Raw genomic sequence first — 72089 nt, 5'->3', positions numbered from 1 at the left:
TAGTTCTTGTAATTTAGTTCGATTAACACAAAAAATTCTCTTACAGTTATATATCTAGGGATATTTAATATGCAGCATGTAAGTGTATCATAAGTATGATTTAAGAGTTGAACACATTGTTCCAGGCTAATTGGAATTCCAGAAATACCGAGTGTCTTAATAGATTTTAGATGTTTGCAATTTTCAATTATTGTATCTATTTTAACATCACAAAACGATATGTACAGTTGAACAAGTTTCGAACATTTTAAAACATGAAAATCTGAATTGTGTAAATTAGGTGTTTCAGACAGATCCAAAAATTCAAGATTAGGCAGATATTTAAAGAAAGAAGTTGTTGATAAAACGGATCCTGAAAGGTTTAACCACGTTAGCTCTGCGGATTGACAAAGTCCTTTGGTAAAATAATAATCTACGTCGGCCAATTCACATAAGTATTTAGCCCGGCCACAATCAAAAATTTTGAATTTATAAGCTTTAGAAAAAATATATTCTAAATCCTCTTCTAAGAGTTCAAGTGTAAAGTCAAATATAAATTCTTGCCAAAGAATTGAAGTTGTCGAAATTATATGATTAAACCTTCTGCAAACTCTGTTTACAACTACAATTACTTCAGGAAGTCTTAAATATGAAAATATGTGTATTAGGGGCAAGTCCGGGAGATTTTCTAGTTGATTCAATCTGAAAATTGAAAGAAAACCTACTATTAAACATCTATTTTTCTGATATAGAGTATAACATGTATTGTAAAAGTCAATATCTGGTTAGAGCTATATTGTTCTATATCCAAAAAGATTTTGCCTTGTAGTTATAGTCATCCAATTAATATAATGCTTTAAAAATAAATTTTATTTACTAGCTTATAGTGGTTTTTGAAGTTATAAAATCATCAAACATACTTTACATCCATTGAAATTTAGCCAAAATCTTTTTAAAATCACACCATGTGGAATTTTGTCAAGGCAAGGAAAAGAGAGAGAACTGTTAGTTGATTTGACGTCACGTGATAAGAATGGTACTTACTTATTGGTTTTTGGACATAGAACACTATGGAAATAAGTTTAATACCAATAATGGATATAAACCATACTAATATAGCCTGTATTTCTGTATGAACAGCCTTACACATAATTACAATATTATCAGCAGGAGATAGAACTTTCCAAGCTCATTTCAACGGTACCAATAAGTGGAGATAGAACATTATAGATCTGAGGTGACGATTTGTGATTATGTGTTCAGTGTGAAATTTTTGTAACCCATTAAAGCTGTGCTGAAACATAAAAACCTGTACACTATATTAATACTCCCCTGCTGAAAAACATCGAGAAACAAAGTCTTACACATGGTTGGTATGAAATCCAATAAAACCTCCAAACTCTGTGGTGGTAAACTCAGATAACCTTCCGGAAACATGGCTCTCATAATCTCTGCTCTCCTCAAAACATAAGCTGTTTGAGGTTGTTGTGCCATCTGCAATCTTGATGCCATGGCGGTTGTGCTTTTGTCCTTGAAGACCTCCTCGGACCATCTGTGTTACAGTATCAGAAGCTGTAGTTGGTTCCAGTTGGTGCTTCACTACAGGACTTCTCTTTTCTTAGGATACTACTGTCACAGGATCCTGGACTCTTGAGAAAACGGAAGTGATTCAAACAGTTTGATGATGCAATTTTATATGTATTCGCTGTCTGTCAAACTCCTGTTTCAATCGAAAATTTCAATCCTTTTAATGTTAATGTTTTTCTCTAAAAATCCTTTAATATATTTGAATTGAATAGGTCTTGTTACAAAGAGCATAAAAACAACCCTGGGTACAGCCTCTAAACCAATTTTTTGAATATTTTGCAATATGTCATTTCTGGTAATGCAAAAATATTCACTTTGAAATCTATCACGAGTTTACATATACGATTAGACAAAAATGCTTTCTATTTTCTATTTTTTAACTTATATAATCATAACGAAAACAAGACATGACAGATCGATGACGATTTGCAAAAAACAATTAAAAAGTTTTTGTTCTCCTTATCACTTTATCATGGTTCAACACATCACACTTTCATTGGACAGGTTACTGTTGACAAGGGCCCTAGACCTCGAAAGGAACATAGATATTGTTACAATCGTTCGAGATGCCAATTCACAGTGAATTCTGAAAAAAAAACTTGCATCAATCTATCAACTTGCTCAGGATAACACGGGTTGTTTCCAATATTGTCCCAATAGGTTAGTCCTTGGTGTTGGTGTTATCTGGTGGGGGTCAAGGCAAATCAATGACCACACAGTTGGTGACGTTTCAAAACTTTATTAGAACAAAACTACAACAGAGGTTTGGGGTTTGAACTAACTTTCAAACTGGCAAATAATAAGGTGAAATACCTTAGTAAACCTTTAAAATACAGAACTGATTTAAGTAATCCTCACACAAACAACACAATCCATGAAATATGAATATCATTAACACTGAAAATACAAATTTCCCGCCAAAACCTGATACAGGGGAGAACTGAAACAGTCCTTTCTACATGAAACCTAAAGGCCCAATGACAAAAAGATAGAATGTTCAGAGTGATGAGATCACATTGGTGAGTTGAACAGAAGCTCATCAATGGATAAAGTATAGAGAAGATAGAACAGGGTGAACAGATTTGAGTTGATATATATTATATATTTGTGACTATGTGTTCAGTATGTAATTTTTGTAAACCATTAAAGCTGTGCTGAAACATAAAAACCTGTACACTAAATTACATTAGATACAACACTTATTATTTTCCTATCAATACTGTGGATCAGGTCTACTCATCATGGTGGCCACACATGAAGTGACGCCACAACATATTACAGTCCCACACGTCAAGCATGCACGTACAGGCTACTAAATATTCATGACATACTTAATATTCATGACACTTAATATTCATGGAATTACATCACATACTCATAACACTTGGTCTAATAACTTTAATTTGATTCTGTGACCTCACTTGATCCCAAGTTGCTACCCTGGATTCACTTTGTTGTTCTATTATTCCTTTGTATATTTTAGGAGTAATGAATGGCGATTATTCTTCTAGTTTCGCTCAAAGTGTGCTGGACTTTGACAATTACACGGTAACTGGAACAAATGACAGTATCATATCTTCAAGAGTTAATTACGTATTTGATCTACATGGCCCATCAATGACTATTGATACAGCTTGTTCTTCATCTCTGATAGCCATACATACTGCCCACCAAGCCATTTTATCGGGTAAGATGATACCTTTAATAGAATAATCCTGAAATGAAAAGGTTTTTTTTAGCCACCCGGTATATATTGTTCAACATCTCATACAATTTTTTTTATTGTAAAACACAACTCAGGTTGGTTGGTAATCTCTCTGTATATTATATTAGTTACCTTCCTTAAACACTTTGCAAAGTGTATTTTCGTCCCATGTTCCGCTTGTCCATATGACTATTGAAGATAAATTCTTTCAACTCCGACATATATCCTTTTTGAACAAAAACAACAACATTAAACACTACAGTTTAAAAAGTTAAGCTTCAACAAAAAGGAGACTTTTCTTATTCTGGATTCACGACAGTATGCAATCCCCATATGTTAATTGGCAAGTCTTATTTAATTATTCTACTATATTGCTATTTTTGATTACCTACAATGGACAGGTGTTGTTTTTTCGTGTCAGGTGAATGTGAAATGTGTATTGCTGGTGGAGTTAACTGTCTTCTTAAACCAGACACATTCATCCAGCTGACTAAAGCTGGTATGGTATCACCAACAGGACAATGTCAAGCTTTCTCTGAGAATGCTGATGGTTATGCTCGAGGAGAAGGGTGTGGAATTGTCATTTTAAAATCATATGAAAAGGTCAGTTAAGTGTAAGTCTAGATGTATATGTGAGATATTTATTTTTAATAGTAAAATAGTGTTTGAAATCTTTATCCTTGAAAGACATGTTTCAACTGCTTCTATAATCATTCTAGAAGTCACACCTTTTGAAGGAACTTTATAGAATTTTTTATTATCACACTAAAATACCAAATCACTCTATATTTTTTGAAGGATTTTCTGGAAACCTGGTGAAAGTGATATTGAGCATATATAATTTTGAAATATAATGTATATTGTAAAGTAAATCCTTTCAAATACAACTAGAAAATTTCAAAATCCTCAATTTAAGGCTCTAGAAGATAACAATCCGATCTGGGCGACAATATCCACAGCTTCTAATCATGATGGTCATACAGTCTCACCAATAACTACACCATCTATGCAACAGCAAATAGAATTATTAAATATTGTATTTAAAAGATTTGACGTTGATCCTCAGAGTATTGATTATATTGAAGCTCATGGTATGTAAATCCCAATGTGTTGAAATGTATACATACATAGTTTCTCTTAGTTTTCTTCTTAGTAGTGTATCTAATATAAATTAACTTTCAATACAACTTTAACAATATCATTAATAATCCTGTACCTTGTCGATAACCACCATTGTCACTATTTTTATACGCCCACATGGTAATGAGGACGTATATTGCCGTCGATCCGTTGGTCCGGCTTTCCGTTGGTCCGTCAACATTTCTTGTGAACACAATAGAGACTACAGTTTTCAACTGATTTTAATGAAATTTGTTGTGATCACTTATATTGATGAGAGCTTGGTCAAGTTCGAATTTGACGATCTTTCGACGAACGGTTTTTTAGTTATTGCCCTTGACTTAGGAAAAACGCGTCAAAATTTGCTTGTGAACACAATAGAGACTACAGTTTTCGACTGATTTTAATGAAATTTGGTGTGATTATTTATATTGATGAGATCTTAGTCAAGTTCGAATTTGACAATCTTTCGACGAACAGTTTTTTAATTATTGCCCTTGACTTAGGAAAAACGCGTCAAAATTTGTTTGTGAACACAATAGAGACTACAGTTTTCAGCTGATTTGAATGAAATTTGGTGTGATCATTTATATTGATAGGATCTTGGTCAAGTTCGAATTTGACGATCTTTCAATGAATGGTTTTTGAGTTATTGCCCTTGATTTAGGAAAAACGCATCAAAATTTGTTTGTGAACTCAATAGAGACGACAGTTTTCAAATGATTTTAATAAATTTTGGTGTGATCATTCATATTGATGAGATTTTGGTTAACTTCCAATTTGATGATCTTTCGATGAACTGTTTGGAGTTATTGCTCTTGATTTAGGAAAAACGCATCAAAATTTGTTTGTGAACTCAATAGAGACGACAGTTTTCAAATGATTTTAATGAATTTTGGTGTGATCATTCATATTGATGAGATTTTGGTTAACTTTTATTTTGACGATCTTTCGATGAACTGTTTGGAGTTATTGCCCTTGATTCAGGAACACGCATCCAAATTTGTTTGTGAACACAATAGAGTTTCAACTGATTTTAATGAAATTTGGTGTGATCATTTATATTGAAGAGATCTTGGACAAGTTCGAATTTGATATTTCAATGAACGGTCTTTGAGTTATTGCCCTTGACTAAGGAAAAACGGGTCAAAATTGGTTTGACTACAGTTTTCAATTGATTTTAATGAAACATGGAGTGATCATGTATATTGATGCGATAATTTGATGTGTTTGGATTATTGATATTGATTTTTAAAAATTTGGTGGTATTTCTCAGCATAAATAACTGGCAGTAAATATATATCAATGAATTCAAACAATTAAAATTTCTTTAATATGAGAAAATTCATACTTTAGTCACTATATAGACTGTTTTATCATTTCTGACAGCTGCCAATGGGCGTATGTTACCTTGCCTGGCAAGCTATCTTATCAAATGCTTCCATTTTTTCCAGGAACGGGAACTAAAGCAGGGGATCCTGTTGAAGTAAAAGCTCTTGGGACATTTTTCCAAACTGACAAAAATTCGACACCAAAAATAATAGGATCGGTAAAAACAAACATTGGTCATCTTGAATCGGCCGCTGGGGTAGCAGGTCTGATTAAAGTTTTATTAATGCAGAAACATCAACAGATCGTTCCTTCTCTCCATTTTGAAAGACCTAGTCAAGACGTTCCACTTGACGAGTTTAAATTTAAAGTGCCAATGAAGCCCAGTCCGTGGCCAGATACCACCAGAGATGTTTTACGATCATCAGTAAATAGTTTTAGCTTTGGCGGAAGTAATTGTCATGCTATTGTTACGACACCAAAAACGAAAAATTTACTGACTCAAACTGATCATATGAACAAAAAAGTCGTATGTATCTCTGCAGTGGACATAGAATCTTTACTTAATATGAAAAGGGCTTTGTGTGAAAACGCTAAAGACCTGCAACTTGCTGATTTATCTTATACATCCATATATAGAAGGGATCATTATCCATGCCGTCTGGCTGTAGCTGGTCAAAATACCATCGAAGTTCTTAAAATTCTAGAAGGTACTGATGTCGACAAACATCTGATGGTGAAATACCAGCCAGCTAAAGGGAAGAAGTATATCTTTGTTTTTGCTGGTTTAGGAACAAATTGGCAAGGAATGTGTCAGGAAATGTTAAAAAGATTTAAAGTATTTCGTTCTACCATTGAAGACATTTCCAAACATCTTGAACGGTATGCTAACTGGAACTTATTTGAAAATCTTCAAAATGGATTTGATTTAGAGGACGCTAACATCGCACCAATTATGACATTTGCATGTGAGGTAGCGTTGTTTTTTTTAGTGGAAAGTTTTGGAGTTAATCCTGATGCTATCATTGGACAATCCATTGGTGAAGTAGCTGCTGCCTTTGCTTCTGGTACCGTCACTCTGGAACAAGCTGTGTATATTATTTATCACAGAACAAGAGTACAGGTTCAAGGTACTGGTGGTAAAATGTTTGTTGCTACAAATATTGAAATAGATAAAGTAGAAGAGGTTTTAGAGAGATATGAATCACAAGCTAATGTATCTGTTTACAGTAGTCCAATGAGCTGTGCTATAAGTTGTGATGAAGATGTAGTGGACAAATTAAAAGAAGATATTAAAGAGTTTGATACAGGTTGTATGTTTTTAGATCTGAATGTTACTAGTGCTTTTCATTCCCGTCATATGTCTAACAGTGCAGACGAGATGAAGAGTTGTGCAGAAATCAATGGAGAAGAACCAAAGATAGATATATTTTCGACTGTTAGTGGTGTCAAGGCAGATAAAGGCGATTTCATTACACTAAACTATTGGGCAGATAACATCAGAAAACCAGTTAAACTCTACCAAGCTGTTCTTGAAGCCCATGATCCTACTAAATATAATGTTTTTGTTGAATTAGGACCCAGACCAATTTTGAGAGCTCATCTACCAAGCATATTCCCTGACCAAGTACTGTTTGATTCCATACCTATTATGAAGAAAAATGACGAGGTGGATTGTGTCACAGTAGCTGTTTGTAATTTCTATAACCATGGATTGGATTTGAAATGGACAAATTTTGACGATTTTAAAGCCAATGTCTCCGAGTATCCAAAATATCAATTTAATAGAGTAGACAATTTGTTATTACCTACATCAGGCAAAGACAAACTTTTGGGTGTTGATCAAGCGTCCAAATACCATCCGTTTGTGAAACAGCTTGTTTCGGACACGACGGACATTAAGATTTTGATTGATCCGAGTAAGCTTGCGTCTATCTATGAACATAAAGTAAACGGATTAGTAGTGATTCCGGGCGCACTGTATGCTGAAGTGGGTCTTGCTCTAGCAGCCTTAAAGTCACCAAGTATTTCATTTCGAGAAGTAACAGTTGATTTTAAAAGCCCACTTCTCATTTACAATCGCGAATCAAAGCAGCTAGATACTACAATAGAAGAACATGGTGACCGGACCGACTTTACAGTTTACAAAGGATCACACGTGTACTGTGAAGGCAGCATTAATAGTTGTTTTAATAAGCACGTACCAGTAATTGATGTAAAAAGTATTGAACAACAATGTAACATTCAGAAGACAGGGGAAGAAATATATGCATATCTTGGAAAGTTTGGTTTCTCTTATGGTAAAGCTATGTCGATACTTCAGGGCTCAGTAGGAAATGACAAAGAAGCCTTGGTTGAATTGAATGTTAACGACAGTTTATGGGACGAAATGAAAGGAATGGTTCTACATCCTGCAGTTATCGATGGTTTACTTCAGGCACCCGGTGCACTCGGACTTTCTGATTTAGGAGTGAATATCTTACCCATTCAAATCAGCAAGTTGAGAGTTTATGGTGGGGCGCAAAAGAAGATGTATATTCACCTTCAGTCGATGCTTTCGTCCACTACCTCAAGTAAACAGTTTACGTTATTGCTTTTTTCGGCATCGGGTGAACCAATAGCCAGCATTGAAACATTCACTATCAAAGTTATAGGAAAAGAAGAAAGTTACCAAAGTCAGCAAATGTTTTTTGAGCCATATTGGTCTTTGATATCACTCTTACCACACCATGCTGAACTCCTATCAGAGAAGTTTGTGTCTGTATCTGTTAAACCACGACCAAGTCGAGATGAAGAGCTTAATGTTGTTGTTCCATTGACTGACAATTATAAAGATATAGAGAAGTTAAGAGAAACACTTAATGAATATAGATATGTTGCTATACATATTAATAGTGATTTTGATGAGAATTATGGTGGAATTGAAATACAGAGAGCTGTAACTGATTATTTATTATGGTTAAAAGTTGTAGTGGAATGTATTAATGAAGTTAATGAAAAACATGATATAATTCGACTTTTAATAGCTTTCTATAATACATGGACTATGGATGAAATGAAAAGCAAGTCTACAAACATGATACCAGAAAATATTATACATTCATCTTTATGGGGAGGAGCACGATCTATTCAAAGAGAATTGGGAACATTAGCTACTCATTTGGTAGATCTCCGTGAATTGGAAGGAACAACAAATAGTGAACAGTTGTTAATAGTCTTTGACAAACTGGCTTCCGACTGGCTAGATAATGGCGAGTTGATCTTCACCACTGTAGGTGTGTTTGGTTATCAGGTACGCTACATGGAAGAATTGGAGAGCAAAATATTATCAATTACTGACACTGGTGATGCAGATTTTGATCTGTTCTCTACATCAGAAACAGAAGTAAAAGATGTTTTTAAAGTGTACACAAGAAATACATCACTACATGAACAACCAGGCTCAGTTTTATTAAATGTCACCAAGTTGGTATTTCAGGATTCTTCATTGTTTCTACCAGTTTTTATTGCTGATGAACATGAAGCTAATGATGATGGTTGGCCTGTATACTGTATAGAAACTATTGGATATCTACCTATCAAACCAAATATCTTGCTAGTATCGTGTTTTCCAGTACCAGCATCTAATAAGGTAGTGGTTCCAATATCTTGTTGTATGCCTCTATCATCTATACCATTCTACAAGCCAGGTTTACTTTCAACACTTGTCAGTCTTTGGACATTGGCTTCTAGTGTAAAAGTTAAAAAGATAATAGTTTTACGAGAAAGAAGTTGTGTTGACGAGGAATTATTTCTTTCCTTACTACGATATAGAAAAGTGGAATATAAACTACTAACTCCAGAAGAATTGTCAGCAGAAACACAACAGCAGAAAAAGAAAGAAATGATTTGTTTTATGCAGCTAGACAAATCACATGTAGATATCATCATGAGAAAATATTTCATCATGAAGATTTATGCCTTTTCTAGTCTCTTACCAGATTCCATTGCAGCAATCTTAAGAACTCGACTTTCCAGGATTAGGATACATAGAGTGAACGAAAACGATATCTTTTCCAAAAGTAATATCAGTGCTGCAATTCGTCATGGTATCTCCAAATGGCTTAATAAAAACGTTAAAAATACTATAAACCAGAGAACTGTTTCCCCAAATTTACAAGACCCAATACAAAAATTATTCACCATGACCCATCTTGATATTCAAGACAAAAGAGGATTAGAAGTTCCTATCCGTTTGACACCGAGAAGATTATTAAGTAAAAGTAGTGCTTATATTGTTGTTGGTGGTTTAACTGGTTTAGGTTGGCAATGTGTTCAGTGGTTGGCCACACATCAAGCTGGTTTTGTCTTAATTTTTAATAGAAGAACCCCAAATGAAGGGGACGCTGCATCAATTGAAGAATTGTCCAGATCAACATCTTGTACCATAGAATGTTATTCAGTAGATGTAGTAAATCTTAGTTCTGTTACTGGAGCTATACGTACATTCAACAAGACCTATTCCGATGTTCGCATAAAAGGTGTACTTCATGGTGCTGGTGTAACCAGAGACTCATCTCTATTTAAAATGACTGAAAAACAGATGACTGAATGTTTCAATCCGAAGATTTCCGGAGCATGGAATCTACACCAGGCTACCATGTATATGAATCTTGATTTTTTTATACTACATTCATCCATCACAGCTGTCCTTGGCACACCTGGACAAAGTAATTATGGTGTTGGGAATGCTTTTCAGGACAGTTTAATATCTGTAAGAAAAAAATTATCCCTACCTATACAAACGTTGAACTGGGGACCATTGGATATGGGAATGTTAGAAAAGGGAAAGGGAAATGATAGAACAAGAATGAATATATCCAGTACTGGTTACCATTTGATTGGAAAAGGTGAAATTGGTGTTTGTCTTGAAACTGCTATTTTATCTAATAAAAAACAAATTATGATTACTAAGTTTGATATGGAAAAACTGAGAGATGTTATTGACCTGAATTCCGACCAATTCACTAAACATAGATTATACCATATTCTACCAAACACAGCTACTGAACATAATACTAATTCAACATCATCGACACCGTTTTCAATAGACACTCTGAAAGATGCTGATGGAGTAGAAAGACCAAGAATCATAGAAGCTTATGTCTTAAAACTAGTTAGAAAAATTCTGCCTCTGACAGACCTTATGATTACTTCTACAACAAGCCTGATAGATGCTGGTATGGACTCGATGTTAGCTATGACATTGGTAAACCAGGTGAAGAAAGATATCGCAGTCAAAATACCACTGAATTTACTATTTGACCCTGAAACAAATGTCTTAACGTTATCTAGATTTATTGGAAACGCAAATTTTGGCAGCGATATAGATGTGGTTATTGTTGAAAACCAGGATGATGTTTTTGATGAAAGCAGAATTTCATTTCCAGAATTAAGATATCTACTATTAGATAACTTACCGACATATAAATCCAACTATCATGTGATAGATTTATATTTTGGCAATCTTCGTTTGGAGAAGAACATGATCATTAACATAATCAAAACAGTGGTTATACGTAATCCTATCTGTACTGCGGTATATGATTGGCACGGAGACTCACCAAAAGAAAGGGCAGATGTAAAAAAATCTTTCTTAGATGTAGAGAGTGCTTTAGACATTTGTGAAGTTAAAGCGGACGAACCTAATATTGAAAAGATCTTTAGTAGAAGACAATTTGATAAATTTGATACCAGTTCCAAAGGAACAGTCAGATTTACATTCGTCCTGGATAAGAACAGTACGAGATTAGCCATAGTACTTAGTCACGTGGGGTTTGACTTAATGGGTGTTAATTTGTTTTTGATGGATTTCGTGAATTGTATTGGACATGTTCGGCAGCATTTATCTCTAGAAAGTCTTCCAAAGCCCATTGAGCATCAGACATCAGTGTGTAAGATATTAGACCAAATTAGATATTTCGACCAGCAGACAAAAGCTCTTGACGAATTTTGGTCACAACAGATTAAGAAAGGTGTTCCAAGAGTCACACTAGATGTAAACAGGGACTATTGTCCGAAGAAAAACCATGCTGACGTTTGTGAAAAACTTTTGCCTCTAGATACCCAGCAATTGTGTGACTCGCTCGCCAAATCCATCGGTACAAGTACATTTAGACTATATTTGACAATTTACCAGCTTCTACTGAGTATACGATCTAGATCTCAAAGAGTTGTCGTCATTTCCACAATAGATCTACGACAGTACTCTGTTCAGCTATTGGATAGAATAGAATGCATATCGAACCACATACCGATATTTGTCGACATACCAGAATCAACTACAACCTTCAAGCAATTTCTCAAAACAAACACGGAGGACATAAGTAAAACAATCGAACACGGCATGTTTCCATACACAGAAATAGTGAAACTTATCCCAGAAGGACAAAATAAAGATCTACACAGACATGAAATTATTCTCAACGATGTTACTTTTGTAAGTGAATTGAATCGGTTGGCCCAAGATGCGAATTTGGATTTAAAAATTTGGGGTGAAAATCCGTATACAAGAGTTGAGGCAGTTATGAAAATATTGATAGATAGGATGGCCAATACAACAACATTTAGATTGATGTTGGGAGGCGACCTCTATGATAAAGATGATGCTGACGAGTTTGTTTCAGATTTTATGACGATGTTACATACAGTATCCTCAAATCCTAACACAACTATACAACAACTTCAAGACACGTTTAAACCCAAAATCACAGGTAACGTATCGTTCGTTATATTTGAGAAACATATCTCCAATGTTTGATTTCTAATATATTTCATATTGAGACTTCAAGCAAACGCCAACTGTATTCTAACTTCCATTACCTGGGCATTTTCGTTTCACTTTTCGAAATATGGAATGATTTATAAAGGATTTATAAGTGTCCTTTTGAGTATGTCAATCTGGTCAAAATATCTTGTAATAGAAAGTTAAAAGGTTTCGGAACCGAAATACTTCATAATACAAAATAAAAGCATCGATGACAACGTAAATTGAAGCTATACAATGGAGTTACCTCCCTTCCAATAAGTTCCAACTTGCTATTTTTGTGCTCGAAAATTGTCATACCATTGTGATATATTTTACGTAGGTAGTATTATTAGCGCACAACTGTATATAAAAATAGAGTTAAATAAGACCGTGATCATATTAGATACCAATCTCAATCATTTCCCCCTGTTTTCAACAAATCATTAACATTTGTCATACATGTTTTCAGACTTATTATTGTTTTGTATAGGTTTGTTTATGAAGAAAAGTTTAATTGGCTTTAGTGGTGTTGATGTTTCTGTTGATAGAAACGATGGGACAATACAGATTGGAAGAATATCGATCAGGTTTAAAGATGTCAAAAACGTCCATATCAGACAAGGTACGAAGCGTATAACTCCTAAACTTACAAACATAGATGTACAATCATTTTCCACGTTGCTAGTTTCTCTGTTATATCTCTCAATATCAATATTGTGACAGGTCAATGGTCTAGTTCTCAGCCAATAGCTAACAAGATTTTATAGAGATTTAAAAACCTATCGTAAAGAGTCAAAAGCATTTGTTTGATTTTCTGATAAGAAAAATTATTATGAAAGCTAGAGTGCACCGGTAGTTTTTATAAGCTCACATAAAAATTTGGAGTATAATTATTACAATCGCCACTGTCCGTTCCTCCCTCGGCAGATCCGTCCGTCTGTTCTCATATCTGGTAGACATAATGAAGGCTGCAGTATTTATCCGATCTTTGTAAAACTTGGTATGCATGTATTTATTGATTAGGTGTCTGTCGAGTTCGAATTTGTAAAACATGAGTCACATTTGGCTTGTAGACATGATAGATGCTACAGTTTTTATCCGATCTTGATGCAACTTTGTATGCTAGTATTTATCGGTGAGCTCCCAGTCAAGTTCGATGTCGGTAAAAATCTGATGAACGATGTTTGAGTTATTTTCCTCGTCAAATTTGGCTTGTAACCACGATATAGGTGGCAGCTGCTTGATGACACCTGGAATGCATGTACCTGTTGATAAGATTTTGGAGTTGCCCTTTACTTTATAATTTGATGTATTTTGCGATATTGCTACTGATTAATTTTGTGAAAAACATTAGTTAAAGTAACTGAAAGTAAATTAGTGAGATATTAATAAATCCAATGTTTTTGAGCTGCAAATGCATGATATCTGTATGTCCGCCTGTTTCTTCCAGCTGCCAATGTGCGTATATTCCTTTGCCTGACAAGCTATCTTGGTCTTTCAGAGTGTTCTGACAATCTAGGATAAACGGTTAGAGGATTGTGCTTCATGAAAACTACAATATCAAATATTGATCCTTATAGACAAAATTACATTTACAATATTTCAGGTAAAGGCAGAAATACGTTAGTAATACAATCAGCTTCAAAAACCCATCGAATTACTTACCAAACTGATGATAAAACTGTTTTACCATTGGTGAATTACATTCTACGAGTCCACACAAATAATGTTGTTCGAAAAGATAATTAAATAAATTTAATGGAAGACTGTAATCATTTTAATATTATCTTACAAACCCTTTTAGTTTTAGTTTTTCTTTGAATTATATTTTTTTTTATCTTTATGCATATTTCAAATTAAGTTTACACCTAACTTCTAAGTTCTTTTATTCCCATAATAATGGTCACAAGATTTCAGTTTTCAGCAGGTACACTAAGACTCTTTAATCATTTTTGAATTAGTTTTCATACAAAACCAGAGCCAAAAACCAAGATTATTTTGTTCCCCTAATAATGATTTCTAATTTATTTTTACACTTATCAATTCAAACCCCTTGTTTTTGTTTCTTCTTCATCATGCCTAGGCAAGTGCTTTTTTAAAAATAACAATTCCATACCATCAACCTTACTCTTATTTTCCAAAACGAAACTAAAATTAATAACATATTTGATCAATATTTATTGTCAAAATGATCTGGACTGATAAAAATTGCAAATACATCCATCGTGCAAGACTGGGCCCCAAGTTCTGTAGTTATACCACATATTGCTGTTTTATCAAAGTCAATAACAGTTTCCGACTTCAAACAGCTAGAAAATCTAGCTTACCTCAATTTTCCACCCTTAACATTTCCATTTATTTCTGAATGGCTGTACTCACTACCAATTTCAATCCACGCAAAGGTGTTTGCACCAAAAGAACTATTTTCTCAAACGGTAATTATATTATAGAAAAGTATACCATATTAAAGCAAACATAATGTATTGTACTGATCAGCATGTAATGATTTGATGATTTTGAACATTTGTCTACTAGAAAACCCCATACATCTATATCGTTCAATTTTCAAACAAACTGAACAATTTTAAATGCGAAACGGGGCTTCAGAAAATAGACTGGCCCAGCTTTGCCCCCCCCCCCCCTTACCCACTTTCAAATTTTTTTATCGTTTTGAATAGTGAAAGAAAGGCCTGCGCCACTGCTTGTGCTCGATCTCTTTGTAATTATGGACCTTTGCAGTATTTAATTAGATGATGTGTCACAGTAGTTATAATGTATATGCTCTTTATATAACTTTATTTGAAATATTTATCTATTCTTTTACAAATTTTATTAAACAATTATTCGTATTATAGAATTATTAAGTGATTATCTAGTGTTACTCGCTATGATATGCAGACAAGATAAAACCATTGTATTTTTAACCTGGTTTTCTTCTTTCATTGATGTATGTCGGAGGATCTGACATGATTAAGGCTTCTAGTCATTGTACGGAATAATTAAGCTGTTGCAAGAGGCTTGGATCTCAAAGATCGAAATCGAAAAAAGTGGACTAGTATCGTTGGTTTGGCAAGATGTCCAGCATAACACACTGGATTTTTTCCCCCGTATTGTAGGGCGTGAAACAAGTGACGGCGCCAGTGAGGGGTTGGAGGCTTGTGACAAGACGCCTCCACGTAGTTGACGCATTTTAAATTCAGNCCTCGCCAGCCCCCCCCCCCCCCCCCTCCACACACACCTTGAGTCAGTTTGAGTTTCAGGTGTCTAGAAGAGTTAGCATGACTGGCTCCACATCCGTCAAAGCAGTTCACTGCGTCGTAACGGCAATCGTTGAAGCTATCGAACAAAAAAAGTAAAATTAATAAATTAATAATCGCAAAACGGAATTCTTGGAAAGACGTACGTCAATGCTACCTTGAAGAAATAAAGAATACTGGCATATCGTAAAATGAAACAAAAGAATATGTCATTGTCTCAATCATCCCAGTGGCAGATTGGCGAACTCATTGACGTACTGGCGTACACCCCGTCAAAAATCTGTCACTCCACCATTGGCTAAATCCGTCCAAGGCCCTGCATATATAGGGCTTTGAATCAGTCATCATCCCAGTGACGTAGTGGCGAACTCATTGACGTAACGGCGAACTCAGTGACGTAGTGGCGAACTCATTGACGTATTGGCGTATGAAGGGCTGATACACGGCTTATTCATACGTCACTCCTTCAATGAATCCGTCAACTGTCAATGGCTTCAATCTGTCACTTATTCGCGTAGTGGCGATTTCATTGACAGAATGGCGTATGAAGGGCTGACACACGGCTTATTCATCCGTCACTCCTTCAATGAATCAGTCATCCGTCAATGGCGTTAGTTCGCCAATCATCCCAGTGACGGAGTGGCGAACTCACTGACGTAGTGGCGAACTCATTGACGGAGTGGCGAACTCACTGACGGAGTGGCGGACTCATTGACGGGGTGGCGAACTCATTGACGGAGTGTAAACCACAAACTGTTTTATTTGTTTTTCTAAAATTTCCAAAGCCTGAATAAGCCTCATATGTGGCATATTTCGTTTCTTTCTTGAAGACGTCATCAAATTCGCAAATTAAAACATCAACACCTCGGTCTGAATCCAGAAATTCGGCCGGAATTTTGACAGCCCTCTCCCTCGCTCTTCCAGTCAGCGACAATGTGATGGCTAAAGCTTGATTGTCAGCGTCCAGGTCGGTGACCCGACGCCATATTTCTAGCTCATTTTTCCAAGTGTCATATACAGTATCAGGTGGATTCTTATAGCTATTTCTGTTATTCTCCGACATTTTCTTTAATTTCGCTCTGCTACCATGTTTAATTCAATAAATACTCTAATGTCTCATCTATACATTTATTGCACTTCAATGGCGTCCAAACAAACCAAACAAAACTGGCGGACGGAAGTCACGTGATCAAATTAGAGGAAGTTAAAGAATGTAAACAAAGTAAAAGTATGTAATAATGAAAGATATGAGATAACAGAAGATGCAATTAAGGTTTGTATAAAACAAGTAAGTGAAGGAATAACAGGTTAAAATACAGATGTGATGTCACTCTTTGATCTCGGCGTACCATTATCCAACATAATGATACTGGCAAACAGCCATGAGTCCAATATTGACATTAATAATGGACTCTAAATATTGGACACTTGTTCCTTTGCCAAGAAAACGTGTTCACGATTGACTTGGCTTCAAATAGTACGTGAAAACTTGTCATAGTAATTGATCTAAGATTTATTCTTAGAATTAGAATATTATTCTTTTTTTGTCAGAAATGAAGCACAAAAATCTCTTCATAAACAACACTAATGTTTCAAATTTGATACAGCCAAGGGAAAAATAATAATTCTAATAGCTCGGTTATCCTTGTCGCTAATTGCTTATAAAACGCAAAATGTAAATCACGAAACGATGCCGTATATGCCATTACAGTGGTGTATTTGGGGGCCATAACAAATTCTCCGCCTTCCTAGATTAGGTAAATTTTACAAGGATCCTCAACATATCAAGTACCATATTAAATCCAGAAAGGGGAGCCTTCGGTCCTCGTACCATGATCATTATTAGACTTATTGACAAGCTTTCGACCATTAACCTATATTTAACATCAGTGAGTTCGCCATTAGGCTACTGGTGCCAATAACGGATTGATCCATCGACGGTTTGTAACTTACCAAATGCATAATATACATAGTGTCTAACGTATACACAAGTGTTGAAATTTTAATTTTTTTCAAAATAAGAACTTTATGATTAGGACCAAAACGTTTTTCATGTCATTTCTACATTTGTCAATGTCACATTGTTTAAGGGATTGTAAAGAGGTTTAAACCTCAATGTGTATTGGAGATCCGGAAAGCATCAATTTGCACCATTCCCATTTTGCAACAAGAAATAAAATTGTAATTTCTATCTTGATCACCAATCCGAAATTGCGAATATTAACACAAATGTCTCAACAATATACATCAAAAGCAGGTTACAGCTGCGTATTTACATACATATTTGATTTATTTTGGTTAAATCAAAAGCAATTAACTCAAGTAGAGCTGTGAACAGCACTGAGCGTGGCCCGTGATACTTTTCCTGATAGCTGTAAGACTTTTTTTTAACTTCAAACCCTCTCAAGCCCGGTGATGACTCGACCACTTTTAGTAAAGAGCCAAGCTAAATGAAATGTTTTGTGAAAGGGTAAATTCAATCTTGTATCAATATAACTTATCGTATGGTTATTTTAATAGCTTCATGGTAGTTATGATATACAGGTATGTGTGAAATGTGAACATTATGTGACGGAATTTCTTTACTGATATAAACATGATCTATAAGTGTCCCACCTTCAGTAGTGTAATGCTGAACAAGTTGTTGAAAACCAAATTGTTGAAAACAATTTAGTATAGACAAATGACCCTCCAAGATATTTTGGTTGAAATCCCCCATAATAACATAGTCTGAACCAGTTTCTTGTAATTCAACTAATAATCTTTCTAACATTGGGAGAAATAAATCTAATCGATAAACGGGGGATAACAATTAAGTTTAATATTTTTATCCAAAATATTCAAAGCAATGTGTTCTATATTTAAAGCTCCCAATTTTAAAATGTTGACATTTTTGTTTTGCTTATAATATACTTCTACTCCTCCGTGCCCCTTTTCTTTCAAAAATTTTTGAAATCTCTAGTGTCATCATAGCTGTTTGCTTTTATTCCCTCAGCCTAACTAACACCAATAACCAAAATTGTTGTGTGTATCTTGCAGATAGAGTTCTATTAATGGTACAGACAAAATTCGAACAGGTTAATGTATCAAATATTCACTACTCTATATGAGTGTATGTTAAATTATTGTAAGTGAAAATTGAAAAAAAAATTGAATATACAAACCATATTGCTAAGAGTTAATTACATTGTAAGTTAGAACCCTCAGTCGAAAAAAAACCCCAATGTTTTTAAAACATATTTTAATGGATTATTGTCATATATCATTGAAAAGATAATCAAAAAGGAATTACAGTGTTTATTAGAAAAGGTCATACAGCCGTCCAAAGTTGTCAAAAATGTTAATTTTTGAATGGCTATTAAACCGGAAGTTAATATTTTTCAACCAAAATGAATACACCTGTGGATAGCTGAGGTCAAGAACATCCTACAGTGAAATGTTCAAAAAATTCAAACGAATATAAAAAAAATTCAAATTCGAAATTCAAAATTCTATTCCAACAAACTGTAGACAAGGTTACAAGGATTTAATAGACACCAAAATCATAAAAATCGGATAAAAAATGGAGGACTAATTAATTTTTGCTAAAATGGGTCAGTCCGAGGCGACTGCTTATGCATCACTTCCGGTTTGGATTTTTTCTGCTAAGTGCATTCTAATTATGACTGACAGACAATATATATGGTTTTTCCCAACATCTGAAATTTACACCGGAAGTGGGGGTGCCAGGCGTGATTTTAACAAAAACGGAAGTTCTCACGCAAATTTCAGATCAATCGGATAATTAGAGACTGCGTTAAAAATTTTGAGCTTTTTTGAAAATTTTGGATTCAATTTATATTTAAAAATAATAATATTTAAAAATTGAATTTTTTAGCCTCACCAGATACGTCTTATAACAATGAACATATTAAAGAAACTTTCAGGTAAATCAGTTCATAAATAAGCCCTACAGACTTGATGCAAAATATTTGCACATTATGCAATGGCACACTTCCGGTTTAGCAAAAATTGAGTTTTAGATATTCATTTTTGATTCCAGGTCATTTAAAAATGTTTTGTGAAGACAATTATGCTATACCATTTTCGATTTTGGCTAGGGACGTTCCTAAAAAAAAAAAACAAAAAATAAAAAATAAAAAATAAACATAACGAAAACAATAGATTTGCCACGCAAAAATCGTTCATCGAAAACGATGTTCTCAAAATTATACATAAACATACCAAGAATAGTCCAAATCCGGGCTTTTTTGTATACATACAATATATTTCTCATGCACGTCCCATAAACAAATTGGGATCGATATTCATGCAGGAATAATGATATGTTTTCAGACGATAATAGAAACGAATTCTGATGTATTATGAATTATTCGATGCCATTCGCTTGTATCTTATTTTCGTTTACAAATGGTGTGTCCTTTACCCATTTTGTCCACTTCCTTTTTAAAAATTAGGCCACACAAAAGATAATGCTTGTTACGATTTGAATTCCAGTCCCGTGTGCATTTTGCAATTTTCAATTGAAATTTGATAAAGAGTAGGCTGGAACAATGATATGTCAAGTGATACTATTAATGCGTCCCTAGCTTTACAGATTATAGAGGATAATTCTTACACTTACTTATGCTGACTTATGCATTAAATACTGTATAGTGACTACCAATTGGACTACCAATGAAACATCTTACGAAGATTTTATTGGCTTTGTTTACAATCTTATTCTTGAACAATGATATGTAAACGAATTTACTGTAAGACTTTCTTTCTGAGATCATCTACAAATGACTCGCTCTATCAAATGGTAAACAAATAGTTGGACGATTCACTTTTGAAAAATGGACAATGATGACACGAATTTCCTGATATAGACATTAATGATCACATATTTTCTATAATTTTTAATCAAATGTACTGTACTTCTGTTGTACTTTTATCTTGAATCATTGCAGTGTCGTGAACCGATATACATTAGATTTATATAGGTGGTGCCGGAAGAACTATTAAAATGGGCAAACAAAGTTTATACACATTTATCTAAATCAATGTCATACAAAGGGGTAATATATCAAATACGTACATTTTAAAGTGATGAGAATATCAAATCATGGGTTATTAATCCAAAAAAAGTGTTACATTTTTGTTATATTTTTAACCTGGAGTGTTTCTCAAGAGCAAAAAGTTATGAATACATAATAAAATGCCCTGTCCCATTTAAATATATTATGTATATATGATTAAATACGTTTGAGAGATTTTAGAATATTTAAAATCAGGTATATACCTAGGGAAAAAGTTTGAAATATTATAAAATGACGAGTGGAAGTCTTTAAAGAAGATTTTTAAATCAGACTCATTTGTTCTTTAAAAAAGTAAGTAAACAAAGATGAAAAATGGGGTGCTATTCGTGCCCACAAGACTCGGCCAGTTCATCTAAAGAGGTGCGATTTCCTGCAACCTGTAACTCGTGCCTTCAAACTTGATTAATTCAGCCGGCGACCAGTGAACAGACTTACCTTTTGCCTAGATATTGAAACGTAGTTGGGTCAGACAAGGATTTTTGTTACTGAATCCGAGATATTTTAGGGATTTTATATACTTCCGCAATTTGCCATGAATTAAATCCAATAATAGGTTTCGGGGAAGGAAGGGTTTGATTCTCCTACATTAAGGAGATTAAGGGTCTTGATATTGGGTTTTCTTCTGTTCTTATTCTGATCTGAAATTAGAAAAAATAAGAAGTATAGTGTCTGTTATGTACTGATTGTTTTTAGATTACTAAGAACAATATTATCATTTAAGTTCTTATTTTTTGAATATGCAACTATCATTTTCTGTTTATAGACATAGGGGAATTTCTCTTGAAGGCTCTTATAGTGGGCATGAACTATCTTGCTTGCTCGATTGCTGGCTGTATTGAACGGGACAACAAAGGGTGCTATGTCTACATTATGGTGAATATTTAGTCCTATAGGTCTTGCTGTATTCAATGTCTCAATCCAATGGGCTTCCCTAGATTGGCGGAATTTGGTAGTTTCATCTTCGGGCAAGTCAATTTCTATGCGCTCAAATGGGATTAGGGTGAGATCGTCTATTGAATGGTCGTCGAGGTTGAAATGATTAGAAACAGGCTTGTTTTTCTTTCATTTGATATCCGACCTATGAGCATTAAAACGAGTTCGTAAATTATTCTTAGTTTCTCCTACATATTGTTTGGGGCATGAAATTAAATATATTACATTCGAATGTTCTCATGTTAGATGTTCCTGGATCGGGTACCTTTTATTCGTAGAGTTGCTTACAAAATAACGAGTTTCTGATATAAAGGGGTATGTTTTGCATCTACTGGACAAACATGGAGCACTTCTTAAACCTGGAGGTACTTCGGCATAAAGCCTGTTTTTAGCTGCTATCTGTGCTAAAGTGGAATTTATTATGTTTCGTAAAAATCGTTTAGAGAAAACAATCGTACAGGCTTGGATGAAATCAGAAGATCAAGTGCAAATTCAATTAAATCGTAAAACTTGTGACTTGTTTATACCAGAAAAAGTATGTTTTGAAAGGGGCTCTTGTGCAAGAGTTGATGAGTATCAGTTTCTTTAAAATACACTTTAATATCCAGTTTATTTGTTTCTGCTAGGGAATCTCCCTTAAAGACAGTGGTATCGAGAAAATCTATGCTTTTGTCACGTTTGTGGTTAATTTAAAGGAACATAAAAAACCATCCAAAAAGCGTCCGTAAAAAAGTGGGTCAAATGGACAGAGGGGCAACACCTCACGTTCACACTCTGCCAACGAAGGGGCAAATAGCTGTCCCTGAAATTTGTAAATATGTTATACCATTAAATGTGAAATCGTTTCGACTAAGACAAATCTGTAAAAGCTGTAGAATTGCATCATCGGGTCTGTTTGGATTTGGGTTTCTATTAAAAGCTTTACGAACTGCCGTTAAACCAGTAGTGTTATCGATATTGGTATATATAGAAGAAACGTCGATAGAAATTAAAATAACATTAGAGGGAACTCGAAGATTTTTTATTTTAATGACAAAATCGGTTGTGTCTTTAAGGTAGTCGCGATGTTGACATTCTAGAGGTAGTAAGAAATGATCAATGTATTCTTACACTTCATACGACTCACTACCACAGTCAGATATAATCGGGAGGCCTTAAGGGATTTTATTCGAGATAAACCACTCCTTGGTCGGATTCAGGTTTAGCAGACAGATAGTCATATTGTTTCTGTTTGAGATAACTAGTTTAGACTAAATCGGCAAGAATATTGTTAAGTATATTAGCAGTGTCTTTGAAAATTGGTTTCGGTAAAATGGCATAATGTTTAGGATTATTCAGTTGATTCTCCGGTGGGTTCGGTTTGCCGCATTGCCCAACTTGCCTCATCGTGCCCAACTGCACAAAAACGACTTGTAAAACGAAATTAAATGTTTCTGATAAAATCCGGAATGGCCATTTGTTTCACATGAAACAAAATATTTCTATCCGTTGTCCCGCATCGATTTTCTGTGGACCTGCTAGAGAAATCGAAACTATAGTTTCAAGACTTTCGTACTGTGCCTTTTTACAGAGGCATACTCTTCGCTATGACAATACTGAGTTTTCAAAATATAGCCCTCACCGCTCAAGGTTTTAGATTCCGCAATACTTATTTTCCTGTGGATCCATCCGATGTCTGAACAGTTATTTTTTCTAAACAATTGCAGGTTCGTCTATTTTTGTCTCCAACTGCCAACGGTAGTGTGGAGCCAATCAAATCCAGTTTCTACCTTGTCCACCAGGACATTCTATGACTTATCTGGAACCAGTGAGGGTTGAGCCACTGTCAAATTATAGGGCACATCTAATACGAGAATTCTAAACTTCTCCTCGCTTGATAATTCTGATTTACTATTCAGAAGATGTTCACTTTTAGACATTTCAGTTGCCATTTTTTCTAGCATGTGGCAACGTTATAGGCAAGCAGTAAAGGGACATAACTCTTGCAAGTTATGACAAATATTTTATTTATTGAACTTGTCTTCTTTCATTTTATGGATTTATGTATTTTGTATTACGGTTCTGGTCGTTTGTACTTGGTATTTATTTTATTCCAGATTTTACCATAAAACTAAAGTGTCGATTTACCGAACAGGTCCAAATTATAAATAAAACAGATTAAAATATTACGTTTCATGTGAAACAAATGGCCATTCCGGATTTTATCAGAAACCTTTAGTTTTGTTTAGCAAGTCGTTTTTGTGCAGTTGGGCACGATGCGGCAAGTTGGGCAATGCGGCAAAACGAACCCACCGTTGATTCTCTGTGTCTGAAACGTAATAATATGAACCTTTGTCACTCTTTTTATACGCCCATCGTCGCCCCTGTCCGTTGGTTCGTTGGTCCGTCGGTCCGTCAACATTTCTTGAGAATACAATGGAGACTACAGTTTTCAACTGATTTTAATGAAATTTGGTTTGATCATTTATATTGATGAGATCTTGGTCAAGTTCTAATTTGACGATCTTTCGATGAACGGTTTTTGAGTTATTGCACTTGACTTAGACAAAACGCGTCAAAATTTGTTTGTCAACACAATAGCGACTGCAGTTTTCAACTGATTTTAATGACATTTGGTGTGATCATGAATATTGATGCGATAATTTGATGTATTTGGGTTATTGATATTGATTTAAAAAATTTGATGGTTCTCAGCATAAATAACTGGCAGTAAATATATATATCATTGAATTCAAACCATTAAAATTTCTTTAATATGGGAAAATTCATGCTTTTGTCACTAGAGACAGTTTAATCATTTTTGACAGCTGCCAGTGGCATAATGTTTAGGATTATTCAGTTGATTCTCCGGTGGGTTCGGTTTGCCGCATTGCCCAACATGCCGCATCGTGCCCAACTGAACTGAGCCAATCAAATCCAGCTTCTACCTTGTCCACCAGGACATTCTATGACTTATCTTATTTAGAAATTAGGATTAAGGGTCTTGATATTGGGTTTTCTTCTGTTCTTATTCTGATCTGAAATTAGAAAAAATAAGAAGTATAGTGTCTGTTATGTACTGATTGTTTTTAGATTACTAAGAACAATATTATCATTTAAGTTCTTATTTTTTGAATATGCAACTATCATTTTCTGCTTATAGACATGGGGGAATTTCTCTTGAAGGCTCTTATAGTGGGCATGAACTATCTTGCTTGCTCGATAGCTGGCTGTATTGAACGGGACAACAAAGGGTGCTATGTCTACATTATGGTGAATATTTAGTCCTATAGGTCTTGCTGTATTCAATGTCTCAATCCAATGGGCCTCCCTAGATTGACGGAATTTGGTAGTTTCATCTTCGGGCAAGTCAATTTCTATACGCTCAATTGGGATTAGGGTGAGATCGTCTATTGAATGGTCGTCGAGGTTGAAATGATTAGAAACAGGCTTGTCTTTCTTTAATTTGATGCCTGACCTATGAGCATTAAAGCGAGTTCGTAAATTATTCTATTATTTCTCCTACATATTGTTTGGGGCATTTCTTGCATGAAATTAAATATATTACATTCGAATGTTCACATGTTAGATGTTCCTGGATCGGGTACCTTTTATTCGTAGAGTTGCTTATAAAATAATGAGTTTCTGATATAAAGGGACATGTTTTGCATCTACTGGACAAACATGGAGCACTTCTTGAACCTAGAGGTACTTCGGCATAAAGTCTGTTTTTAGCTGCTATCTGTGCTAGGGTGGAATTTTTTTATGTTTCGTAAAAATCGTTTAGAGTACCCACGCCCTTTCAGTTTTAAGAAAACAATCGTACAGGCTTGGTTGAAATCAGAAGATCTTGTACAAATTCGATGAAATCGTAAAACTTGTGACTTAATTATACCAGAAAAGGTATGTTTTGGGTGAAAGGAGCTCTTGTGCAAGAGTTGATGAGTATCAGTTTCTTTGAAATACACTTTAATATCCAGTTTATTTGTTTCTGCTATGGAATCTCCCTTAAAAACTGTGGTATCGAGAAAGTCTATGCTTTTGTCACTCACGTTTGCGGTTAGTTTGATAGAAGGATGGTGGTTGTTGAGAATTTCAAAGAATTCCCAAAACTGTTCGATAGAATAAGTCCAAACCATAAAAATGTCATCCAAAAAGCGTCCGTAAAAAAGTGGGTCAAATGGACAGAGGGGCAACACCTCACGTTCCCACTCTGCCATGAAAAGGTTTGCGTACGAAGGGGCGAATCGTTTGCCCATTGCTGTCCCTGAAGTTTGTAAATATGTTTTACCATTAAATGTGAAATCGTTTCGACTAAGACAAATCTCTAAAAGCTGTAGAATTGCATCGTCGGGTCTGTTCGGATCTGGGTTTCTATTAAAAGCTTTACGAACTGCCGTTAAAGCAGTTGTGTATCGATATTGGTATACATAGAAGAAACGTCGATAGAAATTAAAATAGCATTAGAGGGAACTCGAAGATTTTTTATTTTATTGACAAAATCGGTTGTGTCTTTAAGGTAGGCGCGATGTTGGCATGCTAGAGGTAGTAAGAAATGATCAATGTATTCTGACACTGCATATGACTCACTACCACAGTCAGATATAATCTGAGGACATGCGACCTTGTGGCAACGTGGCCGCAGCGACATTTAATGGCGTTGAACTGATGGTCTCGTAGTACGTTGTTGGTTCGGAGTCCGGTTGCCACTTTGCAGATGGCTACAGATGGATGGTTAGGTTTGTTTTGGTTTGGTATCTTCGGATCAATCTGGTATCTTGCGGTGTCGAGGTTCCGTAACATGTCGGCCCATTTCTGGTTGATCCTAGAAGACACGATACTGCAGAACTCCGAATAGGAGTATTCTAGAGGCTCGATATCCTCCAGACTCAGACTTTCCTTGGCACAAAATGGCCAGGAATGGCAAGGAATGGAGACGTGCGATGGAACCCATACTAATTCAATCTTCTGGTCGTTGTTGGTTTGGTAATGTGGATCATTCTTCTTTTTTCGGAAATAACTTCTGACCTGCAATTAGAAGAGGGGGGGGGGGATTTTTTACCAAGCATTGAGTCTATTTTACCCCAGACAAAGCTTAGGTTGGTCTTCTCATTTAATGAGTTGCAGAACTCCTGCCAGTGCTTTGTTTGTGTCTCACGACAGCCTGGAGTTCATCGGACCACCAGGACAGGTGACCTACGTGCAATGCCATCCTTAGTCCGGCGAATAGAGCCCATAGCAGCATCAGTAATAACCTGGGTCAACTTCCCAGAAAAACTAGAGACGTCCTCGTCCCTTGCCAGATCTAGCTTGGAACGAGTGAAATGACGCCTAAAGAAATCCCAGTTAGCCTTCCCTAGTCTCCATTTGCCTTGACACATGACTTCCTCCTTCACAACATTGCGTGACAGCGTGATTTCAATGACAACGCTAGATCATGACCGAGTCCAGTAGTTACATGTATATTTGCGCATGCGCACTTACATTTATCACATTTCAGTCTTCATGAGAAATTACTTTACAAATATCTGAAATCGTAATAAGGCCTGAAGTAATAAAATCATATTTATAGTAATATTGTTTGTCTAAAATAATATTTCTATTATTAAAAAGGGGTTGATTTAGGATATTACTAAGATTCTCTTCAGTAGAAAAACTATCGATGTTGGTTAAATGGTGCCATGATATTAAAATGTCTCTACAGAATATCGACAGTTTATTTAATTCCTTTTGTGTATATTGTACAAGGGGTCTAACATGTCTAAATTATCATATCTGCGAAAATTATACGAGAGGAAATTCTCCCAAATATAATTCGTTGAACTGTCTAGGTATAAGTAGTAAGAGAGCTTAGAGAATGTTCGCACGGGGTGCTAACATTCTCTACCCCCCCCCCCCCCCCTCTCAAGAAGTCAAAGAAAAACAGATCTACACCCCACATTCCATCAACTCCCCACCAAAAAAAACATTTCATCATTAAATTAACTCATTTTAAAAACACGAACAACACATTTGAATTTGTTTAATCTGTTTAAAATTAACTCCATAGTATAAGAATACAATCCACTTAAGGAAGTAAATAGTAATATATAGGTTATAACACAAAAAAAAACACTCGTAAAATCGTCGCAAACTATACACACAAATTCAAAAAAGACACATCCTTCTGTCCCAACTATCACAAAAAAACTTAAATCAGAATCCTATATAATCCCTTCTTCACTTTAGATTAGAATATTTAACGAAAAAAGCATATTAAAAATACCCTTATACAAAATAACTACCAGGCGACGGTATCTTTTCATCAATATTTTCTCTAGGTAAAAAAATAATTCCAAAAGTAGCTAGCTTTGTTTCAAACAACAAATCCCTCATTTCATCCAAGGCTAAAGCTATAGGATCTATCGCGGGAGCGGGAAAGAGTAGAAGCGACGCAGTGAAACAATCTGAAAGAAAGAGTTACAGCTAATAAGAGAACTGTCAAACAGGAGATTAGAAGAAAGGAAAGGAAAAGGTTTTAAAGTTATAGGATAAAAATGATAGTCGCTCACCCTCCAAAACCTATTTCGGTTCAGATATACAAAAATCATTAGGCTCTCTTCCTAGATTTCCATGGGCAAAATATCCTGGAGAAAAACATTTTCCGGCTCATAATTACACTGGTCCAGGTAATAGGCTTGATCTGCGATTAGACGAAAACGATAAACCCAAACCGGGTGAGGAACCAGTCAATAGAGTTGACGCCGCTGCGCTTCAACACGACATACTATACAGAAACAAAGACATACAGTTTAGACACGAAGCAGACAGACAAAATGATAATCGAACTTGAAAATATTCCAAATCTAACTTTCAAATAGAGAATGCAAAGGGCTCTAGGTATGGGATTAGCAGATGAAATTCATAAAGAATTTAGAAAAACTAAAAACTTTTTAAAAGTTATAGTGTTTGAAAAAGATGAAATATGGTCAGCAGATTTAATTAATATGCCAGTCGAAAGAGGATATCAATATTTCTTAACAGTTTTGTATACGAGATATGCTTGGGTTATTCCTTTGAAACAGATCAAACAGGCTTTTGAAACGATCATGAAACATAGAAAACCCCAAAAGTTATGGGTAGATAAAGGAAGCGAATTTTATTATAAAAATATGAAATCACTTGGCTTTGATATTTACAGTACTCATAACGAGGGAAAAGCTGTAGTAGTAGAAAGATTTAACAGGACGCTTAAATCAAAACTTTTCAAAACATTCACAGAACTAAAGTCTCAAAAATGGTTAAAGATTTTACCCACTGTAGTATCGGAATAATTATAATAATAAAATTCATTCTTCCATCGCTGTTTCTCCAATGCAAGCTAGTCAAAATCCAGATATTATAAAGTTTTCTTCTGTCCTTAATAATTTTGAAAATGAAATAAATAATTTAAATATTAATCCCAAATTTAAAGTTGGAGATCGCGTTGTATTTTCAAATATAAAAGCAAATTCGAAAAAGGTTACGTTGGATACTGGACAAACGAAATATTCATCGTTCATTCATGACCTCAACACCTCCTACATATGAATTAATCGATCAAGACAAAGAACAAATCATAGGTAGGTTTTATTAAAACTGACTTTTAAAAATGAATAGCTTTCTCGATAAATATGGAACTGATACAACCACAAACTTTCAACTTATGAGATGGGCGAATGAGTTAAATGTATCACCGTTTTATTATTGTATGAGAGATGAAATAAATGATCTGAAATATAAGAAAGGTAAATTTTATGCTATAACAAATGTACATACTTCCGATCAAAAAGGAGTTCATCATTCTGCTTTGTACAAAGACTCTTCAAATAACTTATATTTCTTCGATTCTTTTGGATTAGAACCCACTGAAGAGATAATGAAATTGACTAATCAACCAATTAAATGTTCTACATTTAAAATTCAATTACCAGGACAAAAGTTTTGTGGACAGCTTGCACTTTGGGTTTTATATCAGCTGAGTTTAGGAAAACAGTTTGAAGATATTATAATAAATTTAACTTTATAACAATGGCCAACAAGTTTGGATTAGGTTCTTTACCTTTAGAAACCAAAAAACCTAACACTACAGCGTGGATAAATAAAGCGAAACCTTACTTTGTGGATCAAATCGGAGACACTCTTCAAGGTGATTTAGATATGAACAATTTCAAAGTAAGTAATTTAAAATCTCCGGAAAATGATAATGACGCTGTTCACAAGAAATATTTACGGGATCAAATAATTTCAATTGAAGTAAATAAAAACCATTTAGAAGATAAAATAAGTAATGTGAAAAGATTCTTCAATCGTCAATTAAATAATAAAAATTTTATCAATGACACTAAACTACAGCAAGAAGTAGCAGGTTTAATAAGTTTTTTTCAAAAACAATTGGTCAACGTAGTGAACAAAACTGAGTTACAAAATTTAATTTCGTTAATATCTAATTTAGAGAATTGAGTGATAAAGATGCTTCCATTACTGATAATATTGATTATTCAAAAGAGTATGAATATAAAATTTCTCCTCCAGAATATATTTACCCCCATACCATGTTTCATGGTAATCATTCATTACTTTTTCCTTTCCGAGGAAAAATTGTAATTGAAATTATTTTTCCTATGCAGGTAAAAGTTGATTCAATATTCTTCAGACAAAACTCAGGAATTTCATCTAATCGTCAATTTAACGCTCGTAAAGTTCTTCAGTTTATCAATGGTACAGAAAATGTAGAAACTAAAGAATATGAAATTAACGAGGAAAACAGCAAGTTTAATCACTTATATATTAAAACGAGTGGAAAATATATAGATAGATTTAGAATGTTAATCATACCAGTTAAAGAAAATGATACTCTTTCATTGAGTGAATTTGATATGATATTGTTAACGGAAACTCCACCATCAGTAAGTATTATTAGAAATCCAAAACCACAAAATATAGGGGAAACAAGAAGTTACGAGTTTTTACGAGCGACAGACTTTAAATACGTAAAACTATATTTTGTTAATAATGATATATTTACCTCAATTGATATTCATAAAAGTCAACAAAAACAAAAAATTTTGATACCAGCAATAAGAGATGATGATGCATATGTTAATATATCACTCTCTATTGAAAACCCAAAGTTTTCACTTCATCTAAACTAGATTAATGATTCGGAAGAACAAATATCCCTAGTATCTGTAGAAGTTTTCCATCTTTTGCTTTATCAAAAGTTCACTTAATTTAATTACCTTAAAAATGGAAAGCAGTAGACAAAACTACATGATAGAAAAACAAAATGAACTAAAAGAAAAAACTAAAACACTTCAACAAATGCAGGAAAACATGGAGTAGAATTGATTCTGTTTTCAAAACATTAAGCACAGTTCTAACAGTAGGGATAACAGTATCAACAGCCGCAACTGGTGGATTAATGCTTCCACTAAATGTCCCAACTGTATTAGCCACCTTCACTGCCGTTCAAACATCATCTTGTGGATTGATTACTTTAGGTTTTACATCAAAACAAAAATCTCATTATAAAAAGAAAACAGAAATTTTAAATTCATATCTTAATAAATTATTATTTATATTTTTTTGAAAGATCGAGAGAAGATAAGAACATAACCATAATGAAGAATTAGAAGAATTCAATGAAATTTTAGATAAATTTGATGTAGAAATATCATCAATAAAAGTGAAAAATTCCTAATTAAAAAATAGATACTTAAAAATATGAATAGAATTGAAATTTTAGACGATGAAACATTCATATCAAATGTGCTATTTTCCAATGTTATTAAGGGTGTCTCTGAAAATTTTGTAACATTTACAGGAGAAATTGAATTAGATGGATAGATAAACGAGCATGGAAAACACAGACCAAAATGCCAAAACTTTTCAGAAAATCTTTTCTATTATGGATTTACAATCTGATGCTTCTGATTTGTATTTCACAGGAAATGTCATTTTACATAAAAACAATTTTAAAGAAATAAAAAGATCAAAAGTTGGTAGAGGAACTGAACTACTTAAAAAGATAAATGAATATAAAGGTAAAAATTGCTATATACCAACAAATGGTAACTGTTTTATCAAATGTGTAAATCATGTTTTGAACAAAGATTTAACAAATGAATTTCAAAAATTCATTAATGATTTTCCAAAACCTAATAGAAAAGGATTAATGACAACTGCTAGAATCAGTAATTCCAAGAAATTTAACACTTATTTTCACATTTATATGCCCCAAAATAGACATTTTCAACCAAAGAAAGTATCCGAGAAATTTACATAACTCACATTTCTGTCTCATAAGAAGAAATGTAAAAAGTTTAGGTATGAAAGAAATAGAAGATAATTATGAACAGGTATGGAAAACATGTAGAGATGATAATGCCGTAACACAAGTAGCACCTTTGAAACTAAACATATTTTCAAATTAGAGTTATGATACTTTATTCGCTTGGGATTGTGAAACATATTCAGAAAGTAAAACGCGTAAAGCTATTCCTTATTGCTGCACTTTAGTCAATATGGAAAATCTAAGAAAAAAGTTAGAGACGATAAACAATCTCTTTCCAGATTTAAAGCCGACAGATCCAATTCCAGAAGAATTTTACAATAAACTCATGACTAATATAGTAGAAATATTTGTGGGTAAAGATTGCATTGATCACATGTTAAAATATTTAGGTCAATATGATAGAAGAGATTAACGTTAATTGCTCATAACGCTTTCGCTTTTGATAACTGGATCGTAATTAAAAACGTAAAAAAACTATCGCAATGTCCACTAGTAATGGCTAGAGGCATTTTATCTTTACCTTTATCTAATCCATACACCGATGAAGATTTACAGAAAAAACCCCAAAAAAAAAATTGGCAACTCTAACTATCTGCAAAATATTAGTTTCAAAAGTTCCTATCAACATGAAAAATCTAGTTTGCAAGCATGGGGAAATTCATCTTATCTACCAATGAATTTGAGAAAGATCAGTGATATCAATATTGTAAAATACACCGAAGATAACTGGGAATCTTAAAGACACGAATGGGAACCTTACGCGAAACGAGACACCCTATGTCTTGGAGCTTGCTTGATAAAATACAACAAGGTTATGAAAGACACTGTATTCCAGAATGTTTCTAATAATTTAATCTTCTGTATCTTTAAAGGGTTGGTATTATTTGCATCATTACGATAAAGAAATGGTTGAAGAACCATATTACGAAAGGAAAATACTCGTTCCAGAACACACTTAAAAAGAAAATGTAGAAAAAGTTTACTCACACACCTTTATAAGACATTTCATCAGTCAATCCATTAAAGGAGGAAGAGTTTCTGAAATCATTTGAAACGAACAAAATAGATGAAATTTGCAATGTATTAAAGGAATACACAGAACTCGATAACTCAAATGATTTATTTAAAGAATATAGTAAAAGTGATAAAGATAAAACGGAAGTTAATTCAAAATTTAACGAAATAAAATGTACTAAACTAATTGCGTTCGACGCTAATGGTTTGTATGCATCCGCCATGTCGGATTTAAACAGCGAATATCTTAAAGCGGAAAGCGGAAGACCGTTTCTACCAGAAGAAAATGAAGAATTTGTCAAGCTTTTTAATGAGCAGAAATTCAGACCTAGAACGGCTATTTTAAAAGTCTGGTTTAAATATCCTACCAACATGTTCTTCCAACCCATACCAGCTAAAGATATAATTACTTTTACAAACAGAGAAGGTAAAAAGGAAACTGGCACTAAAATCAGATTCAGAAATGGTTTCTGTTATGATGTCTAAACATCGGTCGATATTCAAGAAATAGTTAAAGTAGGTGGTAAAATACTCAAGATATTAGATGGGATAGTATATGGAGAAAATTTTAAAACTCCATCATACAGAGAATACGTTTTAATTTTGAGAGAACTTAGAAATAAATATAAACGAGAAGGTAATATTGTGGGTAGTAATTGCATGAATTTATTAGTTAATTCATTGTATGGTAAATCTATTCAGAAGGATATATCTTACCCACACATCTATGGAGTGAAGCAAGTTTAAAAGACAACTTCGATTCACATATTAAAAGCTATCATAAAGTAAATGAGACTCAATATATCGTTGAGAGAGAAGAAGAAGAAAAAGAAATATCTGAAACTAAATCTACTACACGACTAACACCTAGTCATTTGGGATCATTTGTTTTATCTCACAGAAAGAAAGTAATGAATAATTTCATTCACGTAATAGATGGATTTTATAAACCTGAAATATACTATACGGATACCGATAGTTTATACATTTCATCTAGCAATTGGGAAAAATTAAATGAAGCTGGGTTGGTGTCCGAAAATGATTATACTAAAGGAAAGAATGATTACGGTGATGGTGGAATCATATTTGGTTTATATTTAGCGCCAAAAATCAAATATAATATCATTCTAACTTCCGACGGTATTTTAAAAGAAAAGAAAACGTTTAAGGGTTATTCTAAGGATAAGATAAGTGTAGAAGATTTTAATCAATTAGCTAGTGGGCATGATGTGATGAATGAATTTAAGAAAAAAATGGGAAAAAAGTTTCACAAATGGAATAGTTATTCCATAGGATGATGATAAACAAAAGAAAGTTTTTAGAGCTTACCTAAATTTCGTTAAGAGAAAGCAACCAAATAGTGAAGGAATTATGTATCCTTACAACGATGGAAAAGAATTGAACATGCATGATGATTTCGATTACATAACTATTCAAGAAGAGAATGATTAATTACAGAATGAAATTAAGTTCTTTTGTTTTAAATGAAGTTGAATTACAATTTCCTCGTTTCCAAAATCTTTAAATCTATTTTTACTTGTTTTGATCTATTTGTTTCGGGTCCTGACTTTCTAATTGCATCTAGAAATTTTGAGTATGCTACTAAATCCTTCTTATCGGCATTGCCAATATACCCGCCATTCATTAAATCTATTAATCCTTTCGTTAATGTAAATATTAAGTCTTTTGTATCGATTTTCCATTAAACAATAACCCCTCATCATCAATGATTGGTGTAATACTCTTTGGTAAAACTGGGTCAGGGTTTGAAAAAAGACGATTTATATCATATGATGTCCTAATTATAATACCACTATATTCAATCGGTTTTGGGTGATATATATAAGGTTCTATACGAGGGGTGTCTAATTTCTTTTTAATATCCTCTTGAGATTTTAATATTGGGTGAAATAAAGTTTGAAGATTTTCTGTTAATCCAAGTTGTTGTAATTTATTATTTTCAACTTGGGTCTTTATTTTATCTTTATTTTATTTTTGATATATTCTGTATTTCTTTTAAAAATATTATTCCAATCGCTACTCATTTTTAAAAAAAATTAACATATGTCGATCATAACCCGCAGGTTTTCTAGTATTTATAAATATATATCCATGATCATCTGGGTTTCTCCATTGAGCTTTTATGATTTATCGACTGAATGATTTGAAATAAATCTTTATCGTTTAATTCAAATAATAAAAAACAATTTGCATTTTTTCTAATGAACATAGAATCCATTTGGGATTGGTATATGCAGTGACAGTTGTGATGTCTTCCTTTCGTGAAGAATTATTGTTGAACAGCTTGATTTCTTTGTGTTACACAGTCGTCAAACAATATTAAGTTCTTTCGATTGCTATAAATTTTAGACAAATCTAGATCATTAACATTTTTCGTAAGAAAAACTCTTTTATCCGTTGGATAGAAAGAGGGATTCTTTGCTTTAATGTAGTTATCCATGATATCTTTTATTTCCACTTCTTCTTCGTTTTCTTCATAATATTGAAATATGTCTTGAACATCTTTCTTTGGTAAATATTCTAAAGCTTTGAGAAATTGATAATATGATTGCTCTGGTGTTGTTGTGTAGATATATAGTGAATCGAAATCTAAAGGTTTGGTGTTGTCAACATGTTAAAAGTGAGATGAGTTTTCCCAGAACCGGAACTTCCACAAATACACACAAGCATTGGGTTACTAGGAAATATTTCTGAATGTTTGAATTTCTTTCCTATTTTTATTCTATATTTTTGTTCCAAAAATCACTGCTTCTCCTTTATACTTTGAAAGAAATAATCCTTCTCCAGTGTGTATATTTTTAAAAATATTCCATTACCCTTATGTTTGACTTTGACTTCCCCTGTGTCAATACTATCTACTAATTTATTTAATCCTTGTTTAACAGTTTTCTTGGTTTCTTCCCCAAATCTTTTCGTCAAATTCTTTTATTGTGCCTATCATATCTCCTGAACCTTTATTTTTACTTTTTTCATCCTCTGCTGCCAACTTTTCCATTGCTAAATTGTGTCTATGTTCTTCGGCAGCTTTTACTGCAGCTGCTTTCTTTTCGTAGGCGGCTTTAGCATCAGCTGCTTTCTTATCGTTGGCAGCCCCTACTGCGGCGGCTGTACCACCAGCTACTGTACCCGCTGCAACAACCTCAAAGGTAGGGGAGGTAAACAAAATCCACCTTCTTTTGCTTTCGCATCAATTCTTTCTAAGTCTATATCGTCTCTGACTTTACAATATTTGTATTTATCAATAAGTTTTTTTAGTTATGTTGATTTTTTTACAATTGAAAGTTATTACAGTTAGTGAAGCTGTTTCAATAGCTTCTATTATTTTCTTGACTAAAGTTTCTGGCTTTATTTCTTATCTTATCATTCTTCTATCTGCTATTTTAATTAAATGTTTTGCTTCTTCGAGAAGTAAACAATACCCGGTTACATCTTCTTTTTTTTTCAATGTGAATATTTATGTTCACTCCTGTTTTGAAAATATCTTCTTGGTGAGCTGATAGAACAAAACAGAAGATTGGATGATTAAGTGCAAAATCTACATATTCAAACTGAGGTTTTTATAGTTTCTATACAATTCATTATAATCCTTCGTGGATTTAAAGGTTGGTTAGGATAATTATCGTTGTTTAATCTTACTTGAACTTTATGGATTATAGGATCTTGCGTTTGGTTCATTGCTACTCTAAAGATATTATTTATATTCGTCTGTAAGTCTGGTAAGTACTTGAAACCAACCATTAAATATCTTGCTGGTTTAATAGTATTGGTGATTGGCCAAGTCGTGGATTCTCCAGTTAAAATCATGCTACCTACCGTGTTACGACGAAGAAAAGCTATTTCAATATCTTTAGTTAATGATTTGAATATTCTCGTTTCTACTTCAATTGATGGTGTTATTACGGGTATATAAAGTTGGAGATTCGTTATTTCTAATTTTGCAACTGAAGCATTCTCTCCAAAGAATATCTTATCATCGTTGATTTCTCTTTGTAGATGAATTTTATATGGTAACCCTATGGAAACGTTTCTGTGTTCCAACAGACCGAATAAAGGATATAATTTCCAATTTACGTAATTACCTCACCTGTTATTCTCAGGTTATACTGATTTACTGGTTTTTCAAATCCTTGATTAGCTGCTCGTGCTACTCTTTCTATTGTGTTTCGAGCAACAACTCTCACTCTTGCTAAATCTGCATCATTTTGCAACATTTCTTACCGGTTCATTTAAAACACTTCCATCATCAAAATCGGGTATCCAGTCTGAGACTGAATCGTAATTTTTGGGGATATAGAACTGTTTTCAACATTGTGTCAAATTCCCCAGGGTGTTTAATGGTTTCTATAGTATTTGAACCAGCTTCCAAAACCATCTCGCTAAATAAAGATGGAAAGAAATTCTAACGTTGTATTAGTTTGTTTACACGATTTTAATTGGGAGTTAAATCTTTGATTTTGAAATCACATCTGAAATAAGCATCGGAAAGAAGTAACCAATTTGATAATGAATTTATTTCGAAGGTAATTCTACCACCATCATTCAACTGGGATTTAGAACCAACAGTCGGTGAGATGATAATATAATCCTCTTTTTTTTTGTTAAATGAGTAACGAATTGGATCGTATAATTTAAAGATTGGATCTAGTATGTAATTTTAATTTGCCATTTTTAAGGTTTAAAATTTGAGGGGGTTAGAGAATGTTTGCACTTTCCCCATGGAATGAACTACTGGTATATGCTAACCAATATAATCGGAATTCTTCTTTTATGAATCTAATAGCCGGAATGTTTAACCCACCCTTATTAAAGGGCCCCTGTATTGTATTAAATTTTATCAATGGTTTTTTACCAAACCATAGAAAATCTGAAATTAATTTGTTTATTTTTAATTCTGCCCATTGTGGTAGTTCGATTACTCTGAGATGGTACCATAACATTGACAGACACAATGCATTTATGACGACAGATTTACTTTTAAGCCTAAGCTGTCTCTGTCTCCACATATTAATTTTTAATCGACAATTTTGAGGGGTAGACCTTGAAGAGTATCGTCGTATGTTGCACTTCCGATTTACTGGTATTGATTTTTGCACCAGAACCATTACAATATATATCAATGGTTTTGAGGGCTGCCAAGATAGCGTTCGTTGAGCTTAGAGTAGAATGGTATCATCGGCATGTTGGAATACAACGAATGTTAAATTACTAAAGGGTACTGGTATACCAACAATTTTGTGATTTAGCTTCAGTAATTGGTTTAATGGTTCGGCTGTTAAAAGGTAAAGTAAGCCAGAAATGGGACAGCCTTGCCTAACACCCTTACAAATTGGGATGGAGCGAGAGATATGGCCGTTGACCAACCTACGAATATTTTTGTACTAAAGTTCAACATATTTTGAGAAATAGTTCCCGAATCCGAATTGCTTTAGAATCGCAAAGAGATATTTAGTGTGAACTCTATCATATCATATGGATTTTGGGATGTTCATGGCCCTTTGTTCCTTAAAGTGGTACAAGAAATACAAAAACAAAACGAAATGTCCAGAAATAGTTTTATCCTTTTCCTATAAAAATAAAAACGAAAAATCCGATCTGAAAAACTCGAGACCAATTAGCCTCTTAAACGTGGATTATAAAATATTATCACGGACATTAGCCCTACGTTTAAGATCTATCATCGGTAACCTGGTCTCACCAGAACAAAGTGCAAATATTCCGAACCGTGATATTGCCCACAGCATCCTCAGCGTACAATCTACGGTAGACTATTGTGGTCAGGAACAAAAACCATATGATATGATAGAGTACATCGTTGTAATCAACACAGAGTAGTACATTTTCTTTGTCCTTAATTATATTTGTTATTTTGTTTAAAAACATTTCCTCGCTTTGGGATTATTGGGGGCATATATCGATAGCAAATGGAATTCCAGTTGATCGATTTTAACCAATATTTCAACAAATCGACCTTCATAATCATCTAGGGAGGAGACGCTTACATTATTCTTAAAATTATTTGATATGAGAATAGTACAACCTTTATACCCGTCATGGCTACAAGAATATATTACTTTACCATCCCATATGTGTTCGTTTTGGGAAATAAACTGTTCATTCCAATAACTTTCTTGTAGACATATGAGGTCGAAATGTTCTCCATTAAATTTAGAAATTAAGTTTCGAAATTTTTTGATTGACTTAAGGCCTTGACAGTTAAGTGTTAAAATTCGAAGCATGAATATAAAAATTAGAGTGGGAAAAGGGGCCATGATTATACTTAACTACGGGTAGGTGAGGATTGATTGTCTTCAATTAAAATAGCTTCTTGAAAAACTCTGTCGTTATCTTCAGTACTAGAGTCATTAGGAATAGAATTGGTTGTTGTTTCTGCGTTCTTGGTTAAAAAGTTGGTGACTTTATTTAGTCGGGCCATTTTAAGAGCACCACCTTGTTGTAGGGTAGAGAGGGTTTCTTTATCTGGGCTAACAGTCGACGACATGGATCTCTAATACGCCTGGTTATTTTCGGTAATAGTACAGAAATTAAAAAAGCTATCAATATCTTTTCTAATTATGTTTTCATTAGAGTCGGGTTTTTTTGGATGGGGTTGATGTCTGTTTTATGTCAGTGGAATTATTATCTTCTTTAGCGTCTGTAGACAAGTTGGAAAGAGCATCCAAACTACCGTTATTTTCTCATATCATCTTTGCACTTGTGTTCTCGTTGTTATCACGGTTTGTTAACTATTCACATTCTGTCAAGGTCACAGTTGTTGTTATATCCGATGTTTTGTCAACACATATTGTTACTTGTTTACTAGTTTCATCAATACATGTATCAATACATGTACATTCATATCGGTAGCAGACGTCACATTTTTTGGCATTGCAGTTACGTTTACGATGACCTTGCGTACCGCATTGAAAGCATTTAAATTCAGGACACTTTGCCATTATGTGGTCAGTTTGGAGGCAAATGAAGCAAGCTTTTTCTTGTTTGTCATGGCGCACAGGGTAGGATGTGCCATTAAGTTGTGTGACATACGGTAATCTTGAAATGCCTGGTGGGAATTCAACTTTCAAAAATCTGGTGCCGTCGTATATTCGTTTATTGTTAATTTTCACAGTTTTGCGATTAATTTTACCTACCGCCTTTACGCCCCACTTTTGAAGTTTGTTTAGGAGTTCATCATCACTTACGTACGCATGGAAAACCATTACCATTGGACTCGATACCATTTTCTACCAAATATTTAGCACTTTCATTATCAATCATGGTTATTTCAAAACTATCTCCTGTTGGAAAACACGCCACTACACTATCTTCGCCTATTTCATCTTCGATCATATTAAATATTTCGTTCAGTTGATATTTCTTCTCACCTGTGAACATCTTTACTGTATTATCTTTCGACAAATAATAGTCCCACGTTTTCGGTCAACTTTGTTGTTGTGTGGAGGCAGCCATATTGGTCAAGCGACCACGGCCAAAGTTGCCGGGTTTGAAAATCACCAAACCTCTCACGAAATTAGTACTTTATCTAGCAAAAAGTCATAAATCACATACTATTAATATTCTTCTGTTAGGTAGATACAATTTTAACATAGGATGGCCTAAAATAGGCTAAAAAACAGGTCGATTTTAATGGAGCTAAATGACAACGTCAACACTCTCCAAAACCTCAACCGGATGCTAGTTCACTATTCCATTAAGATTCCCGTTGTTATGACTTAGATTTAGATTATCTGGAATACAAAACTTTTCAAACTTGGAATAACATGATAGTAGACAGACTGAATTTGCGGAGTTTTATTTTTCAAATTATTGAATAAATTTTATCAACTTTTTCTATCTAACACATAAAATGTTCAGAAATGGAATTTTTAGGTTTTATTTATAAAATTACTTATTATCAGGACAAGAGTTAATATGTAGTTTGTGGTCTATATAGTGCATGATAGCTTTAAGTTATAATCTTGTTGATTAACCCTGACCTGCAGTGAGTTGTGTTTCAATACCGAGCTTTTTCGATAGTGAGTAAAGTATTCTTAACCCTCTCATTAAAACCTGAACAAATCAGTTTATATTTGAAATTCAACCAATAAGCAGTATTTTTTCCCACCCACCGTTTCCCATTATTGATATGTTTGTTATCATCTTATTTAGTAAAATCATGTATTTTACACTTAAGACTGTATCATCTAACAATATGATGATTAATTGGTGTTTCTAATGAATTATCATGTATTCATTTCATTATGTTCTTATTGCATATAATTAAGAGTCCATGTATATACAGCCTCTATAAACAAAAAGATACTTTCTATTAGCATTTTCATTTTCATAAATGAAAATAAAGGAACCCATCTTTAAGTTCAAATTATTGAATTTGGACAGTTCTTTGTTTGTTTCGATACCGATGTCTATGTGAACTTTCCATACAATCGGCGAGTGATGGGGCATTGAATCTGGATAAAATGCACACAAGTCGATCAACTTAAGTGGCGCACTACTAATAGGGTAAAATACATAAAACTTGATAAAAGCTCGGAGACAATGCTTTACATGGATATAAATCGTTGAAAGAAAAACAATTGCTCAGTTTCCTATAAATAATGTTTTGCTTGGCGTTGTTTATTTGTCTATTGCTAAAGCTTATGCAGATTCCCATATATTAATTAACGTTGGCAAGTAACCTATTTGGGTCTCTGTCACTCTCCAATTGTCCTTAGTATAAACATAATCATGGATTCCCTATATGCTGCTTAAGAACAAAATAATGAGAAGAACTATGATCAGCTGCATGTAGCTATGATAAACATCATTCAAGAATTTCTTGTACTTGTAAAAAGTGCTTAGAAGAAATCCAGAGCGATAACACAGTCGAAACAGAGGAATGAGTCCAGCTCTCAAGGCTTCCAAGTGTATGGTACCAAACCTGACACAAACACGTCCAAGCAAAGTCCAAATTTACATCAAAAATATAATTCCGACAGCCATGCCGTTTCTTTTCCAAAAAACGTACCCACAAAATTAGCGTCGTAATCAGGTCAATTACATACGAAAACGTAATCAAAACTAGCCTAACACCAGGCCTAAACTGGCAGCTACAAACTATGCAGCATTCTCTAAAAGGTCTGTAATAATTCTGTAAGCTGTCTATGTTTATACGCTCCTTGAACGCCTAATAATGTCCCCACGGCCCCGTCACACCGGAAAGGCGTTCTAACTGCGGTGCCATTGCGCCGAAAAATTGGCTTAAAAGTTTTTAGGGTCGCCATAAGCATGGTAAAAACGTACAGGACTCACCAGACATCGTGCAATTGTTGTCATTTGACTATTGAGTCACGGCGTTTATTTTGGACATATTCAAAACAACCGTCAAGACTCGGCGATCTCTTCTGTAATCACGTTGGGAACGCAATCTTTCGTTCAATAATACCTGAGGGTATTAGTAGTAATTGATCGAATCCTTAGTGGCTATTGAATCTGTCGTTAATTTGTGTGAATTTGGTGCGTGAAAACATCAAAATAGCAATAGCCATCGTAATGCTCCAACAACAATGTAATGAAAGCCGGGTCGTTCGGGAGGGTGACAAGTGGTGTCAATAAATAAACATTACAAGTGTAACATTTTCATACTTCAAGAGGTTTATTCACAACCGTTTTCTTTTTATTATCCTTTTTTGATTTTCGATAGGGATCATCCTCGTATTTCTCTAATTTTCGTCTAAATCAGTCAAGAATTTTGCCTTCTGGAGTTTTTCTCAACTTAATATTTGATCGTGTTTTTAAGAACAAGATAATCCATATTAAATATTTCGATTTTTTGGCTTTTCAAAAGGGTACATGTGATAATAAACAATTTCATCAAGTTTCTTTAAAATCTGTCTAGAATGGTGCCTTCAAGAGTGTTTACAAGCTAAATATTAAATGCGTTTTCAAAAACAAGGCCAATAATTTTTAAATTTTTGGGAATTTCAACAGAGTTCATAATAATGGACAATTCACCAAGTCTCGTCCTAATATGTCATGAAATGTGCCTTCTAGACTCTTAACGAACAAAAAATTGAACGCGTTTTCAAAAACAAGGGCAATATTTTATTAATGTGATGGCGTATAAAAAGCTTAATGAAGTCAGATTCGGCATGACTGCTGAAATGTGCAGGTACGTTCATCGGAAAACGGAACTAGCTTATGGAATCCAACTCCACAAAATATGCCAGATCCTCGATATTACAAATAAGAGACAACAAGTACGTTTACACTATACTATCCATGGACTAATCGGCAAAGTACCTGATAGTTTACATACATCAAAAACTTAATTGATACACATATATTAACCATGTAGTGAAGAAAGCCAATAACAACAGAGCTTTACTTCGGAGGAACATTCTACCAGTTTCCACGAAAAACGAAAGAGAGATGCTATAAGTCATAAGAGACCACAAATGGAGTACCAAAGTATCGTATGAGATCCATTCACAGGTAATGGTCCAGCGAAAAGCGTTTTAATCTCAAAACTTCTATTAGAAAAAATCCAAATTTTTAGAAATGCAGTAATTTGATTGGATAATAAAACAAAATTTAAAATTCTTAGTGATTGACCAATCAGACGATTGCATTTCTTAAGTTAAGTTTTTTAGAATAAGGCTCCAGGTTCTTCAATGTCGATTACCATCGAACTAGTAACGTAACCACAATGTTACACCAATTAGAATGGCCTTCTCAACAAGAACGACGTGCAGCAAATAAGGTCAAACTTCCTTATGCCAACATCAGTGAGGGGACACAACCACCGTTTCATTGTTACATATGTTAGAACCACAATATCAGAAAACAAAAAACCTAATTACAAAATTGTAATCTAATTTTAATTAGATTGACGGTAGACTAATCCCTGGGCTGGAGCCCAAGTCAACAAGTCTTTTGTGCCCAACGGCAACTATTAATTGAGCCATAAGTCTACGCCCATACAAAGCTAATAATGGCTGCGCAATGACCTCCATGCCACTTAAAAGGGATATTGTATTTTCACCAAAAAATAAACTCGCAAAAAGTCAAGGGAATTTACAGTTCTTTGCATCATTTACACAATTATTTATTCTTTTGCTATTTATTCAATTATGCTTACATCAGCTGTACATGTTCTTATTTTTATCAGATTAATTATGGCTTTCAAAGTGGCCATTGTCGGTGTTGGGTGTCGTTTCCCAGGAGCAGATGACATAGACCAATTTTGGAAAGTTCTCAAAAATGGTGAAAATCATGTAATTGAAGTACCAAAAAATCGCTGGAATCTTGATGCATTTTACCACGAAGATGCCGGAAAACTAGGAAAAACCAATGCTCGAAAAGCAGGTTTTGTTCAAGGGTGAGTTTTTAAAGTTTTCAAAAAAGCCTATTTGAAGACAATTTTTTTTTTATTTCTTTTTACAAATTGACCAGTTGAAGCGGAAGAAGAAATTTTCTCAGCTACGAATGCGGGGTAGTCGGGTAGAATTGACTAATATGAACACTATTGATATATTGATATACTGATACGTGATCTAGCATGCCCTGTATACCTGTAAGTTGTTATGTGAGGGGTCAGCTCAAGTGTCTATATAATTAAGTCGCTGTTTTTTTAGATTTTAGAAATGGGATTATAAATTTTATGGTATCAACGAATTTGAAAGTTTACGCATGGATCCTCAACATAAATTTATATTAGATTCGACATACATGGCTTTAGAGAATGCGGGAATAACACGAAAAGAAATCAAGGGATCCAATACTGGCGTTTATATTGGTAGGTATATAAGGGGTACAAAATGTACCTTAGTAGATTTTGTTGTGTCTTTTTCGGCGAGACTCTATACTTCCCGCTTTTAACAATAACTTGGCAGGAGAACGTATAGTAATATTTCCACCTTAATATAGTCCCTTATTTGAGATTTTTTAGGGCTTAATTCGGACACTTACTAATGCATCTAACTAACGTGTTCCAAATTGATCGAATGGAAGCGATAAATTTGACACACAAACTTTACTGGAAGGCATTCCGATAAAACTTAGTTATATTTTGCGTGATGTGTTATAATTACCGCACCATTCATTCCTAAATATCCTTGAAAATATATTGGACTGTGTTACATTATTTAATAGTGATTCAGACTAATGTTATGGCCTGAATCAACATAAACTCTGAGTGATTCCCCTTATCTACGAACGCCATTTTATCCCGTGCTTGTGCACGCCCTTGGCAGTCCACCTTTTGTATCCATATCTATTGTATCTAAGTTGCTGTTCTGATTAAACCTTAACTTCCTTATGACTTGTTAATCATAAAATCATAACATGGTGTAAGAAGTGCTAAAACTTTAGAAGCAACGTGAGTTATAATTGGAGACCTGTTCGTAATATTTTCCATCGAAATTGACGAAAGATGCCAAAATTCAACCCACCGGAACAGTTCATCTTTAACATACCAACAGATTGGCCACAATGGAAAAGAAGATTTTGAGGTCGATTTTTATACGTCCACATGAAATGGGGGGCGAATATTGTCGTCACCCATATCCGTCGGTCCGTCCGTCCACAATTGCTCGTAAACACTCTACAAGACACAATTCTTGGCGGATTTTGACAAAACTTGGTATGAGTGTTCGTAATCACCCAACGATGAACCTATTGAAAATCAGAAGAATCGAAAAATATTAAGTATAAGTTATTGCCCTTGTTCTTGAAAACGCGTTCAATTTTAAACACTCTAGAAGGGACAATTCTTGACGGATTTTAACGAAACTTGGTATGAGTGTTTGTAATCACCCAAGGATAAACCCTATTTAAAATCAGAAGAATCGAAAGATATTTAGTATGAGTTATTGCCCTTGTTCTTGAAAACGCGTTCAATTTTGAGCTCGTAAAGACTCTAGAAGGGACAATTCTTGATGGATTTTGATGAAACTTGGCATGAGTGTTTTTTATCAACCAATAATAAATCCTATTGAAAATCAGAAGAATCGAAATATATTTAGTATGAGTTATTGCCCTTGTTCTTGAAAACGCGTTCAATTTTTAGCTCGTAAACACTCTAGAAGGCACAATTCTTGACGGATTTTGACGAAACTTGGCGTGAGTGTTCGTTATTACCCAAGGATGAACCCTATTGAAAATCAGAAGAATCGAGAAATATTTAGTATGAGTTATTGCCCTTGTTTTTGAAAACGCGTTAAATTTTTAGCTCGTAATCATTCTAGAAGGCACAATTCTTGAGGGATTTTGATGAAATTTGGTGTGAATGTTCGTACTCACCCAAGGTTGAACCCTATTGAAAATCAGAAGAATTGAAAAATATTTTGTATGAGTTATTGCCCTTGTTCTTGAAAACGCTTTCAAATTTAGCTCTTAAACACTAAAAGGCATGATTCTTGCTGGATTTTGACAAAACTTGGTTTTATTGTTCAGTCCCGTGCTGAAGATTGAATATTTGCCTTCTAGAGTTTTCACGAGCTAAAGAATTGAACACGTTTTGAAGAACAAGGGAAATAACTCATACTCAATATTATTCAGAATCGCTCTAAAGAGTTCAAAAGAAATGTATGATTGAAGGTTGAATATTTCATACTGGTGATTGTTACTGTACTGCTAAATATTTTTATTCAAAATCAAAGCTGCTAGTGGGCGTATATTACCTTGCCTGACAAGCTATCTTCTTTAAAACTATAACACTGTGAATTGTTTGGATAGATATCGGAAGAATCTTTCCTAATATATAGTTATGAATGTTTATTTTTAAGTCTAAGGTTCATCCTTGGATAACAAACACTCACACCAAGTTTCGTCAATAATTGTGCCTCTTTGTTTACGAGCAATTGTGAACGGATCGACGGGCATGGGTGACGCCAATATACGACCCCATTTCACGTGGGTGTAAAGAAAGGGCGTCTAGAGGACATAGGTATTTTTACAACTTACAGTTTAAAACAAATTTGAGAACAATCGGATTAAAAATGTAGTCTACATTAAATATTTAAGTTTTTTGCCATTTTTCAAGATGGCGGCTACATTGTTAGGAATTGCACACACAGCAAAGGTACAAAATGAAGATATTGATGGTAAAAATTTTGTCGCATTTCAACATTTTCAATTTTTTGCACAACACACCGAGGGTTCAATCGACTAGGTATTTATTAATTACATAAAACAAAACCCCTTAAACTTTTCACGAAGAGATCAGAGCTATCAAAGAAAATCTGAGGTAAAGAAAAAGTTACCACACCTGATAACTTTTCATTTTGAATTACTTACTCACTTATGATTGATATACTTCCTCATTTGAAAGTTTATTACCAGTATTTCGTCAATATGTTGTTACGGATATAGTTATGTTTTACGCCAAAAACCAAATTACTCACAGTAACTATGGAAATTTTATAAGGCGCAATTTTTATGAAAGTGTTGCATATATTTTGAAAGAATAGACATAAGATAACTTTTGACGTATGTAAATTGGGTCACGTGACAGAGCTCTTCAATGTTAAAAATCGCGATTTTCAAATGGCTCAAGAACCAGAAGTTAACAAAATTAAAGATATCTTTGAATAAATCTCGTCAGGGGCAACAACTTTCGTGCTTTTCAAAAGGTTACCAAAGATTACGAGTAATGACCCTTTAAAGATTTGGCCAATATTGAAAAATATCAACCAGAAATAACTTAAAAGCAATTGAAATTCAAAAATCGACTCGAATACGATTGTTGCCAATCGATTGCTGATGCTATAGACATTATAATAACGCAAAACCGATTAATCCCTGATCCAAAAAAATGGTTTAAAGAAAAGTTGGCCATTTCAAGATGGTGGCTGATCCGATACTTCCAGGACGAATTTTATTATTTCAAATCTTTTAATTGAACAATTCAAACTGCAAAAATAATTTTTCAGATATCTTTGAAATTCTGAAAGTTGAAATTTCGAGTTTACAAGCGAATGGCGACAAACCGGAAGTGATATCGACCATTTATTGACAATAAAAATGTCGAAAAAAGTGGTCAAAGAAGTGCTTTAAAAGTGAGCGACAAAAGTAAATGTTTGTATATTCTGAAAGTGTTATCGTGTTTTCTTACCCATAGAAAATGAACAAAAAAATGAAAAAACTGAAAAGCGTCATATTCTGGTTGAAAAAAAAATACATCACCAGTCCCCGGTGCCTAGTATTATTGAACACGTAATTTAAATCCTCGGCTATCTAGTAAATAAATGGTGTGTGTAATTACACTCATGCAAAGTTTACAGAAAAATAAATAGAGAGGGTTACTTAAACAATTAGTGAGTTGTTTTGATCACATTTGATTTCACCTAGTTGGGCTATTTACACATTATCTAGTAGAATATAAGAGTGTTGTTAGTAGTACTCACTAACTGTCCTTTATTTTGGTAAAAACTGTTCACAAACTGTCCTTTATTTTATAAAGTGTCCATTATTTTGAAGAAGTGTCCATTATTTTGGGGCTTTTTGGACACTTTTTTTTTTAGACAATTTTCACTTTTCACTGTGTACTCGAGGTAATTAAAGGAGAAACACCAGATACATTTTTCAATTAAAATTTGACGTAAGCTTGATGTCAGATCATAATGTTTATGGAAAATTATAATAGCTTAAGTCAAGGATATCCTACACGGAAAAGTTTAGATATACGATCACACGATAAATGCTATTCCATTTTCATTTTTTTTTACTTACGTAATCATAACGAAAACAATCAATCACGATTTGCAACCCAACTAAAAAACGATTACTAACACCGAGTTTTTGTACTCCTTGTACCCTTATCACTTTATCACGGTTTAACACATCACAATTTCATGGCCCAAGACCTCGACAAGGAACAAAGAACAAGATATTGTTACAATCGTTCAAGATGTCAGAACCTTACACTGAATTCTGAAAAAAAAACTCGCATCAATCTATCAAATCGCTCAGGATGACACAGGTTGTTTCCAATATTGTCCCAATAGGTTAGTCCTCGGAGTTAAATACAACACCTGTGGAACATGTCATGTTACATGAAGTGACGCTACAACATATTACAGTCCCGCACGTCTAGCATGCACGTGCAGGCTGCTAAATAATTATGACATACTAAATATTCATGACACTTAATTTTCATGGTATTACATCACATACTCATAACACTTGGTCTAATAACTTTAAATTGAGTCTGTGACGTCACTTGATCCCAACTTGCTACACTGTTGTTGTTCTATTATTCATTTGTATATTTTAGGAGTAATGAATGGCGATTATTCTTCTAATTTCGCTACAAGTGTGCTGGACTTTGACAACTACACGATAACTGGAACCAATGACAGTATCATATCTTCAAGAGTTAATTACGTATTTGATCTACATGGTCCATCAATGACTATTGATACAGCTTGTTCTTCATCTCTTATAGCAATACATATTGCCCACCAAGCCATTTTATTGGGTAAGAGGACACCTTTAGGATAATCCTGAAATAAAGTCTTTTGTTTCTAGCCACCCGATATATATATTGTTAAACATTTATCTCATACAATTTCTTTTATTGTAAAACACGGGTTGCACACTATCTCTATGTATATTGTCTTGTCCACACAACTACTGAAGATAAATTTTTTCAACTCAGACATACATCCTTTTTGAACAAAAACAACAGCATTAATCACTACAGATTACAAAGTTAAGCTTGGTATTGTTTTCACCAAAAAGGAAATTTTTCTTATTTCGGACTCACTGCAGTTTATGATCCACATTATGTCAGTTGACAAGTCTTGTTTAATTATTCTACTATATTGATATTTTGGCTACTTACAATGTGCAGGTGTTTTTTTTTGTCAGGTGAATGTGACATGTGTATTGCTGGTGGAGTTAACTGTCTACTTAAACCAGACATATTAATCCAGCTCAGTAAAGCTGGTATGGTATCACCAAAAGGACAATGTCAAGCTTTCTCTGAGAATGCTGATGGTTATGCTCGAGGTGAAGGGTGTGGAATTGTCATTTTAAAATCACATGAAAAGGTCAGTTAAGTATAATTCTAGATGCATATGTGTAATATGTATTTTTCAATAGTATCAATAGTGTTTTATGCTAGAAATCTTTGTCCTTGAAAGACATGTTTCAACTGTGTCTGTTATCACTCTAGAAGACACACCTTTTGAAGGAACTTTATAGAATATTTTATTATCACACTAAAATACTCAATCAGTCTACATTTGTTAAGGATTTTCTGGAAACCTGGTGAAAGTGATATTGAGCATATATCATATATATTGTAATGTAAATTTCAAATAAAACTATAAAATTTCAAAATCCTCAATTTAAGGCTATAGAAGATAACAATCCGATCTGGGCGACAATATCCACAGCTTCTAATCTTCTAAGCTTCTGATGGTCATACAGTCTCGCCAATAACTACACCATCTATGCAACAACAAATAGAATTATTAAATATTGTATTTAAAAGATTTGACGTTGATCCTCAGAGTGTTGATTATATTAAGCTCATGGTATGTAAATTCCAATTTGTTGAAATGTATACATACATAGTTTCTCTTAGTTTTCTTCTTAATAGTTTATCTAATATAAATTAACTTTCAATTTAACTTCAATAATATCATTAATAAGTTCTGTACCTTGTCTATTAACCGCCATTGTCGCTATATTTTAAATGCCTCCATTTATTTCAGGAACGGGAACTAAAGCATGGGATCCTGTTGAAGTAAAAGCTCTCGGGACATTTTTCCAGACTGACGAAAATTTAACACCAAAAATAATAGGATCGGTAAAAACAAACATTGGTCATCTCGAATCGGCAGCTGGTGTAGCAGGTCTGATTAAAGTTTTATTAATGCACAAATATCAACAGATCGTTCCTTCTCTTTTGAAAGACCTAGTCAAGACGTTTCACTTGACGAGTTTAAATTTAAAGTGCCAATTAAGCCAAGCCCATGGCCAGATACCAACAGAGATGTTTTGCGATCATCAGTAAATAGTTTTAGCTTTGGCGGAAGTAATTGTCATGCGATTGTTACGACACCAAAATCGAAAAATTTACCGACTCCAACAGATCAGATGAACTGTATGTATCTCTGCAGTTGATATAGAATCTTTACTTAATATAAAAAGGACTTTGTGTGAAAACGCTGAAGACCTGCAACTTGCCGATTTTTCTTATACATCAATATATACAAGAGATCATGATCCATGCCGTCTGGCTGTAGCTGGTCCAAATACCGCCGAAGTTCTTCAAATTCTAGAAGGTACTGATGTCGACAAACATGTGATGGTGAAATACCAGCCAGCTAAAGGAAAGAAGTATATCTTTGTTTTTGCTGGTTTAGGAACAAATTGGCAAGGAATGTGTCAGGAAATGCTAAAAAGATTTAAAGTATTTCGTTCTACCATTGAAGACATTTCCAAATATCTTGAACGATATGCTAACTGGAACTTAATGGAAAATCTTCAAAATGGATTTGATTTAGAGGACGCTAACATCGCTCCAATTATGACATTTGCATGTGAGGAAGCGTTGTTTGTTTTAGTGGAAAGTTTTGGAATTAATCCCGATGCTATCATTGGACAATCTATTGGTGAAGTAGCTGCAGCCTTTGCTTCTGGTGCTGTTACTCTGGAACAAGCTGTGTATATTATTTATCACAGAACAAGAGTACAGGTTCGAGGTACTGGTGGTAAAATGTTTGTTGCTAAAAATATTGAAATAGATAAAGTAGAAGAGATTTTAGAGAAATATGAATCACAAGCTAATGTATAAGTCTACAGTAGTCCGATGAGCTGTACTATAAGTTGTGATGAAGATGTAGTGGACAAAATAAAAGAAGATATCAAAGAGGTTAATACAGGTTGTATGTTTATAGATCTGAATGTTACTAGTGCTTTTCATTCTCATCATATGTCTGACAGTGAAGACGAGATGAAGAGTTGTGCCAAAATAATTGGAGAAGAACCAAAGATAGATGTATTTTCTACTGTCAGTGGTGTCAAGGCAGAAGAAGGAGATTTTATTACACCACAATATTGGGCGGATAACATCAGAAAACCAGTTAAACTCTACCAAACTGTTCTTGAGCCCATGATTCTACTAAATATAATGTTTTTGTAGAAATTGGACCAAGACCTGTATTAAGAGCTCATCTACCAAACTTCTTTACTGATCAAGTACTGTTTGATTCCATACCTATTATGAAGAAAAATGACGAAGTGGATTGTGTTTCAGAAGCTGTTTGTAATTTCTATGGATTGGATTTGAAATGGACACATTTTGACGATTTTAAAGCCAATGTCTCTGAGTATCCAAAATATCAATTTAATAGAGTAGACAATTTGTTATTACCCACATCTGGCAAAGAAAAACTTTTGGGTGTTGATCAAGCGTCCAAATACCATCCGTTTGTGAAGCAGCTTGTTTCGGACACGAAGGACATTAAGATTTTGATTGATCCGAGTAAGCTTTCGTCTATCTATGAACATAAAGTAAACGGATTGGTTGTGATTCCGGGCGCACTGTATGCTGAAGTGGGTCTTGCTCTAGCAGCCTTAAAGTCACCAAGTATTTCATTTCGAGAAGTAACTCATTTACAATCTCGAATCAAAGCAGCTAGATACTACAATAGAAGAACATGGTGACCGGACCGACTTTACAGTTTACAAAGGATCACACGTGTACGGTGAAGGCAGAATTAATAGTTGTTTTAATAAACGCGTACCAGTAAATGATGTAAAAGGTATTGAACAATGATGTATCAGTCAGAAGACAGGGGAAGAAATATATGCAGATCTTGGAAAGTTTGGTTTCTCTTATGGTAAAGCTATGTCGATACTTCAGGGCTCGATAAGAAATGACAAAGAAGCCTTGGTTGAAGTGAATATTAACGACATTTTATGGGACGAAACGAAAGGAATGGTTCTACATCCTGCAGTTATCGGTGGTTTACTTCAGGCACCCGGCGCACTCGGACTTTCTGATTTAGGAGTAAATATCTTACCCATTCAAATCAGAAAGTTGAGAGTTTATGGTGGGGCACAAAAGAAGATGTATATTCACCTTCAGTCGATGCTTTCGTCCATTACATCAAGTAAACAGTATACGTTATTGCTTTTTTCGACATCGGGTGAACCAATTGCTAGCATTGAAACATTCACTATCAAAGTCATAGGAAAAGAAGAAAGTTACCAACAGCAAATGTATTTTGAGCCATATTGGTCTTTAATATCGCTCTTACCACACCATGCTGAACTCCTATCAGAAAGTTTGTGTCGGTATCAGTTAAACCAAGACCAAGTCGAGATGAAGAGGTTAATGTTGTTGTTCCATTGACTGACAATAATAAAGATATAGAGAAGTTAAGAGAAACACTAAATGAATATAGATATGTTGCCATAATTATCAATAGTGATTTTGATGAGAATTATGGTGGAATTGAAAGACAGAGAGCTGTTTCTGATTATTTATTATGGTTAAAAGTTGTAGTGGAATGTATTAACGAAGGTAATGAAAAACATGATATATCTCGACTTTTAATTGCTTTCTATAATACATGGACTATAGATGAAATGAACACCAAATCTACAATCATGATACCAGATAATATTATACATTCATCTTTATGGGGAGGAGCACGATCTATTCAAAGAGAATTAGGAACATTAGCTACCCATTTGTTAGATCTCCGTGAATTGGAAGAAACAACAGATATTGAACAGTTGTTGATAGTCTTTGACAAACTGGCTTCTGACTGGCTACATAATGGTGAGTTGATCTTCACTTCTGTAGGTGTCTTTGGTTACCAGATACATTATATATGGGGGAACTGGGAAGCAAAATGTTATCAATTACTGATACTGGTGATTCAGATTTTGATCTGTTCTCTACATCAGAAACAGAAGTAAAAGATGTTTTTAAATTGTACACAAGAAATACATCACTACATGAACAACCAGGTTCAGTTTTATTAAATGTCACCAAGTTGGTATACCCAAATTTCTGTTTGTTTCTGCCAGTTGTTATTGCTGATGAAGATGAAGCTAACGTTGATGAATGACCTGTATACTGTATAGAAACTATTGGATATCTATCTATCAAACCAAATATCTTGCTAGTATCATGTTTTCCAGTACCAGCATCTAATAAGGTAGTGGTTCCAATATCTTGTTGTATGCCTCTATCATCAATACCATTCTACAAACCAGGTTTACTTTCAACACTTGTCAGTCTTTGGACATTGGCTTCTAGTGTAAAAGTTAAAAAGATAATAGTTTTACGAGAAAGAAGTTGTGTTGACGAGGAATTATTTCTATCCTTACTACGATACGGAAAAGTGGAATATAAACTACTTACTCCAGAAGAATTGTCAGAAGAAACACAACAGTGGAAAAAGAAACAAATGATTTGTTTTATGCAGCTAGACAAATCACATGTAGATATCATTATGAGAAAAAATTTCATCATAAAGATTTATGCCTTTTCAAGTCTCTTACCGACTACCATTGCAGCAATCTTAAGAACTCGACTTTCCAGGATTAGGATACATAGAGTGAACGAAAACGATATCTTCTCCAAAAGTAATATCAGTGCTGCAATTCGTCATGGTATCTACGGATGGCTTAACAAAAACTTTCAAAATACTATAAACCAGAGAAATGTTTTCCCAAATTTACAAGACCCAATACAAAAATTATTCACCATGACCCATCTTGATCTTCAAGACAAAATTGGATTGGAAGTTTCTCTTCATTTAACACTTAGTAGATTATTAAGTAAAACCAGTGTTGTTGGTGGTCTAACTGGTTTAGGTTGGCAATGTGTTCAGTGGTTGGCCACACATCAAGCTGGTTATGTCTTAATTTTTAATAGAAGAACTCCAAATGAAGAGAACACTGCTTCAATTGAAGAATTTTCCAGATCAACATCTTGTACCATAGAATGTTATTCAGTAGATGTAGTGAATCTTAGTTCTGTTACTGGAGCTATACGTACATTCAACAAAACCTATTCCGATGTTCGCATAAAAGGTGTACTTCATGGTGCTGGTGTAACACGAGACTCATCTCTATTTAAAATGACTGAAGAACATATGACAGAATGTTTCAACCCAAAGATTTCCGGAGCATGGAATTTACACCAGGCTACCATGTATATGAATCTTGATTTCTTTATACTACATTCATCCATCACAGCTGTCCTTGGTGCACCTGGACAAAGTAATTATGGTGTTGGGAATGCTTTTCAGGACAGTTTAATATCTGTAAGAAAAAAATTATCCCTACCTATACAGACGTTGAACTGGGGACCATTGGATATGGGAATGTTAGAAAAGGGAAAGGGAAATGATAGAACAAGAATGACTATATCCAGTACTGGTTACCATTTGATTGGAAATAGACGAAATAGATGTTTGTCTTGAAACTGCTATTTTATCTAATAAAAAACAAATTATGATTACTAAGTTTGATATGGAAAAACTGAGAGATGTTATTGACACCATTTCCAATAGACACTCTGAAAGATGCTGATGGAGAAGAAAGACCAAGAATCATAGAAGCTTATGTCTTAAAACTGATTAGAAAAAATTTATTTCTGGCAGACCTTATGATTACTCCTACAACAAGTCTGATAGATGCTGGTATGGACTCGATGTTAGCAATGACATTGGTAAACCAGGTGAAAAAAGATATCGCAGTCAAAATACCACTTAATTCAGCTTAGATTTATCGGAAAGGAATATGGTGGCAGCAATATCCACGTGGCAATTGTTGAAAACCAAGATGATGTTTTTGATGAAAGCAGAATTTCATTTCCAGAATTAAGATATCTACAATTAGATAACTTACCGACATATAAAGACAGATAGATTTATATTTTGGCAATCTTCGTTTGGACAAGGACATGCTCATTAATATAATCAAAACAGTGGTTATACGTAATCCTATCTGTACTGCGGTATATAATTGGCACGGAGACTCACCAAAAGAAAGGGCAAATGTAAAAAAAATCTTTCTTAGATGTAGAGAGTGCTGTAGACATTTGTGAAGTTAAAGCGGACGAACCTAATATTGAAAAGATCTTTAGTAGAAGACAATTTGATAAATTTGATACCAGGTCCAAAGGAACAGTCAGATTTACATTCGTCCTGGATAAGAACAGTACGACATTAGCCATAGCACTTAGTCACGTGGGGTTTGACTTAATGGGTGTTAATTTGTTTATAAGGGATTTCGTGAATTGTCTAAGACATACTTATCAGAATTTATCTCTACAAAGTCTTCATAAGCCTGTTGAGCATCAGAAACCAGTATGTCGTATACTAGACGAGATTTTTGCCCAGCAGTCAAAAGTCCTTATCGAATTTTGGTCACAACAGATCAACAAAAGTGTTCCAAGAGTCACACTAGATATAAACAGAGACTTCTGTACTACGAAAGAGCATGCTGTCGTATGCGAAAAAACTTTTGCCACTAGAAACCGAGCAGTTGTGTGACTCGCTCGCCAAATCCATTGGCACAAGTACATTCAGACTATACTTGACAATTTATCAGCTTTTACTGGGTATACGATCTAAATCTCAAAGAGTTTTCGTCGTTTCCACAGTAGATCTACGACAGTACTCTGTTCAGCTATTGGATAGAACAGAATGCATTTCAAACAACATACCAATATTTGCCGACATACCAGAATCAACTACAACCTTCAAGCAATTTTTAAAAGCAAACTATGAGGACATAAGTAAAACAATCGAACACGGCATGTTTCCATACACAGAAATGATCAAACTTTTCCCAGAAGGTATATATATAAAGATATACACAGACATGGAATACTTCTTAACGATGTCACTTTTGTTAGTGAATTAAATCGGGTGGCAAAGGACTTGAAACTTGAGGTTGAAAATCCGTACAAGACAAGAGGCAGTTTTGAAAGTATTGGTAGATAGGATAGCCAATACAACTACATTTAGATTGATGTTGGGAGGTGACCTCTATGATCAAGATGATGCTGACGAGTTTGCTTCAGATTTTATGACGATGTTACTTACAGTATCTTCAAATCCTAACACAACTATACAACAACTTCAAGTAAAATTCAAACCCAATATCGCAGGTAACGTACCGTTTTTTTTATTAGAATGGTATCTGCTACAATGTTTGCTTATCTTTATATTTTCATATATTAAAACTTTAAGCCGGTACCAACCATCAAATTTCAGATAAAATTATTACCATCATAGACCCACAGCAGTGTTTCTCAACTTCAGTGAGATCATGTCTTCCAGAAAGAGTTCTTCCAAGTATATTCCTCCCCAAAATAAGTCAGTAATTTTGAAACGTATTTCACTGGAAAACGATTAACAATGGATGGATATAAAATCATACTCGCACATATCGAGAATGTTAAATGTGACCCTTGGGCCAAATGTATCCTCACGATTTTCTATAAGTCCGGGATAAATAACGTCAATTTCAGTCGAAAATTACGTGCCTTCCATTTCCTCCCCATTTCCCCACTGTCAATAATAAGGAGGACCATGGGGAGGAATTCCTCTCCTGTTGAGAAGAACTGTAGTATAGTAGTCTTGTCTGGGCCTTTTCCAGTGGCGTAATTAGAGGAAGAGCATGATGTGATGCCCCCACCCCAACCACTGCCTTACATTCAATGATAGGTAAATTTGTTTTTGATAGAGTCTTTGGATTTGGTAAGTTGTACATACACGTTTTCAGTCTTACTATTGGAATCTATATTTTTTGAATAGGTTTGTTTAAGGAGAAGAGCTATATTGGTTTTATCGATGTAGATGTTTCTGTAGATAGAAATGCAAAGAATATTCAGATAGGAAAAATATCAATCAACTTTAAAGATGTTAAAAGCGTTCATACCGAAAAAGGTCAGATTCTCATTCTTTAAAAACCTGGTGCAATTTGGAGGTAAGGACTGCTTATGTTTCTTTCTTATATCTTTTTCTGTCTCTGACCTTTCATCACCTTAGAGTTTCTAATTTTAACCTAAACTATATTGGTCTGACTACCTTGGTTGTCATTCTATTCTAGTTTTTTAAACTGTAAGGTAGTCGATATTTAGGATAATTATTATATATTGAATCTCCTTGAATTTGTGGATTTAGTGTTTTGCCAGATATATTCTTTCAATATATTCTGCATATTTGAATTCTCTTGTACTCCCTACTGGTAAGGTGTTTCACCTCACCCCTTGGATTAAGTTTAGTTAAAACTCCTTTATAGGGGTTAATGTTAATAAACATCTGTTTATCGGACCCTTGGTTTGGGTACTTTCATATCCGATCACCTCCCTCGACAACATTAAGATCCATAATACACTGATTTACAATCATTTTCAACGTTGCCCACTTCTCTCTTCTATCCACCAAAATGTCAGGATTTGTCAAGATTCTAAGTGTCGAAAACAGTAACACGATTATATCAAATTATAATGGGGGCCGACTCTTAAAATAACGTTTCTTCGGCCGTTCTTTTTAATGTTTATCAGGTGAAAGCAGATATCATAAATATAGGTAATTAGGTCACAGGAAATCCGATCACCGGAAATTCGGTCACAGGAAATTCGGTCACAGTAAAAAGGTCGCACGGTGATATGGTCACAGTAATACGTTCACACGGTAATTTAGTAACAGTAAAATGGTCAAGCGGTAATTTGGTGACAGTAATACGGTCAGAGGGTGATCTTTATTTCTTTTAAGTAATCATATTTTATTTATAGCACGTCAATGATAACAGGACTGGTCACAGTCATACGGTCGCAAGGCAAAACTGGTTCAAATATAGCACCAGTAACCGGTGTAATGATAGCACAGGTAACTAGTGTTGGTTATAGCAGTGGTAACTAGTGTAATGATATCAGTAGTTACTGGTGGGTCCTGTTTTCCAAAGATCTTTTTCATAATACCTGGTACAGAAGATTAGTGTTCTGTTTGCCCTTTGAGACAGTCAAAGTTTGTGTGGCCCCCGAGAAGTGTTAAGTATTCAGGAGGGATTCCCTAGGAGATAGCCCGAATGTTATTGGTGTTTCGTTTACTACGAACCGATGGCTAAAGCGTATCGGAGCGTTTTTTTCCAATTTCGATTTATTACGCGTTATGTTCCCAAGTCCAGCAATAAGTCCAGGGAAGTCGAAGAAGCGACTGGGTGGTATAGTTGGACATAGCACTTAGTCCTCTATCGGAACCACGTGGCATAATGCCCACGTGACTCACAACGTGGACGCCAAGTGACGAAGGTGTTTGTGAAAGAACACCCGTGTGGACGAAGAGACAAACACAACTATACGACTTTTAAGGTCATCGAGGGTCAAGGTCAATGTCACAAACCCACTGAAGTTGCGACAGTGACCATACTCCACTATTTACTGAATCTAGCTGTATATCAACTATTTTACTGTGATCAAATTACCGTGTGACCTTTTTACTGCGACCAAATTTCGGTGACCGAATTTCCTGCGACCCGCGTCCCGACATGATAAGAAGTTTCTCGTCGAAAATCACATTAATGAAATTAAGATCTGCTGTTATAAGTTTGAGTATGTTCAATCACTTTCATAATAACTATTTAATATGAATTATGTCACCATGTATTATTAGATAGACAGTCTCCACAATGATTTTGACTTTTATATACTAAATAATGAAAATTAAATATTGATCATTATAAAACAATTTACTTACATTTGCAATATTTCAGGTAAAGGCAGAAAAACGTTAGTAATACAATCAGCATCAAAAACCTATCGAATTACTTACCAAACTGATGATAAAACTGTTTTACCACTGGTGAATTACATTCTACGAGTTAATGGTGGTCGAAAAGATTATTAAATTCAATTAAATTATACTTTGTGTTCAATTACACAAGAAACGATCGTGTTCTATCAAGGAAAAACCTACTGGTGTAGAATCAAAGAATATACAGTTTCAGTATTCCAACAACTCAACGTCTTTATAGTAACCCCATATCCTCATCTTTAACACGAACATATTACCAAGGTGTTTTGTACGGTGGTTTGTTTAACATATGTGTAATTCTTTTTATTTTATTTAAACTTTATGAAGACGAAGAAGTTTAATGTAATGTACAGTGGAATAGGCTAACTTATATTGGTGCATATAAGGATTGAACACCGAATCTCGTCAAAATAAAAAAAAACAGAAAAATTTTGTATATGTCTTAGATGTTTCCTTAGATATTCTTTAAAATAATTAAAATTGGTTTGTTCGATTTTCTTTATGAATCCCTCACTTTGACCCATATTTCATTAGTAATCAACGCGTCAAAGGCTGCAAAATTCGTAACCTATATTCGTGTACGATGTAAGATCTATTATATAAGTCGAAACAAAAACACATGAAAAGGGCTGTTTTTTATTGGACTTGGGCGATCAGACTTGGTTTAATCAAAGTAGGACCGACGACACGTGCAGATTTCTTTCGGTTTTTTCGCACAGACCCTTCTATGTTTGGAAATACTCCTGAAGGTAGGGCGAACTATGGCCATACACCATAGACATTGAAACCAGTCATCCTCTAGGTGATGGTAATAGGCCATAGGCCTTGACTTATGACAAATGTCACATTCCTTAAAATCTGACTTGTCCATGGCGAATATGATTTTCCTTTTACTAAAAGGCCATAGATCACGTGTTAGATCACGTGACTATTTCCGATCATTTGATTGGCTACAGCGCCACCTAGTCAAATCAATATAATGCACATACACTAGAAAAATTAGTCATGGATAGATACTTGTTTTTCGAGGATCGTTTAGAGACGTTTGTAGATTGGCCTAAATCTAAACCTACACCAATCTCTTTGTTGAACGATAAAAAGACGTGGATTGTTTATGCGAATGTATTGGTAATTTGATTCGGGGCACCTTACCACTATCAGCTGCAGAAACAAGACGTTTACGATCAAAGTCAACCTTAATTAGACGTCTGGGCACTCCCAAAACACCTTGGAAAACCCGTAAGAGATTACTTCAACAACACGGTAAAGGATTGTGGAAACCTGTCTTTCATCCTTTGCTCAACAAATTAAAACAGCGATGAAGTTTACACGAAAAATGAGATTGGTCCCAGCAGATGAACCTGAGAAGATTGTGACGGTTAAACCTTACGAACCCGTGTACGATCAAAATCCAGTTAAAGAAGCTTTAGAAGAATTAAGTCAAGAAATGCAACGTTTACTCAAGTCCAATACTTCAGACGATATTAAAATGGATCAATATGGTTAAATGTTGCAGCGATATCGAATACTACAAAATAAAAGACATGCACGAACCATACCCGAGACAACAAACAACAAACCTGACGACATCGCTTCCGTGGAAAAACCTGATATTTTATCTTCGGTACCTAAAACATACCAAGGCCGAGCTCGTATGTTATTAGAGCATTTGGAAAAGAAAACACCCTACTCTTGGAATGACAAGTACGAATTGACCCATGGCGGTGAGGTAATGAAAGACACGAACGTAGTGGATATCGTCAATGATTTCATTCGTAACCGCAAGACAAATATTACCCCTTTTGGTTGGGAAGCCGTCATGAGAAGTTTGAGAGAATCAAATATACCTCGAGAAGCCATTGGAAACGATCGTCGATGGGAATTGTTTTCGACACCTCAAACACAATCATCTCCGCCCACTTTTGAAACGCCCAAGAAACGCACAAGTAAAAAGCAACAGAGGAAAGAAAGAAAATGGCTATCTTTTGACAGCCTATAAAAGAAGCTCACAAACATTAACGGGTCAAAGATGAAGAAGCTAGCACAAGTCTATTATGATCCGGCGCATCCCGCAGGATTTAGTGGCGCTCAGAAACTGGCCAAGGCTACTGGAGTGCCATTAGAGAAAGTCAAAACCTGGTTAGCGGGTCAACAGACTTATACTTTACACAAACCTCTCAAGAAAAAATTCAAACGAACACCTACGTTAGTAGCAGGTATCGATCACCAGTGGCAAGCCGATTTGAGTGATTTGAGTAGCCTCGCCAAGAAAAACAATGGTTATCGCTTTTTGTTGTGTGTGATTGATGTGTTTTCCAAATATGCTTGGGTCATACCCATCAAAGACAAGAAAGGTGAAACGTTGGTTCGGGCTTTCCAAACAATTAAGGACAAAACACCTTTAAGATTGCAAACAGATAAAGGTACAGAATTTTTAAACAGAAAATTTCAAACTTATCTCAAGAAGAAAAAAATTCACTTTTTCGTGACACACAATGCCGAAACCAAAGCCAGTGTGGTGGAGAGATTTCAACGTACCTTAAAGCAACGAATGTGGCGATATTTCACGTACAAGAAAACGGAACGTTACATTGATGTTTTGGACAAGTTGGTAGAAGGTTACAATGCAGCCGTGCATCGCACTATTGGAATGGCACCTAAAGATGTCACTGTTCAAAACGAATGGTTGGTTAGTCAACGATTGCCTCGGGAAACATCCAAGAAAAAACGCGACATTACATCAATGGTACGGTTAGCCCTCGACAAACAGAAAGCTTTTGATAGGGGATACTGGCCAAATTGGACTTTGGAAACTTTTCAAGTCAAACCCAGTGTAGGATCCCGTTATAAATTAATTGATGGTGAAATGTTGGAAGGATCGTTTTATCCCGAAGAATTGCAAGAAGTGAAAGAAGACAAAGACGAGGCTTACGTGATTGAAAAAATCATAGAACGACGAGGTAAAAACGTACTCGTCAAATGGAAAGATTACCCTGCTAGTTTCAATTCCTGGATTCCTGAATCGACCGTGGAGTATAAATAGAAGTAACCAACTACAGGCGAGATACATCATGCAAGACGAATCCACATCGACAACATCGATTCGATCCAGATCCTGGGCGTGTTTAGGAAGTCGCGTGCCTCAGGCTGAAATTGTATTTTTCTGTCAAGTGATATTGGTCTACATTGTCGCGGGTATTGCGTTGTCGCAACTCGCTCTGAAACCCGAAGGACCTCAAACCACGTTGTGGACGGCTTTGTTATCCAGTAGTTTGGGTTATTTACTGCCATCACCCCAACTGAAGAAAAATGAACGATTTTTATCTCACCCTGCCTAGTGACAGTTCCATTGGAATGTTTCCGGACAACAGCCTTTCGACGTATCGCACTCATTTAACTCCCCCCATTCATTTTAATCACCAAGAATGGGAAGTAGGTCTGGCAGCCTTGGCCTTCCCAACAGATTGGTACAACCTTACGGAGAAAGACAACAAACTCAGACTGAAAGTTTTTTCATGGAAAATTGTTCCAGGAATGGAAACCATCAAGTGTGTGAGTGACAAATGGTTGGAACCTCCCGAGTGCACCACTGTTCCTAACAATGATGAAGGTTCGACTGAAGTGGAAACGCATATGGAAACCAACACTTACAGAAATGTGGAACAGTTGCTAAATGTATTGAACGTGACCATGCATGGATTATGGAAATGCAATGAAATACAAGAAATCATTCATCGAAAACCATTTCGATTGGATCCCAACATCAAAGAATTGACACCCCTGGAAAAAAACGAACAAGAAGAGTACGAAAATCGTATGAAATTATCCAATCAAGCCGAAAAACAACCCTATGCAACCTTTAAATTGGATTCATTAAACCAAAGAATATATTTATCTTTCGACTCTTCAGATGCCATCAACTTTCTACGTATGTTACCCGCAATCAGTTTCCAAATTGAAGGACCCATGGTTGGTATGTTAGGATGGCCTGACTTTTCGCAAGAATTTCAGTTGGATAAATTATGTCGACGAAACATCCGCGATGCCAAAATTACTGCTCCCTTTCAGCCTGCTGTGGATATGGCCTTTGATATGTTTTACTTGTATTCGGATATTGTGGAACCACAGCGTGTTGGTGATGCGGTGACTCCGATCTTGGATGTGTTTCACAGTAAATCAGGATACTTTCGTCCATCAGCCATACATTACGTTCCGATCAAGTACGACCGCCTGACGGCCATCGGCATGTATATAAGGACCGGACAAGGAAGGCCCGTACCATTTGTGCGAGGAAAAGTGGTGGCCAAGCTTCACTTTAGAAAGAGAAAATGACATTGTTGGGAAGAGGTAACATTCGAGTGTATCGTGGAGGTGTACTCAGACAACGAGGGTCCGGATTTTTGTCCGGTTTAATGAACATGGTCAAAAAAGGGGCTGTGATGGCAGGCAAATCTTTATGGAGTGCGGGTAAACAGGCTATAAATGATAATCTCCCACAAGTTGGAAAAGAGGTGTTGAAAGTTGTCCAAGGCAAAGAAACCGTCAAGGGTGGATTGAAAAACATTGTTCAAGATGCCGTCAAACCTGCTTTGAAATCCACGGTGTCGGAAACTTTGAAGAATGTTTTCGGAGGTATAAAAGACCGACAACCACCACGAAAGCGGACAAAGTCATCTGCAGCTCGTTCTGTCAACATCAAACGAAAGAGAAGAAAGAAAGATATCTTCGATCATGACTTCAATGATGCGTAATGATTCCTGTCTCTGTGCTCCTGATGAATTACAACAACTGTTTACCGTTCCTGACACTCAAACAGCCGTTACCAAAGTAACCAAAGTTCGCAAATATCCACTGACCAGCGATTTGAACCATGATGGTCCCTTGGAATTTTTTATTCCTAATTCAAGTACAGATTTCATCGACTTGGCCAACATTAGTTTGTACCTGAAGTTGAAAGTAGTCAAAGAAGATGGGACGAATGTCGGTGCGAATAAAAAAGTCGGACCCGTCAACAATTTCTTTCACTCTTTGTTGAAAGATGTGAAAATGCGCCTAGGAAAAGATTCCGACACGTTGGTGACTGCGTCCTTACCCAATTATCCCTACAGAGCTTACTTGGAAAATTTGCTGAGTTTTGGTCGTGGGGCCAAAAACAACCAACTCAATCAACAAGTCATGTGGGAGAAAGACACGGCAGACCAATTAGATAGTACACAAGCCGTTCAAACGGGAGCTGGTGATGCCATCGTACCCGTTGTTAACCATGGTTTGGGAGAAAGAAGAAAAAAGATGGGTGAAAGTTCAGAGTTTGAATTGCAGTCCCGACTACATGTGGATTTGTGTTTACAAGATCGTTATTTAATAGATGGTGTGGATGTTCGCATCCAGTTGGAAAGACAACAACCAAAATTTTATTTGATGTGGAACGAAAACAATGAAACGTACAAAGTGGAATTGATCAAAGCCTATTTGGAAGTACCTTTTGTTACGTTGGCACCATCAACCTACACGCGCATTGCTGAACAACTACAATCGAACAACGCCAAATATCCACTCAAGCGAGTAGTCGTCAAAGACATCAGCATACCAAGTCGTCGACGTTTTCACGTTTTGGATAATTTATTCATCAACGAAGTCTTGCCTAAACGTCTCATTTTGGGTTTGGTGGAGAACGATTCTTACGACGGCAATTCCATCAAGAATCCATTCAAGTTCCATCATCATCGACTAGAATACATCAAACTGATGAAAAATGGCGATGTGGTGGAAGAATATTTCATGGATTTTCCTAACAAACAAGCCACAACACCGTATTTAGATTTGATGAAAAGAGTAGGAATACTCAACAGCAAAGAAGATTTGGATATGTCTTACAACGACTATATTAAAGGCTACACTCTTTTTGGTTTTGATTTAACCAATGACCACGGAGCAGATCAAGTCAATTTTCACCCCAAGTCGTCTGGAAGTTTGTCTTTGGAATTGAGATTCGAAAACGCTCCACCGAATCCACTTAATTTGCTATTGTTTGCTGAATACGACAATGTCTTGGAAATCGACGTCAACCGCCAAATTTTGGTGGATTGGTAAACCTTTGTATACTGCACAGTTGGAGGAAGGATTGAGTTGTCATATCCCTGAACAATTTGGCGGTGTCCTGGCTAGAAATCAATTACAAACGTTAAAACCAAACCGCTATCCCATGGCATACGTCGTTAACACCGATGACGAAGACCAGCCTGGAAAACATTGGACCGTGTTTGTGTGCGAAGAAAACCATTGTGATTTCTTTGATTCGTATGGATGTCCCCCAGAACTGTATGGAAAAGATTTTGCCGACTTTGCTCAACGTCAAGGACCGGTACGACACAACTCCCAATGGATTCAAGGACTCCAAAGTGTTGTGTGTGGTCATTATTGCCTGTTTTACCTGTGTCATAGATTCCACGTACCCACACCAAAAGTCTTGTCGGTGTTTAAATCGAATCTGACTGAAAATCATCGTTTAGTACATGCTTGGACCCATGACCATTTTCCCTGTTTAAGATTTGAGGATGGCCAAACTTGTCGAAGATTTATGGATGTAAATACGTTATAGTTATTGTTAAATTCTACGTTATAGTTATTGTTAAATTCTTTAGTTTATTATGTTATTATTGTTCATTGTTAATTGATTATAGTTGAATAAAGTTTTAAAAAAATACCACGTGATCTTTTTTATCCAATCCAAATCCCTTTCCCGTTGGCAGCCTATAAAATCGCAGCCATTTGTCTTTGGCCATTCATTTGCACCATGGCAGCCCAACCTATGATTGTTGTGCAACTTATGGAAGTAGATGACAGTCCTGTTAAAATATTTACCCGCAATGGTAAAACTGTCATCATCAAACCGATGACATCTACCTTTTGGAAGAGTCGGCGGTGAACGAGACGCCTCGAAGGCGGAGAATCACTCCCGAGCTGTTAGCCAGCATCCGTCAGAGGCTCCGTCACAGAGTTCGTCGAAGACTCTTCTAAAGGAGTGTTTAAAAAATAAAACAGCCCTTTTCAGGGCTACCTAATCAAAATAAAAGAGTTCCCTTTTCCTTGGGTTTTTCCCTTGAGATTTCCTCTTGGGATTTCCCCTTGGGATTTCCCATGACGTCATCGTCAAACTGGGATTCCCGTGGGGTTTCCCCAATGACGTCATCTCCCTAGCAACCAAAGTCACGCATGCGCATCCTAAAACCGGATATGACGTCATCCTTAGCAACCACTATGACGTCATCCGTTGCCTAGCAACCAAATTACCTGAACCTACGCCCTTACTACTCAACAACTATCTCTTCACCTCTCTTGGAGTTACCTCCAATGTGCAATTTATCGATACCCAGATTATGCCAGAGATCATCGTCGGCTAATTTCCTTATCGATGTATATCACGATTATCTATTATACTTATTTATATATTTACGAGCTATAGTGGTCAATTGTATGAATGAGGTGAATATGACGTCCAGGGCAATTGTATGAATGAATTAAATTTTCTTAAATGGCTATTTTTCAGGGGGGGGGGGGGGGAGGCAATACATAGATAGATAGTTAGATAGAAAGATAGATATTTATTGTATTGTTCGCCCTTTTTGGGCAGCATACATCATGATACAAGATAATACATAATAAGTGATACAAATATGACACACTGACATCAATTAATAGTTATACAAAAAATATAGTGTATACATAAACAAGTTTGAAAAAAGCAACATCATAACAAAATAATGCATCAACGAATATACACCATATGTGGAGATAAGTTTTAGAAACAAAATATTTATAAATTTATGCAACAGCCTGACGGACTATATCAAGCAAATTAATACTATCTTATTTTAAGTCTAAAAAGACTCTCACATGCTAAGTTAACATAAAAGAATAAAATATCAAAGGAATATAAGCAATATATATCAATAATTCTGTTGTAATTCGTTTACATATAATATTATAATACAGAAAACCTATTTATTTCTGGATTCTAGTGCGTAATAAATAAATTTAGAAACAGCTAGAGCCAAACTGTAATTTAGCGGATTAAAAAGAACATGAAATGACAAAGGAATATTTAAATGTGAAATGGTAGAAGTGATATATTTTTCTCTTAGGGTATTGTATTTAGGACATATCAGGAGGAAATGGTATTCATCTTCAACCAAGGATAAATCACATTGTTGGCATGTGCGTTTATCAACAGGAATTTGTCTGTACCGACCTCTCTCAATTTCTAATTGATGTGTACTTAGTCTCAATGAAGTCAATGCGGTTTTGTATTTGGGATTTTTGATATGCTTTAGATAATGAGTTGGATTAGAAATAAAGGGTTTGACAGAACCGTATGTTCTCAATTTATTGTGAGGGCTGTTGATTGAGTCATGATAAATTAAAGAATGAAAAGAATTTTGTAAAGAGAGCTTAATTTGTTTGGGTGAGAAATTTATGGGGTCAATATTAAAATTGTTAAGGAGGGTGAAGACAGCATTTGTCCAAGAAAATGTTGGTTGACTTGAAGCAAAGTTCAAATCCTCATTAAAAGCTGCATTTAATAAGGGGTTATTTTGAAGAGTGGAGTTATCAAGAAATCTTTTGAAATACATAATCATTCTGTGGTAAATATCTAATTGTAAGGGAAATATTGATAATTCTGATAGACATCCAATGTTTGACGCCTTTTTAGGTATACTTAGTATGGACTTAGCTGTACGTATAGCGATTGTATTGTGATCTAATTTGTCCCAATTGTTAAACATGATCTTTTTACTATGAACTAAATGCAGACCCCAAACATCAGATGCATACATTGCTATTTGTTTGACAATGCTGTTATATAGTTTTAAAAGAGTAGAGGTTGGAAGATGATCAGTGGTACTTATTTTTTGTCTTACACTAAACCAAGCTCGCGTAGCTTTTTTACTTAGCTCGGTTATAGCGCATTTAGAAGTCGAGTTGTTTGATATACAAAGGCCTAAATAAGTATAAGAGGAGACTGCATTGTTTTCTAACTGTTTATTGCAGGGCGTTCGTAAAACAAACGCCCTGCATTGTTTTCTAACTGTTTATTTGCAGGGCGTTCGTAAAAGAACGCCCTGCATTGTTTTCTAACTGTTTATTTTTTTTTTTTCTTCATCCCAGGAGCTTTGTTCTCGGAAACGGCAACGGGTACGGCAAAACGGATTTCACCATGTTTTCTAACCTGTGGAGAATTGTGGAATGAATGTAAAACGAAAATTTTCTGAGCAACATGAAGCGACGTTAGCAACAAACAGAAAATCGCCTCTAGAGGGCATGTTTATCAACCGATTTTGATCGGGTTTCTTTCATCGTATTTCTTGTAACAAAGGGCAAATGATAGCAGTTAAAAATTTTCGATTTTCGAAATTCGTTGCATACTTTTTTTTGCCAAAATTAATCGAAAAATACTATTTCGGTTGTTATTTGGTGGATTGACTTGAAACTTACATGGTGTAGACCGCCAGCAAAGTGGAATAAAAGCACACATTCAAATTTTTTTCATTACTTCCGGTTTCGATGTTAGTACTTCCGGTGGCGTCACTTCCGGTTGAATTGATTTATGTCAAAAGTAACATATGCATTATATTACCAGCCTTAATACAAACCTTTTAAACTAAAAAAAATTGTACCAGAAGTAACATGTTTGTCGCCATATTGGTTTGCCTCATTTTTGCCCAAATCGATTCCCAGAATTCATTTTTAATCCGATTTGCGTAACGTTTGTGTCAAACGATCTGTTTATTGTTTGTCTACAAATGATAGGAAGCATAATTTTGATTTTCGGTTTTGCCTTTTTTGTACGACCGGATTGTTTTTTTCAAAGTTTGAAGGCGTATATCTCATGACCTTGACCTTTGATGACCTTCATATTTACTGTGATGATAATTTACTATGAAAATTTACTATCCGATTTTCATCAAACTTGGTATGTATGTGTATAATCAAATTCTAAAGTTGATGGAATTATCGAATTTGCCAAGTGCGCATGCGCATTGCCAACTTTCTTATTTACTATCCGATTTTCATCAAACTTGGTATGTATGCGTATAATCAAATTCTAAATTTGATGGAATTATCGAATTTGCGTAGTGCGCATGCGCATTGCCAATTTTCTTATTTACTATCCGATTTTCATCAAACTTGGTATGTATGTGTATAATCAAATTCCAAATTTGATGGAATTATCGAATTTGAGTAGTGCGCATGCGCATTGCCAACTTTCTTATTTCTTATCCGATTTTCACCAAACTTGGTATGTATGTGTATAAACAAATTCTAAATTTAATGGAATTATCGAATTTGCGAAGTGCGCATGCGCATTGCCAACTTTCTTATTTATTATCCGATTTTCATCAAACTTGGTATTTATGTGTATAATTAAATTCTAAATTTGATGGAATTATCGAATTTGCGTAGTGCGCATGCGCATTGCAAACTTTCTTATTTATTATCCGATTTTCATCAAACTTGGTATGTATGTGTAGAATCATATTCTAAATTTGATGGAATTATCGAATTTGAGTAATGCGCATTGTCAACCTTCTTATTTCTTTTCCGATTTTTATAAAACTTGGTATGTATGTGTATAATCAAATTCTAAATTTGATGGAATCATCGAATTTGCCTAGTGCGCATGCGCATTGCCAACTTTCCTATTTACTATCCGATTTTCATCAAACTTGGTATGTATGTGTATAATCAAATTCTAAATTTGATGGAATTTTCTAATTTGCTTAATGCGGATGCGCATTGCCAACTTTCTTATTTACTATCCGATTTTCATCAAACTTGGTGTGTATGTGTATAATCAAATTCTAAATTTGATGGAATTATCGAATTTGAGTAGTGCGCATGCGCATTGTCAACTTTCTTATTTCTTTTCCGATTTTCATAAAACTTGGTATGTATGTGAATAATCCAATTCTAAATTTGATGGAAATAATGAATTTTTGTTGTGCGCATGCGCATTACCAACTTTCTTATTTCTTATTGGAATTTCACCAAACTTGGTATGTATGTGTATAATCCAATTCTAAATTTGATGGAAATATTGAATTTTTGTTGAGCGCATGTAAATTACCAACTTTTTTATTTCTTATCCGGATTTCATCAAACTTATTCTTTATTAATTGACAAATATTCTTTTATTCCTAGTAAATGTTTTTTAAACTCCATGCACTTTTGGATATTTGCATTTAGAGATGCAGAAAGGTATTTACATAAAGTAATTGCAATAGACCATCTTCGTATGTACCTGAATGTCGTAAACGCCCTGCACCAGTACTGTTATTAGAACATTTCTAGTTTTTTTTTTCTTCATCCCGGGAGCTTAGTTCTCGGAAACGGCAACGGGTACGGCAAAACGGATTTCACCATGTTTTCTAACTTGTGGAGAATTGTGGAATGAAAGAAAAACGAAAATTTTCTGAGCAACATGAAGCGACGTTAGCAACAAACAGAAAATCGCCTCTAGATTGGTTTATCAACCGATTTTGATCGGGTTTCTTTCATCGTATTTCTTGTAACAAAGGGCAAATGATAGCAATTAAAAATTTTCGATTTTCAAAAATTCGTTGCATACTTTTTTTTGCCGAAATTAATCGAAAAATACTATTTCGGTTGTTGATTGGCGGATTGACTTGAAACTTACATGGTGTAGACCGCCAGCAAAGTGGAATAAAAGCACACATTCAAAATTTTTTCATTACTTCCGGTTTCGATGTTAGTACTTCCGGTGGCGTCACTTCCGGTGGAATTGATTTATGTCAAAAGTAACATATGCATTATATTACCAGCCTTAATGCAAACCTTTTAAACTAAAAAAAATCGTACCAGAAGTAACATGTTTGTCGCCATATTGGTTTGCCTCATTTTTGCCCAAATCGATTCCCAGAATTCATTTTTAATCCGATTTGCGTAACGTTTGTGTCAAACGATCTGTTTGATGTTTGTCTACAAATGATAGGAAGCATAATTTTGATTTTCGGTTTTGCCTTTTTTGTACGACCGGATTGTTTTTTTCAAAGTTTGAAGGCGTATATCTCATGACCTTGACCTTTGATGACCTTCATATTTACTGTGATGATAATTTGTGACCTTGTCTATCTGATGACCTTTTGACCTTTGGGGTCAGATACCTA

At 34.8% G+C, this 72089-nt stretch overlaps 11 protein-coding genes across 11 annotated transcripts in view; 8 read left to right on the top strand and 3 right to left on the bottom strand.

Moving 5' to 3' along the window:
- LOTGIDRAFT_113488 (hypothetical protein) overlaps positions 1–6980 on the top strand; it is a gene marked incomplete at both ends in the record, with an annotated part of 51052 nt that extends 44072 nt beyond the window's left edge. Inside the window, 4 exons of the mRNA XM_009051564.1 lie at positions 3050–3253; positions 3693–3874; positions 4188–4362; positions 5845–6980. Coding sequence (XP_009049812.1) covers positions 3050–3253; positions 3693–3874; positions 4188–4362; positions 5845–6980 — 1697 coding nt within the window. The remainder of the gene's footprint in view (positions 1–3049; positions 3254–3692; positions 3875–4187; positions 4363–5844) is intronic.
- A 7565-nt stretch (positions 6981–14545) lies between these two features.
- On the bottom strand, positions 14546–16826 carry LOTGIDRAFT_158401 (hypothetical protein; the record flags this gene model as incomplete). Its single annotated transcript, XM_009051563.1, has 4 exons — positions 14546–14654; positions 14834–14933; positions 15745–15842; positions 16456–16826. 4 exons carry the CDS (start codon positions 16824–16826, stop codon positions 14546–14548), a joined length of 678 nt encoding a protein of 225 aa, XP_009049811.1.
- Positions 16827–29805: 12979 nt separating this feature from the next.
- Positions 29806–32483, top strand: LOTGIDRAFT_158400 (hypothetical protein; the record flags this gene model as incomplete). Its single annotated transcript, XM_009051562.1, has 3 exons — positions 29806–29949; positions 30405–30683; positions 32211–32483. The coding sequence occupies 3 exons, from the start codon at positions 29806–29808 to the stop codon at positions 32481–32483; spliced, it is 696 nt and encodes a 231-aa protein (XP_009049810.1).
- An 824-nt stretch (positions 32484–33307) lies between these two features.
- LOTGIDRAFT_158399 (hypothetical protein) lies at positions 33308–34383 on the top strand (the record flags this gene model as incomplete). The annotated part of the gene is made up of 2 exons (XM_009051561.1): positions 33308–33512; positions 33788–34383. The coding sequence occupies 2 exons, from the start codon at positions 33308–33310 to the stop codon at positions 34381–34383; spliced, it is 801 nt and encodes a 266-aa protein (XP_009049809.1).
- Positions 34384–35984: 1601 nt separating this feature from the next.
- On the bottom strand, positions 35985–37317 carry LOTGIDRAFT_158398 (hypothetical protein; the record flags this gene model as incomplete). Its single annotated transcript, XM_009051560.1, has 3 exons — positions 35985–36245; positions 36920–37119; positions 37191–37317. The coding sequence occupies 3 exons, from the start codon at positions 37315–37317 to the stop codon at positions 35985–35987; spliced, it is 588 nt and encodes a 195-aa protein (XP_009049808.1).
- Positions 37318–37797: 480 nt separating this feature from the next.
- LOTGIDRAFT_158397 (hypothetical protein) lies at positions 37798–40498 on the bottom strand (the record flags this gene model as incomplete). The annotated part of the gene is made up of 2 exons (XM_009051559.1): positions 37798–37970; positions 40306–40498. The coding sequence occupies 2 exons, from the start codon at positions 40496–40498 to the stop codon at positions 37798–37800; spliced, it is 366 nt and encodes a 121-aa protein (XP_009049807.1).
- A 4165-nt stretch (positions 40499–44663) lies between these two features.
- On the top strand, positions 44664–51911 carry LOTGIDRAFT_158396 (hypothetical protein; the record flags this gene model as incomplete). Its single annotated transcript, XM_009051558.1, has 6 exons — positions 44664–44678; positions 44747–44900; positions 49380–49583; positions 49976–50116; positions 50827–50967; positions 51235–51911. 6 exons carry the CDS (start codon positions 44664–44666, stop codon positions 51909–51911), a joined length of 1332 nt encoding a protein of 443 aa, XP_009049806.1.
- Positions 51912–52070: 159 nt separating this feature from the next.
- LOTGIDRAFT_158395 (hypothetical protein) lies at positions 52071–52783 on the top strand (the record flags this gene model as incomplete). The annotated part of the gene is made up of 2 exons (XM_009051557.1): positions 52071–52134; positions 52260–52783. The coding sequence occupies 2 exons, from the start codon at positions 52071–52073 to the stop codon at positions 52781–52783; spliced, it is 588 nt and encodes a 195-aa protein (XP_009049805.1).
- Positions 52784–52967: 184 nt separating this feature from the next.
- On the top strand, positions 52968–55560 carry LOTGIDRAFT_158394 (hypothetical protein; the record flags this gene model as incomplete). Its single annotated transcript, XM_009051556.1, has 3 exons — positions 52968–53232; positions 53424–53906; positions 54272–55560. The coding sequence occupies 3 exons, from the start codon at positions 52968–52970 to the stop codon at positions 55558–55560; spliced, it is 2037 nt and encodes a 678-aa protein (XP_009049804.1).
- A 1555-nt stretch (positions 55561–57115) lies between these two features.
- On the top strand, positions 57116–59997 carry LOTGIDRAFT_158393 (hypothetical protein; the record flags this gene model as incomplete). Its single annotated transcript, XM_009051555.1, has 3 exons — positions 57116–57254; positions 57904–58035; positions 59864–59997. 3 exons carry the CDS (start codon positions 57116–57118, stop codon positions 59995–59997), a joined length of 405 nt encoding a protein of 134 aa, XP_009049803.1.
- A 2557-nt stretch (positions 59998–62554) lies between these two features.
- Positions 62555–65994, top strand: LOTGIDRAFT_113529 (hypothetical protein; the record flags this gene model as incomplete). Its single annotated transcript, XM_009051554.1, has 3 exons — positions 62555–62903; positions 63908–64075; positions 65093–65994. 3 exons carry the CDS (start codon positions 62555–62557, stop codon positions 65992–65994), a joined length of 1419 nt encoding a protein of 472 aa, XP_009049802.1.
- Positions 65995–72089: the final 6095 nt, after the last annotated feature.

This window comes from Lottia gigantea, assembly GCF_000327385.1.
Source record: "Lottia gigantea unplaced genomic scaffold LOTGIsca_17, whole genome shotgun sequence".
In the NCBI taxonomy this organism is placed as follows: domain Eukaryota; kingdom Metazoa; phylum Mollusca; class Gastropoda; family Lottiidae; genus Lottia; species Lottia gigantea.
This window is presented reverse-complemented; position numbering and strand designations above follow the sequence as displayed.